Below are 60,948 nucleotides of genomic sequence, written 5' to 3'. Positions count from 1 at the left end.
ACATGAAGTTATTGGCAAAGGTTGAGTAGATAGTATGAAACCTGATGTGTTGGGGGATATTGCAGGCTTGACCCAGCGAGTCCCTTAAATGTGCTGTTAAATGCACACAGCTGTCCTACAAACACTGCTTTTAATTTGTGAAAAGGCTACATACACGGATAGGGGCTTGAGGCCACTAGGAGAGGATGCAAAAGAACAACTGGATCATGCCCTGCATAAGACATTCAGAGATCAAGGGAAATGAGCAGCCTTTAAACACGTTGGGGCAGTAAGTGTGATGTGTAAAACATGCTAGTTGGTACAGGTTAACATGTCCAGTCTGCTAACAAATTGTGTTTCAATGCTTGAGCAATACATAACATAGGCGCCAGTTCCTAGGGGCTGAGTTCCCTTTGTCCCCCACTCATAAAATATTTCAGGGGGCGGGGGTCCCCCCAAATTGATGGGTATTGCCATTCAAAGTCAATATGTGTATATGTACGTAAAGATTAGGGATGCGGGTGGCGCTGTGGGTAAAACCTCAGCGCCTAGGGCTTGCCGATCGCATGGTCGGCGGTTCGAATCCCCACGGCGGGGTGCGCTCCCGTTGTTCAGTCCCAGCTCCTGCCCACCTAGCAGTTCGAAAGCACCCTTAAGTGCAAGTAGATGAATAGGTACCGCTTTATAGCAGGAAGGTAAATGGCATTTCCGTGTGCTGTGCTGGTGCTGGCTCGCCAGAGCAGCTTCGTCACGCTGGCCACGTGACCCGGAAGTGTCTCCGGACAGCGTTGGCCCCCAGCCTCTTAAGCGAGATGGGCGCGCAACCCCAGAGTCGGTCACGACTGGCCCGTACGGGCAGGGGTACCTTTACCTTTACCTTTACGTAAAGATTATTATGGCGGCAAGGTTTTCTTTGTAGTTTTTTTCCCCTTTTTTTGGATTTTATGTATGTAATTTTTGTTGTAATTTTGCATTGAAATAAATAAATAAATAAATAATGAATCAATCAAATGGTGTGTGCACGCCACATCTTGTGATCGATTATGTGAGGCGGGGCTTACCTCCCCCCACCCATTATTTTATTCAAGTTGGCACACCTTGCTGAATTCAAAATACTTTTATATTAGGGACTTAGAAGTTATGAAATATAAATTTGTTTCCAAAGGGCATACCACATTAACTTCTTTATTAATCAAGTAAGCTTAGTGCAGTAAGCAATGGTAAATTACTTGAAGCATTGCAGCGAATGTCTATTTAAAGTAAGAGATAAAATGGATTTAAATATCTGATGGGGGGCACACTTTGAAACAGGCCCAGAAATAATATGTGTTTGTTTATTACCCATGAAAAGTCAATCAATCAATATGTTTATTATTCTAGCCATAGGCCATGACAAACCCACAGCAACAGTACCAATAAAAGAATACAGATCATACACCCATAATATGAGCCAACATCCATGATGTAAGAAAATGCCAAAGACACCAAATTCAAATCCAGCTTGATTTCTTGGGTCTCTATATAAGAGGCAGGCTAACAGATAATGTGTGATGTCTTCCACCTGGGGTTGACTACAAATACAAAGTCTGTCTGCATAAGGGACCTTGTTGTAGCAGCCATCCCAAACTGCAGTGGGGATCACTTGGAAACACAATTCAATAAAGACATTATTATTTATTAAGGAAACTGGTGAGAGTTTGGTCAAATAACTTAGCTGTAATATACTCTGTTCTCAAGAGTGGGTGCCAAGCGGAAATTTTGGTGTTTCTAATTATTTGCAGGTCCCTTTTTGCTTCTACTTAGAAGAGCCAATGCCTTAGTTGACACTTATTCAAGGTCAAAGTAGAACACAGTTCAGGGAAATAAAAATCTAATACATCTTGACAAGCTGTTTTCCAGAGTTTGTGACAGGAGCAAGCCAGCAGTAAATCACACCATTGAAGTTAACTCTTTATTAGCAAAAACTGTATCTGCACAGGAGTGTCAGGCCTAATGAGCACAGCAGCTTATCTCTGTAGTAAGTCTTGCCCCCATGAAGTATTTACTGAGACTGAACGCTCCCACCTCCCCACAGCTGCCGAAGTCCCCTCCTCTCTAGGGTTTCCCCCAAGCAATCTGAAACTACGCCTGTGTAAAATTAACTTCTCCCTTCTCATGCTTCTCTTGGTTCTGGGAGACGAGTGGGAGGGGAGCTTGTCGCAGCAGGAGGGGGAGACACCTGTGACTCTTCACCTGCCTCTTGGTCTCTCTCCTGTTTTATAGTATACTAAATGAGTTGTAGTTTCCTTAAAATCATTATATGTGGTACACGTGTATTACTAACTATTCTGTCTCAATATACAGCACCAGTATTAGTTTCTGCAGTTTGTGGAATTACATATTCAGTGGGGCAGGGGACTGCACCTTCTTTCTGATCTAGCACAAGCATAGGCAAACTCGGCCCACCACTGGTCCTGTTAGCTAGGGATGATGAGAGTTGTAGTCCCAAAACATCTGGAGGGCCAAGTTTGCCTATGCCTGATCTAGCACTACAGTTAAAAAAGAAGAGGATGTAGTGTTAATACCCCTGAAAACAATTACAAGTGAGAAAACTGCTGATAAGTTACATCTTACTGAAGACTGAAAGGCACAATTGTTTTCACACTTCACAGCTGTTTCCTGTAAATCTCAAATTCTCATTTTCACTTATTTTAGTGCCTTTCCAGATGTTGGCACAGAAAAACTATTTACTATAATATTCCTAGAAACACCACTCCCTCAGAACAGTATACTATTCCCATAGTTCTTTTAACTTTCTGCCAACATGTTGTTCAATAAATGTTGCTTCTGGTGTTTTGTGGTGGTCCCCCTTCCTGCCCCCCTAGGATGAAGTTGCATCATTGATATTCCAATCTCCCAACCTTATTTTATTTGCTTAAATATACCATAGTAGCATTAAAAAAATATATATCTCCGCATTATCTTCTGAAAACCTTGAGCTTCTTTTGCCTATATGGAGCTGATGGTTCAATAATCCAATAATGAAGGGAGCAGGGAGAGAGCTCAGTGTTTCCCCCTTCATTGCCAGTAGGACCCAGAATGGGGCATTCAGGGCCTGGATGAAAGTGGCTTTGGAGCCAGAGCCCTCAATTGCACTTTAAGCTGGTCGAATTCTGGCTCCCCAAGAAACCAAATTGTGTGTTGCTGTTAAGAAAATCAGAACTTCCTGCCGTGCCTGGTGTCAGTAGTATGACTTTGGAAGGGGTGGGCAATCCACCACTTCACTCCCTGCCACTGCCATTCCTTTTAGGATTACTTTGTCAATCATCATGGGTATCTGCTACTAAGCCAGAAAGTATAATTGTATTTACAGCCTGCTACCGTGTGGTGCAGTGGGACGCAGGTGGCGCTGTGGTGTAAATCACTGAGCCTAGGACTTGCCGATCAGAAGGTTGGCGGTTTGAATCCCAGCGACGAGGTGAGCTCCCATTGGTCCCTGCTGCTGCCAACCTAGCAGCTCGAAAGCACAAAGTGCAAGTAGATAAATAGGTATCGCTCTGGCGGGAAGGTAAATGGCGTTTCCGTGCACTGCTCTGGTTTCGCCAGAAGTGGCTTAGTCATGGAGCCACATGACCCGGAAAACCTGTCTGCGGACAAACGTCAGCCTCCTCGGCCTATAGAGTGAGATGAGCGCTGCAACCCCAGAGTCGTTCGCGACTGGACTTAACTGTCAGGGGTCCTTTACCTTTAGCATGTGGTGCAACTGCATAATAAATTCCACAAGTTAATTATGTATTGTATGAAGCAGTACTCGCTTGAGCCTCAAAGCTTAAGATTCACAGTATTGTACAGTACTGAACAAGCCAGGCATTGCTTCAGTTGTCTTTTGATGTGCATCTTTGAAATCACTGAACTTGCTCTTCTCACAACTGAGGAACTTTAGAAAACACATAGAGGCATCTTGATATGGAAAGAAACTTTTTTTTTTGGGGGGCAAGACTAAATAGGTTGGATTCAACAATATTTTTATTTTTTTTAATACAAGTGTATAGATTAGAAGATTTGAAACATTATAAAGCAATATACATAATAAATAACATGCACATGAGAGTCATGTTATCTACCTTATATAACACTGGCTAGTACTCAAAATACTTAAAATAAATCCAGTGACATTGGATAAAGTCCATAAAAATGCTATCCTGTCTTCCCTTGTACGAAATTGTTCAAGTATAAAAAGATTTCCAATACAGTGTAAAATATTAAATTCCTTTTTTAGGTCAAGAATAAAAATTGCAAGTTATTGCAGTTTCACAGGACAATGTAAAGCAGCGTTTCCTAGCAAAGGAATAAAAGTTGTTCTACAAAGAGATGAAAAGTGGAAAAAAAACCTACCCCTTTTTTGATAGGAGGAAATTCTGACAACCTACCCATAACACACTATGTGGATAATTTCATGGGAGTTTATTTCCACATAGCACATCTAAAAATGGAGCTTCAGATTCAGTATTCCATTTATCTAGTTCGAACTAAGTCTCATTAAGTTCAGAGGAAAGGGACTTAGTCCCATTTACATATTACCCCTGTGACACGGGAGTTGTTTCTGTGTTGCCCAGTCCTGTGTGTTACCAACACTTTCTAGAATTAGGAACCCATCACACTGTAACAGTCACATGGTCAATTCCCACACCACTCACCTGATCTACATGGTTCCCATTTGCAGGCATTATCGGTGAGGTGCTTGGCCAGACCACAGAAACAGTTCCTATCAGCACAACAGTAATGCATTATTTGGGCCTTACTCCTGAGCAAGTGTGTAGAGTATTATAGCTTTATAACCCAAATCCTTTGCCAAACAAAGGATTTCTTGATTTCTTGGGGGAAAGTTCCACTGAAATCAAGAGCTTTCTTTCAAGAAAAAAGGTTTATGGTTAAGGTGATCGTGGGAAAAGCATGAAACTAGCATTTTTAAGATCAAAACCTTAAAAAAAAAAAGTATTGAAAGTACCCTTATAAAAAGAGTACCAACAGAATTTAAATAAACCCATGTCAGCATTTTAGTTGATTAGGTTAATATTTCGTATACTATAGCTAAACCTACTAAATAACTTATACCATGAGATGAATACATAATTTTACAGTTTCACATCTAAAGTTGTTTTCTTTAGAGTGCAGCATAGTACAACTTTCAAAATAAATATATCTTTAAATAGCATTACAATTAAGGCACAATATAACCCACTTAGCATTAACCCTTGAAGAACTGCAATCTCAACAAGCAGTCTCATGAGAGACCTATGCTTTTTTCCCAATAAATATTTTAAATAGGTATTAAATTGTATATAAATCATTTCCAAAAAATAAAATAAAAAATCCCTTAACACAGTTCTTAAAGGTTTAAATTCAGCAAATTTCTTCCTGCCTTTATTCGCAAGCCATGAATAGATACAATAAATAAAAGGAGAAGGCTGTTGTAGTAAAGAGCTGATCCTATTTCAGAATCAGAATAGCTGACACCAGCAGTCAAAGTTTCCTAAAAGTGAAACAGGATGGAGAGAGGGATTAGAGTGTGACAAGCTCATCAAACGAGCACAAGTGATGTGTTCTTTCCAGATCGGTCTGTGTTATTGATTGTCTGTACAGCTGTTGCGCCCATTAATTCCACATCACTTGCTCCATAGTCCCATTCACACAGAGGACAGATGAGAAAATAACTTTGGTGCCTGTCCACCTTTTTCCCCCAACCCCCCCCCCAAAAAAGGCCACGTTCCCTAGTTTGTTCGATGCCCATTAAGAGATAGTCAGAAAGCATTTTTCTTACTCATTCAAACAAAGTTCTGTAGGCCATAATGAAAAGTAGTAATGACAGTCAGTGCTTTCAACATTTAAATAATAGTCATCTTCAACTTGATACAGGCTACATATTGCTCACCTGGACTTTTTTCCCTGATAATGTAAAATGCATCTTTTACTGGTTTTTTTGTTTTGTTTTAAATATAAGCTTCTTTTTGTTACTTCTGCCATCCTTTCATGATAGGGATGATGCTTGGACTGATATTACGATACCCACCCCACAATACCACCCATGATATGGATGCATGCTGTACAGAGACAGCGGAATCTGTTTTTGTAGTAATACACTATTGCATTGCAGCTTTCCTTAAAGCTGGATTGGTTAAGGTTAATTGCCTCTTTTTGTAACTATTTCTACTGGAAGGCTTGAAGGTAAAAAGATAGGAAGAGTAAGAAACAGAACTTTCTTCACAAGTCCATCCGCTATTGCATACGGTCTGTTTGCAGCTGTTGTGGCTGGTATTGGCCGAAAGCAGCAGCAGCTGCTGCAGCTGTCCCAGGTGCCGCTGCAGTGATTGGTTGCTGGACTGCATAGCCATAACCCCCGGCTGTGACATATCCTGCAGCAGCTGGGGATGCTGCGTAGGGATACTGGTCATAGGCTGCAGCGGCAGCAGCTGCTGCTGCAGCTGAATATTGAGCATATGCGGCTCCAGTGTAGTCAAGGTAAGGTGTGGTGGAGGCAGCAGCTGCTGTAGGCTGGACATGTGGAATGACTACTCCTGGCTGCACAAAAGCTTGTGGATATACATAATGAGCAGGGATCCTGTTGAAAGACAGAAGGCGAAAGTTAGATCTCACAAGTAAACCTTACTTCCAGTTTCAGAACTTAAAAACAAACTCAAATTTAGTTGTTGTTATATGCATAGGGTTGCCACAATAACCAATTTCGATGGACAAATTGATTGTCTAAGCAAGAGCCGAAAGGGAAAGGTCTTACTAAAATCAGAACATAATCACCACCACAGTGTTAGTGCCGATTTAACAGCAGCTGATAGTAAGTACTATGAAACATGTTACTAATAATTTTAAATACTTAGAGGGACCTTGAGATGTGTAGGACATCTATTAAAAGAAGGAATAAATGAGATTTCTAGCTATGAGACTGGAGAACACAGGGTTTTAAATTCAATGGGAAGTGACAGGTTCCCCCCACCCCACAATACTTGCTAAGCAAAGCTAGTGAGCACTTATAAAATTCTTAGCTCCATGAACTGTATTATCAGGTATGGGTTTTTTTTGTAGTTATGTTACATGTTTAGTTTTACATTGCACGTTTCCTGTAGGCATTTACACGGATCTGAGGAAATAATCATTTTGTATCGTGGCAACCCTACTTGAATTGCTATGCAGACTCAGCACACATTAATTTCTCTGCAACCTCAGTCACCCTTATTAAAACAAAAAACAAAACAAAAAAAATCAACAACACAGGCGACAAAGGAGTTTAAATAGAAGTTCACAAGTGTGGTAAACACAGCAAGAATCACACTTTTCAAACGGAACTATAGTGCAATTCACTCCGTCACAAGAGGCCATTGAGGGGAAGCTACATAGATGCCATTAAAATACACAACAGTGGTCCCTAGGCAAATGTGCACCACACTTCTGGAAAGGTTAAGGCCATGAGAGTCAAACCTGTTGTGACAAATCTGGCCACTGGTGTCCTGCTTTGTGCCAGCTTGTTTATTTCTATACAAGACAATGCTTTGGAATGGGTAGGGGCAGGATTATATTCAGGAAGATCTAGTGTTTAACAAAAGCAGAAAAAAATAATATTGTGAGGAGCAACCTCACCGTTTTAAAATACATTATTTATTATCTTCCACATTGTGAAATGTCACTTCTTGTGTGCGCGCGTGCTCAGTAGTACAGTCAGACTAATTTTGATCAGACTAATCGCAGGGGGTTGGACTGGATGACCCTCGGAGTCTCTTTCATGATTCTATAATGTTGATATTTGTAGCAATGCTGCCACACTCAAAAATACAGCATTTACATAGCATACTGAGTACGCAACATGCTTCATGTATCATCTCAGTAATGCTTACAAGACCACTCTGCAAGGCAATGTTATTGTGGACGTATGGCTGAAACTGAAGTACGGTAATTATTTCCCTATGACTCCAAAGGAAATATATCGCTGAGATTTGAAAGATGGACTCTTCAATTCACATTCCTTAGCCACTAGCAACCCAGCTCTCAGTTCTCCACCTGTTATAAAAAATAGACACAGGGATCCTTCATATCACAGGAAACCCAAAATGTATTATTTTTACATTAATAGTACCACCTTCAAAGCTTTGACCTGCAACTGAAACTGTATGGGGGCGGGGGAACCCTTCTATCCACATGAAGTGCAACTCTAAGGAGATCCAGCAGACACACACGCGCACACACACACACACACACGCACACACACAGAGCTCCAGATGCAGAATAAAAGCTTTCAATGTCTCATGCAATGTCAAAAGATTTCCTTTCCAGCTGTTGCACAAGTCAGCTCCACCTGGTCACCCTATATAAATATAGTTAAGATTAATGAGAATATGTTTAAATAAAAATTACTTTCATTTTAAGTTGCCAAGAAAGAAAATATTTTCAGCTGAAGAATGCGGCCAACTTCGAAAAGTATTTTTCCCCACTATCTTAAAACTGAAAATTTGCCTGTTTAGCAACTAATCACTCCCCCTTCAATGCCTGCACCTCAAGCATTGAAATGTTAAAAGTTTAACTAAGAAAAAAATATATTTACATCATCAATCTCCCACTGTCCGTGATGGGAGAACTGCAAAGTGTTAGTGATACATGGAGAAACAGATGAGAACAGAGCAACAAAACTGAATCTTAATCAATGACCTTTACAGATTTATTTATTTTTTAATGGTGATAGCGATTCATCAGTTTTTATGTTGAATCCTCTTGCCTGAACCTTCTGTGTATCTAAGGCCCATCTAAATAATAACTTTGTATTCTTGTTGCAATGTTTTTAAGCTACACAAAAAGATGATTTGCTTATACCGTTTGCTTAAACACAGATAATTCCTGAGGTTTGCTTCTGTCAAATCTAACAGAGAAGACAGTCTTTAGCAATCATGTGAAGTTCAGTTTATAATATTGGTTGAAAAGAGAACAAAACTAAAACAAACTAACAAACCACCTTCTATCTTTCTCTACATGTCAACAGAAGCACAGTCATCATCGCTCCTGTATCCTTGTTAAAGAAGGGAGACGCATAAATGAATGTACTCCTACTTAAGCTCTTGTGATTTGTTTCTTTTAAAGCCAAGCAACTAACAGGTGGAGAATTATGAAACACTATCCCTTTAGAACCTCTTGGTTTACAATATGCATGAACTCCTTGCAGGCGCCCCACTATTATGCCATTTTGCACGTGGTGATTGACAGGACAAGCTGCAGTGGGTCTATTTTTGATCATCTGTCATGCGACAAGGGCTTCCAGCTGAGCAAAATGACTTTATAAGGCCAAAGTAAACTTCCATCTGTTGGAAAGGCCAGCATGCAGAGATTGTCATGATACTGAAACGCTAGCTCCTTTTATGCTCAGCAAGGTCAAAAGGTTAAAGAGCAGTTTCCCATTATGCTGCAGAGGCATCTTTATTCAGTGGCTTTAGGAGTGTTATTTTGAACTTATTGTTTGGTATATATTGGTAAGAACAACTGAAACTGTTCTAGATTTCTTCACTGAAAGGAGATAGTTTTACTCTGATGTACTAGAAACAAGCATTTGGTGTACCAGAAATAAGCATTAATACCACAAACCTCTTCCTATGACTGTAATATGCTTGCTTAGGAGGAGGAAGCCTTGCTGAATACAGTAAGACTAGCTTTTGAGGAAATATGCATAGGATTGCGCCACAAACCCAGAAACTTATTTCAGTAGTTTGCTTTTAAGCAAGCGTGCATTGGATTCCCTATGAGTTGTCTGATTCTATGCAGATTTACTCAGAAGTAACTGCTGCGGAATAAACTTGGTAAGCAATAATTTTGTGGTAAATATTATCACAAAGTAAACCTAATAACTTGTATCATATAATATTGTGGACAAGTCTGTACAGAGCATACAAGACACTGAAAATGGAAATATAATTTAGAAAACATAAATACATCTGCCACAAAACAGTTTGTATCAAAATTTAATAGCCTATGTTTTTGTTTTGTACCCAGATTATTAATGAGGTAGCTAACATGTTTCATAAAGAAGGCTGATCACCAAAGAATTGATGCTTTTGAATTATGGTGCTGGAGGAGACTCTTGAGAGTCCCATGGACTGCAAGAAGATCAAATGCATCCATTCTTCAGGAAATCAGCCCTTAGTGCTCACTGGAAGGACAGATCCTGAAGCTGAGGCTCCAATACTTTGGCCACCTCATGAGAAGAGAAGACTCCCTGGAAAAGTCCCTGATGTTGGGAAAGATTGAGGGTACAAGGAGAAGGGGACGACAGAGGACGAGATGGTTGGACAGCATTCTCGAAGCTACCAACATGACAGGTGTGCCTGGCTTGCTCTGGTCCATGGGGTCATGAAGAGTCGGACATGACTAAACGACTAAACAACAACAAGAAGTTTCATTCAGGGCTGAAGCAGGAATAGCCTTATTATATCACAGGTGTCCCCTTAAAAAAAACCTTCAAAATAGTCCTTTGAATCTAACCCTCTAATCACAAACTTTAATTACTACGAAAGGTATTGTATAACTTGCATAATATTTTTGAATGGTTTCATTCAACAATTCATAGCTGCCCAATAAATCAGATGTTTTATTCACAATACAATATTTGATCACATGTTATTCATTCCAAGCCCCAACTGCACTCAGTATACCGTAATTGCTTAAAACTGGTAAAGGAAGATTTGTGGAAACTCACATCCACTTTTTTAAAAAAAGTTAGCTTATATTAAGCCCTATTTTGTCCCTATTGATCACAATGGAAGCATTTTCAATAGAAGCACATAAAGCCTTAGACAAATGTAAATAAAAACAAAAGAATGAGAGTTTTCTGGTAAGTCACTGATAGTCATTCATAAAAGCACAAATATTTCACCACTGATATCAAGCCTTGAACTCAAAAGCATTTCATTACTGATAAAAACATACATACATACATGTATGTTTTTATAAGCTGCACACCTACACACTTTTACCTGGGAGTAAATTACACTGAACTAAACAGGGCTTACTTCTGAGTAGACCTGCATAGGACTGCACACCAGGTAAAACATAGGTAAGAAAAACAGGCCCTTTCCCCAGCAGCTGCATGTAACTTCAGAAGCACTGAATTGTTATGTTACCCTTACAGACATTCCAGGAAATAATAAAACGTAAATTGGTTGGCCCAGTGTCCTTTCCACCTTCTTTTAAATTGAAGATAGGACAAGTATTCAGAAAGTTAGAAAAAGCAACCGGCAGCATTAAACAGAGACTTCCAGATCTTAACTTGCAAAATATATTAGCTCTGGCAAATGGGATTTGCTCACCGCTGTATCTTTTAAGTCTAAGGCCAGCTATTTTGCAACATTAAATACTCCAAGATACAGGAAATCATTTTCAATGGGTGGGTTCAATGCTTTGCTATCAGCTATTATGGAAGATTGATTTACTAGGTTACTTTGGCATTTGAAAGTTTGTCCTTGCAAAAGCGTTTCAGTCAAAAAGTTACCCATATTCTCCTATCTACACTGCAATTTTTATAAGGACCCATGGAGTGGGGGGCGTTCTGCTGCACAAGTGGAAATCCTTGTGCTGGTAGGATGGTTACAAGCAACGGGATGGATACAAGTCTCACCAATATTTTCTCTATACTTGGAGAATGAAGTTTACTTTTATGTTTCAATTTTAATGGCAGACTCCAACTCCAATGTTTTAGATAACATAGCCAAGTTTCTCACTGTATCCAGAATAAAAATTGCTTTTTAAAAGTATTTCTGATTGTTCAGGTATTCTGTTAAACATTTATATAGTGGAACCTCAGTTTTTGAATGTCTCTGTTGATGAACATTTTGGTTTTCAAACACCGTAAACCTGGAAGTAAACACTCTGGTTTTCTAACTTGCTTCGGAAGTCGAACATGAAACATGGCTTCTGTATTGAGTTTTCCATTTTGAGGATTCCGTACTGAGTTTTCTGTTTTTGAAAGTTTCGGAACTCGAACGGTCTTCCGGAACAGATTACGTTTGAAAACCGAGGTATCACTGTACAATTTGTGTGCCTGTATAGTGATTTTTCTCTGCTGTGGTTGGCTTGACACCATAGTTGTAACTATTTTTTATGGTCTGTAGACCAAATAAACTGAAAGGAATGTTTTTAGCAGGCACACAATGAGGTTTGCAGTGGGTACAATGAGCCATACGGCCACTCTTTTCTCTTACCCATAACCCAAACCTTTTGGAGTAAAATTGCACTCCTGGTACATTTTTCATTTCAGGTATTCCTACAACCAGTGCTTTTTTCAGGGAGTACTCAATGGTATGCAGTACTGGAGCCTCTTTTTCTTGTTAAAAAGTGTGGCACTTACGGTAACAACTTCATGGTGAGTACCGGCACCTATTTTTCTAGAAAAAAAGATCTGCCTACAATGTAGGACATTACAACTGTGCAGGTAACAAATAATGTCCCCAAATTTCAGCCACTTTCTATTTAGAATAGGGTTGCCTAACTTGGGAACCTCAGGTGTTGTTGGACCCCCAAGTGCCACCAGCCACAACTAGCATGGCCAATACTCAGGGAGTTGTAGTGAACAATGCCTGGAGAACAGCAGGTTATGCATCTCTTAATTTAGCACTTTTGTTCTTTATTTATTCCCTGGGATAAAAATAAATCTCAAGAAAGCAACTGAATATTACACACAGAGTGCTTATTTGTCGCAGCCAATGTAACGTGTGCATAAACATTTTCTAACAAGAAATGAACCAGTGATGCAGCAATGCCCAGACAGAGGTTTATTTTTGAAAACCAAAAAGAGCCTAGGACAAAGAAAATATTCCAAGATATTTGATTTTTTTTTTAACCCTATTTTTTGTCTGGGACTATGTTCTTGTTTTGCGACACACACACACAAAATGTCCTGTGGCTTTTTCAAACAAAAATTGGTCCATGGAAGCAAACCTAAGCACTCTTTTCCTGACACAATACACATGGCTTCGCTATGGGACACTGTACTACCCAGAGAAACATTTGAATTTAGATTGGGGTCCCAATAAAACCATTTGTGTTCTGTTTCCCAGGGGCGTGGGTTACTGTCTAAAATTACTGTACTGTTAAAAAAAATAAATCCCAGAAGAGGCTGCATATATATAAATAGCACCAGCTTATTATGGTGGCAATAACAATGGATCATACGAATATGGGCAGTAAAAACTTCAAAACTGGCCATCACCAGATCATCATGCTTTATATTAAAAATGAGTTTCAAGTACCAAAATTTATGTGAACAAAACCAACACTCTAGTTATACTAAGATTTCCAAGAAATGAATTAAGCAAATGTTTTTGAACTAAACACAACCAGTTGGAGGAGAAGAAACTGACAGTCCAGAAGGCACTGAGTTCTGGCTTTATAGGGAAGCAATGTTATGGAAGATAACCAGGTTCTCTCACTATGCTTAAATCCTTTTAAATTACACTGCATCCGACTAACAGTAGTTGAGGACAAAATACAGCAGGCACTCACTTTTCTATCAGTACCAATGGCCTGCATTCTGGAAATGGCAGAATATCAGGAAAGAAAACTATTATTACAAATTAGTAGGGACAGCCACTATGACCTTTAAATAAAATTTACCTATTAACGCAACAATAGACAAAAAATGCTATTCAAAAACAAAGGAAGTCTGAGGTGTTTCCCACCTTCCAAAAGTAAAATACCAAAGGGGGGGAAATATTACTATACTACTATACTATACATCCATACTAAAACAGTGGAAGGGAGCGGATGGCGCTGTGGTCTAAACCACTGAGCCTCTTTGGCTTTATGATCAGAAGGTCAGCAGTTCGAGTTTGCACAATAGGGTGAGCTCCCCTTGCTCGGTCCCAGCTTCTGCCAACCTAGCTGTTCAAAAGCACACCAGTGCAAGTACTTAAATAGGTACTGCTCCGGCGGGAAGGTAAATGGTGTTTCCATGCGCTCTGGCACTCATCAAGTGTGTTCCGTTGTGCCAGAAGCAGTTTAGTCATGCTGGCCACATGACCCAGAAAGCTGCCTGTGGACAAACGCCGGCTTCCTTGGCCTGAAAGCAGAGATGAGCGCTGCACCCCATAGTCACCTTTAACGGGACTTAACCATGCAGGGGTCCTTTACCTACTAAAACCTTACCTAGTAAAACAGTAAAAAGCATTTCAAAATGCCCACTTAGGGTCTGATTTCCTCACTATTCATCACTTCTACCACCTCATATATTTGCCCTGTTTTCAAATGAAAATCCATGTGACCATTGGAAGGAAGTTACTTAATGGCGACTTTTGATGAACAGCTTAGTCTTTTTAAAAACAATCCTGCAGATTTGCACACCACAGAAAAAGTGATAAAACACACAGCACACTTTTTTTAATGAATTAAAAAGCTTAAATCAAGGGGTTTCAGTGTGGTGCCCACAGGCATACATGTGCTGAGAGAGACCTTTGTTGGTGTCCACGAGGTCCCCTTTCTCACTGAAGTTAGTTTTGAAGTAAGCATTCTATTACAGACAATATAATGGCTAGCAATGTGTGCTTCGCTAATGTGCATGTCTGGTGCCCATGGCAGTTTCTCCAGTTTGCAAAGTGGCTGTGAGCCCAAAAAGGTTGGCAAGCCCTGGGTTCAAATACAGTGTTGCATATTCAATCTATTTCAAAGTGTAACTCAACCATATGCACAACCTGTCAAATAAGACTTTTATTCGTTCAGTTACAATATAGCCCTACAAGCTACTTTAAAATTGTTTTACGTACAGCACAATGCTATCCATACATACTCACAGACCTTGATGGGACATAATATCAGCAGGATCGCAACTATCCAGATACTTCTAAGTAGCCAATCTCAGAAATTGAGTATTGGGGCATATTCCAATTACGCGTTCCAGTTACATGTGTTTTAAGTTTATATACTGGTCACTTTGACTGCAATTGTGATCTGATTGCTAAGTTTTTTGTGCTGGTGAATGTCTTTGTTCATTCCAGATACTCCAGTTGAATTGGGGGGGGGCCTCTAATATTCAGAAGAAGTCTTCCCTCCAATACACACATTACCAAGGCATCAAGTGACTCGATAAAAACAAAATGCTGTTTACATGAAATTGCTCCACCCTCTTAAGAAATGGATGGGACACAATTATATGAAGGGGGGAAAATCATGTGCTGGCTAAACAAGCCTTATATCAGTTGGTGAAATATCCAACTTACGTCTTCCTCACATATCTTGTTTGTGGATTGGGCTTTAATTAGGTTGCAATCAGGGGTGGAGAACCTAAGCCCTATGAGCCTAACTAGGTCCAGCACAGGTCCCTCAAAGCTTTTACCCCAAACCATACTGCATGTGCAATCACATGCAGCATCACAGGATATGTAAGGACAGAGGTGCCTACCAAGGAACAATTGCCAGCTGGTTTGAAAAGTTCCCAGTTATTCCATTGCAAGCGGATCTTGCTGACAGATGACTGGTGGTCATAGTAAGACCTACCAGCATCAGATGTACTAAGGAGTTCACCATTGGGATTAAAACGGCACCTGGAAATAGACTTCAGAAGGACTTGCCATAACCACTGATCCATGAGAATATTTCAATTTTACAGGTGGGGGAATCTAAATATTTGATTCATTAGCTAGGTTCCATTCCCCACTCCTGCTACACACACTTACCTATGGGTAAGTAAGTCCCATTAAACTCAGTAGGATTCCTTTCTGAGTATGCATGTATAGGATCTGTGACGTTAGTCTCTTTAGCTGGTGTCTGCTAGCCCAACCATCTTAACAGACCAGCTAAAGAACAAACTGGGTGTTTAACATTTCCAGTTTTTAAAAATGTAAATAGCAGCTGGGGGTGATCAGGAGAAGAGCATGAAGGAGGGAGGGATGTGTGTGTTACCCTTTCCTCCCATGCTGCGTTCTTGATTAAACAACCCCACCGTTTGTGGGGAAGCTTCCATTGACGCCAATGAAGGCATCTTTTAGAGGAGGGACATTTTAATTGAGACTTCAGTGAGAGAGGAAAGGGTTAAAATCCTGCCCAGCTCTGCTCCATAAACTTGCAGGCTCCTGGGCTCTGTTCTTGGTTTAATAAAATGCCAGGAGAATGTTATATGCCACTACAGGTGCCACAAAATACCTGCTCCACCTTTGTAAGAACTCAATCATTTAGTGTGGCAGTACCCACTCTTCGGAACTTCCTGCCTGTTGATATCAAGCAGGAAAACTTCCCCTGTATTCTTTTCATCACCTGAGAAAAACATTCTTGTTTAGACAAGCCTACCCAGATGCTTAGAAATGCTGGTGTGAATTTTAATCTGTTTTAGCATTTTAGCATCTTATATGTTTTAATGTATTGGAACTTTTTTCCTGATTTTACCTTTTTGCAACCCACTTTGGAGGTTTTTATGACAATATAGTGGAGTAGAAATTTCATTAAATAGAAATAAATAAATGTAATATATACTTTGGACTTGGTTTAGGCAGTCAGCAACGTGGTTGCTAATGTCTCATTTCAAGATATACAGTGTTTCAAAACTATTCTCAAATAAGCATGCGTGCTTAAAGTTTATCCCCCCTCCTTTCCTTGTTAAGTATTCAACTAACTTTTTGTCACGGGCCTTACTCAACATTAATCAAAGAGGAGACAGCGTACAAGACACTCAAGCAAGCAGATGTCACCTCCAACTTTGATGCTTAATTGTAGAATAAAAATGTATAGAAACTTTAGGAATAGCATATGTTTAAGTAAATCTGCGGAAGGCTAAATATATATATATATGTATTCTCTAATGGGAAAGTGCATGTGGACGCACATTGTTAATACAGGGAGCTCCAAACCCTTCCCAAGGAACAAAACCAAAACTGTAACATGCAAGCAATGTTGATTTTTCTTTTTTTTTAAAAAAGAAATCAAAGAAACCACACAAATTTAGCACTCACTACAAAGTACGGTTAAAAAATAAATATAAAAAAGAAGTCACAGGCTACAGCTTGAAAGCAAGAGAAAAAAATAAAGTCCCTTCGCTCCCCATGGCAAAGTCAACACTTCTCCACAAAACCAAAATGAAAAGACCACCAAAAAACTTTCACTACAGCTCTCTCAATAAATAAAAGCACACAGTTTAGCTATCAACACCACTTCATTACTGTAATAAATAAATAAAAAAAGCACACGGATATCTATTGACTATATAGAAAAAAACATACATGCATCGTTAATCACCATTTTAGCTTGGTTTGTGTGTTTGAGTCTACTGGTTACAGAGTTTAATTCCAAACAGAACTATTCCACCTCTTATCATCATATCCTTCTCATCAGTTATCTTAACTGTAAACGATCCCTGTCAGATTAGAAAGAGATAAATAACATTGAGTCAACCTGAAGAAAAATACCGAATGGGGCACAGTGGCTGATTAAAAGGCACACCTTGTTTACCACATGATCTTACGAGCATAGGGGCTGCTTGAGTGCAAGGCCGGCATGCATCTTACACCACTTGACTCGGATATAGTATTTATTTAGAGAATTATCAATGAGGTGATGGCATTTTAAATCTGGAAATTTGAAAAATATAATTTTATTTCCAACGGTCACGTTAAGACGTACACGCTATAGTGTTCCCACCCCCAAATATGAGCTTAAGGCAGACTTACCCAAAAGGCCTCTGTATTAATGCTGGGTGGAGCTGCTGAACACCAAAGGCAAAACCTAACAACAAAACACATCACATTCTCTAGGTGAGCATTGCATTTACTTCACGTGAAAATTCTAATAACCACCCTGCGATCCTTCTCAGTGAAGAGGAATATGTCACAGCGTAAGCCTACTCATGTATACTCAGAAGTAACTCTCAGGTCACCGTCTTAATAAACTGTGCGGTACTGATTTTAGGTAAACAAATCAGACAAAAAATGTGATCTGATGCCATATGGTTTGAATACCTTGGTAAGATCAGCTATATATATATAGAGTATGAAAATATTTCTCTCTCGAGCATTATAATGTATAATTAATGAGCTATTACTTCTGGCAAACTGCTGTAACCTGGAGCAGACGTAACATTCACCATCTTCTAAACTTGGATGCATGCCCCTCTCCTGTACGAATTTCAATTTGCCATTCGTGGTTTGAGTTAACCATGGTACAGGGTTATATACCTGAACTGGCACTGACCCTATGGTCAACACTAATCAAGATAATCCAGACAGTGCTGATGCAGAGATAACGTCACACTGTTAAGACTAAACCATGGAAGTGAAAGGCATTCTGGCAAGAGTGAGGGGGGAACTTGCAAGTCAGTTGCACACTCTTGATCTCCTGCTGATTCACTGCACCAAGCTGGTTTGATCCTGGCTTGACTATACAAACCACAGTCTAAACTAACCAGAGCCCCACCCCCTTTTTGAGTTTGGACATAACAATAAACTGAGAAGGGAGTACAGAAGCTGAGCCTCCCTTCTGCTCAAACATGACATGGAGGCTTTCAATCTCCTGCTTGTGGCCATACCAGATGAGAAGGGAGTGCAGAAGCAGAAGCTCATTTCTTACTATTCACACAGTACTAACGGTTGGTTTAGTGTTATATCTGAAATGGGCTGGTCTGATTAATCACTGTTTACTCAAGTATTTAAACAAATCGTTTGGCTGCCTGTGTTTACCATCTTCTCAGTAATCACTTTTATAAGCTTGATTCTACAGGGCAGCAGCAACTATGATATGTCAATTTATAGACTATGCCATTTCATAGTTAGTACAAATTACAGTTCACAAACCCACTTCAGATTGAGGTTTCCACCTCTGGTTTACCAGACAATTGCATGGTTTAGCATGATGTCTGAACTGAGGCACTGCAGAGAAGCAACGGAGGCTCACATACATTCCCGTTAAGAGTTATAGGATATTTCCTATGGATTCCAGTGTGTAAGCAAGATACAGTAACCCAAAACAAAAAGCAGTTGCTTGGTACCTCAGATAAATAAGGAGCTACTGTAACATTACAACCATGTTGGCCACCTTGTTAACAGATTAGTTCAGAATGGTTTCTACACAATTTCACTATCAAGGACCCAGTGGCGGTAATAGAATGGTTAAAATAGAGGTGTTTGGGACAATGGGATAAAACAACCCTTAATGCTTGCAGTGGAAGAGGTTTGTAAGAATAGACTGGTGGGTTAGAGGGAGCGTGAAATTCTTTTGAAGCTCAGCCATTGGATTTTAGGAACCCTGGTAGTTACTATGCCAATTGTTCACATTCCCTTAATAGCCCTAAATAAAAATCTCCAGCCTTTAACTTCTAAAATCAGAAGCATTATGCTGGAACCCGTTGCACTAATTCCACATATGGAGATGTGTGGCGGCTGACTGTAAAAAATATTATGCACACATTCGAAGGCTGAGCTCTGGTACATACTAAGGACAGCTTCCAAGGTTAAACTGTAGCTCAGATTCAGCCCACGTTATCCCCAACCTTTACTTAGGAAACAAAGCCAAGTAGCTTTTTATCCCATGAATACCAATACTGAGTTCAGCAAGACCATGAAGCCCATAATACACACTGGTTTTTCTTATCGACATGGGAAAGTATGTTTCTGTAAATGCAAAACGGGAATCTGGCCTCACAAATAATTGGAAGCCATTCCAGGTGGTCACTTCTGCTTAGACTGGACAAAGAAGTTGGCAGCCATCTGCCAAAGATGGCAGCAAGTGACTATGTTAACTGCCAATGCCGTCACCCTGTTGCACTATGTAGCAGGTGCACATTTGCACTATTTCAAAAAATATATTTGTTAAATTTATATATTTACAGGACATTACAGGAGCACATTATGCAAGTAAGCCTCCAGGATGTCCTCTTGGAAACAGGTTTCAGACCCAGAAATTTATATTCATATAAAATAGCAGAATTCATCTCCAATAAACAATGGTGCCACTGTTTTAATTTGCTTAAAGTTTCCAAAGGAGGACATTCATTTAAGTAATGTACCACTCAAAACAGGCAGAAAAATATCGAGTGTGTACCTAGTCCTATGTATCTACTATTTATGTGCATAAAGGCTATAATCCTACGCACATTTATTTGGGAAACAATGCATCCGTGAGACCTAACTACAAGTAAGCTTACACAGGACCAAGATGCAAGTTTTTAATATGAGGAAAATGCCAATAATGCACATTTTCAGCACATATACAAATTATACTTCAAGGCTGTGGTTTCTGAACTCATACCCCTATTTCTGGGAAACTTCTTACCAAAACATTTGTTTTGTGAGGGAATGTGTAAGGCTCCCTGTAAACACAACTGATGTGCACAATGACTTGCAGATCCAGACAAAAGGATATTAAAAAATATTTTACCAAGCAAAGCCCCCCTTTTCCATTTTTCTCTCAGATAGTGAAGTGTGTTTGTCTGTTTTGTGTGTACACTCACAGGAGAATAAGCCCCACCACAGCACAGCTTCTGGAAGTAGTGGATTACTTCCACAGCTCCAGCATATAACCCTCATGGAAGTATCTTATGTCTCCCACCACAAACACTCATGGGAGACCCCATGGTTTTATGCTCAAAGGGCAGTACTGTCACTCTGACAAATTCAGCATTCATATTTGTGTTACTGCATCTTCCATCATCATATCATATCAAGTTTAGTAGGCTGCATTAGCACAACATTTGGCACAAGCCATCTTTAACATGTCTTGGCCAGCATGAGAGGCAGACTTTAGGGGGGGGGGGAAGGCATTTTAATTGTAAGGATTGTGCTCCTTTCAGGAATCGGGACCTAATCCTCAAGCCATTCGTTCTGAAGTAGCTTCACTGAAATAGGATAAGGTTATAAGTTTTCATTCTCTGCTCGGCTGATAAGAAGCCAGGTAGGGAGGACAGAGACTGTTCTTACCTGGCTGCATTATCCTTGGTTTTGCTCCTAGGTACGCTAGGTTCACATTAGCCTTTCTGCCATCAATGATTGGGTTAGGATCTTTGCAGGCCCTTTCGGCAGCAGCTCTGTCAGCCATGGTTACCTTGACAATAAACATTGCAGGATATCAGAACTCATGTATTTGACACGACTCATATAGTACAGTAAGCTGGTGCAATGTGAAATGGAACACCGTTTCCAAGAGGCTCTCTCCAAACTTACCCAAATGAAAACGCTACTACTGTAACAACACAGCAACTTTAGGTTTGTTGTGGGTTTTGTTTTTTTTTTTTTGTCAAATTACTCTCGCACAAAAATCAGGCTATATTTGAAGCGTTTGCCATTTCCCAGAGCACGGAATTGGAATTTTGCAGGCACCGAACACCCACTGACACAGTAGCATGTGCTGCAGCAGATAAAAATACGAACGTGTCATATCAGCCTGTAACCAGCTGGCTCCATCGGATGCCAAAATTTCACTAGCAACTTTTCATATGCAAGTTATGATGCAAATCTCATCTGAAGGGCACAGCACACAGCTTCCCCACCCCCCACCCCAGGGTTTCCTTTCCTTTCCTTTCGTTACCCTCTAGAAAAGAAAGAAGTGGTCAAAATACACAATCCCGTCGACAGGGGAAAAGGAGACACCTCGTAGTTCATGTCAGTATTTATTGCGCCTATCAGCCAGCTGCTTTTCCAATCCGTTGCTCACAACAAGTTTTACTTAACTTCCAGGAAGTTCAGTTGGCTCACCTGCTCTACCCATCCCAGTCGCCTGACGATCACGCTTCCCCTCCTCCTCCACGCTTTTCAATTTTTTTTAGAGGACGACGACACGAGATCCAAAAATATCGCCGAGCGTCTCCCTTTCCCACCCCCCGCCTCCTGCCAGTTGGGTTTAGGTAGCTGCGTTAGCCGCTCTCCAGGCGCGCCCGCACATCCACACGTTACACGATCCACCCATCCCCGCACCCTTCGCACTTACAAATCCGTATCCCCGGGATTTGCCCGTCTGCCTGTCGGTGATGACCACGGCTTCCTCGATCTCCCCGAACACCTCGAAGTACTTGCGGAGGCTGGAGTCCGTGGTGTGGTAGGGGAGACCCCCGACGAAGATCTTGGTGTACGTGGTATCTTTCTGCGTCGTGTGCATCTTCCAAAAAGATGCCGCTCTCCTCTAGCTACAAGCCCCGCGCAAGCGAGGGCTGCTGGTGGCGGTGGCGGAAAAGAAAGGAAAAGTACAAAAAAGGAGGCGGCGAAAGACTCCGCGGCGAGTTGGGTGGGCTTTGCGCGTGCCGCTCACTTCCAGCCAACTTCTCCCACCTTCCGCAGAGGCTGCCCTGTTTTATATTTCTCTGGCTTGTCAGCTCTTTCCTTGCCCTTCAGGTAGGCAGGAGGCGTCGGGAGCTGCCTTGAGGTAGACGCTGTTCACGAGGAGGCGGAGAAGGTGGCGGCAGCGACCACAGCAGCCGGAGCAAGGGAACGCACCAGGGCCCAGCCGCAGGCGACTCTGCTGCCTCCCGCCGCCTTTGGCTTTCCTCTAAAAAGCCGCCAGGCGCGACCTCCCCAACTCCCGCTGCTCCGCCCTCCCTCCAGCAAAGCGGGGCGGGGAGCCGGGCGGGGCCGGCCCGGCTATTGGCCGCTTCCTCGGCGCGCCGCTGCCACCCGGCCGTTGGAAAGGAACAGCTGCTGCTGTGTCTGTGCGCGCGCGCGTGTGTCTGTGTGCGCGCCTCGAGAGAAGCGAGCCTGGAGGAGGAGGAGGGGGGCGGGAGGATCCACGTGCGCGCTGGAAGGTGGCCTCGGGCTCTGCGCGCACACGCGCCTCCCTCCCTCCCTCGCCCCGCTCTGGTCAGCCGAGCGCGAGAGGCAGAGGAGAACCGAAAGCGCCTCTCAGGTGCGGACGGGGAGAAATTCCCTCAGCGCGCACTGCTATTCACTTTGGCGCCACTGCGCACCGAAACCGAAGCTCTCCAGGCAGCCCCGCTTGCTCTTCCTTTTCCCGCTGGCGGGCTGCGTCAGGTGGTTCTAGGTTATGGTTCTAGGTTATGAGCGTACCGAAGTTGCCTCACGGGGCGGGTTGGGAGAGAGGGTGCATCTCCTTCGCCCCTCAGACCAACATTCTTTATTTTCTTCGCGGGTGGGAGGATGGGGCTGCCGAGAGAGCGTGACCTGCCGCCTCTTGAGAGTTAGGACCATGGGCGTAGCAAGGGGGGGGGGGCAGGGAGAGGCAGCTGCCCCTTAAATCAATAGAAACACATAGCAAACTGAGGTTCTGCCCCCCAACAAAAGGCCTCCCCCCCACAAAAATCCTGGCTATGCCCATGGTTAGGTCAGTGGGATAGTGAACTCAAATCATAGGAGCCACCTCCTAGGGGCCGATGGCCCTTCGGCGACCACCCCCAATAAAATATTTGAGGGGGTCACCCCCTCCAAGTTGATGGTTATTGCCACTCAAATGGTGTGCGGGTGCCACGGCTTTTGATTAATTTTGTGGGGTGGGGTTTCCTGGGAACTCCCAATAGTTCATTCAATTTGGCATTCCTGATTCAGATGTGCAGGCAAAGCCTCCATAGCCATACCCTTCATAAGATGGCAACATTAACAATGCAGACATGATGCCTTTAGTACCAAGCTTGCTTTTTCTTAGCCTTTGCTCTCCCTTCACTGGTTAACAGTCATCCTCATGAAGAATTACATAGAACTCAATACTTCTTCAAACTGAAAGTGGTGTTTAACTCTTAGGCGGGTATGCAAGTTAATCTGCCGTTTCCTGACCACGTTGTGTGGATTTTGCTCCGTGGAGAGCTTATTTGGCATGCAGAGGATTGTAAATAGGAAGTGACATCATTTCCCCTAGTGTGCCAGTATGATGACACTTTGTCCCTGCTCCACTACACCACTGGGGTGGTGTAGATTTGCAAGCGGACAGAGGTCCTGGCTGTTGGTGGAAGGAGGATTCATCTCTTCTGCTTGCTTTCCCAAATCCAGTTTTCCTCCGGGAGCCACAGCAACATAAATTAGGTACAGCAACCCTAATCCTCCCTTATTGCTCCAGATGTTCGACAGAACACCAATTGCCAGGTTGCACATTAACAGAAGAGAGCTATTGCCCTTGGGTCCTGCTTGTGGGTTACTCATAGTCACCAAGCTGGCCACCATGAGAACAGAATGTGGACTAAGTTTGTGCGATCCAGAGGAGCTCTTAATAGATTCAGCAAAAGAGAGACAGGGTGAGCAAGCAGAGCAGGTTGGTGGCTTCTGTCTGTCCTCACAGTTACTCTGGGCAAGCATGCTGAGCTCTTTTTGTCCAAAGAAAGTATGCAAGCAGGTAGGGCTCTTCCGCCCCAGTGTGAGAGGGCAGACAAATGATTCAAAGCTGTAACAGCCAGACTTCTAACAAATACTGCTTTACCAATACTCAGTGCCACACAACTCGGAGATGGAGGGTGACTAAACTAGAGGATTTGCTTGCTTGAATTCCCCCAGTAAAGTAGTGCAGCAGAGATGACTAGAGTTTGTTTTCATGTCCTTTGGGGCTCTAGATGACCTTTTAAAATTGTGCATTCATTGTGATTTGTGCTTGTGATGTTATCAGGTTGGTCACACGCAGTTCCCCCCTTTAATCCTGTTTGCGCCTGCAGAAGTTTTAGGGTGGTTACCCTTCCTCATTTCCAGTCATTGCATGCCCCATAGCTTCTTGCTGAAATCTTGTAACTTTTTATACCATAAATGTTCTGGTTTATTAGTGTCTCACTTTCATTGCACTACAGCCCCTATGGACAGCAATAATGTGGTAGCCCTGAAGAAACATTGCAGAACATACTAAAGCAGAATAAATCCACCATTAACATAATATTATTGTGTCAGGAACATGTTGCAGAATACACTTGCAAAAAAACCCAAAACACCTGTCTGGAAAGTTCGTAAGAGTCAGCACCTTGAATTGAGTTACAAAGATTATTCAACCAGTATAGATCAAATAACTTGACTCCCTGATTGAGGTTCAAGCCTTGCTACTTTCTTTGCCATGCCAAGTCTTCCCCACTGTTAGGAACAAACAGAGTGCTTCTCTCCCACCCTCCTTTTAACTGCACTTTAAGCTTAAGTGAAAATTCTCTCAGAATTTACCTATAGGGCTTAAAAGTATTTCCCCCTTAGAACTCCAGTTTTTCTGTATGAGAAACCTAATCTTAGCTGAAGCCACTTATCTGAGAGCAAGAGCCATAAAGTTTCATGTTACTACATGGGTGGCGCTGTGGGTTAAACCACAGAGCCTAGGACTTGCTGATCAGAAGGTTGGCGGTTCGAATCCCTGCGATGGGTGAGCTCCATTGCTCAGTCCCTGCTTCTGCCAACCTAGCAGTTCGAAAGCACGCCAAAGTGCTAGTAGATAAATAGGTACCGCTCCGGCGGAAAGGTAAACAGCGTTACCGTGCGCTGCTCTGGTTCGCCAGAAGCGGCTTAGTCATGCTGGCCACATGACCCGGAAGCTGAACGCCGGCTCCCTCGGCCAATAAAGCGAGATGAGCGCCGCAACCCCATAGTCTGCCACAACTGGACCTAATGGTCAGGGGTCCCTTTACCTTTACCCTATAAGGCATAAAGTATGGTTTAATACACCATAATGTGCACATGGTCTGAGTGCATGAACAAAAAGACAAACCACAAGGGTTTTGGATTAGCACGATGTCCAAGCCCAGGATTGTACTTTCGTTTCACCCTAACAAACCATGATTGCTAAGCAAATAAAACTGGCTAGCATTCATGGTTTGTTAGGATTAATGAAACCACAATCCCAGGTTTGGATGTCACATTACGTGAAACTGTTTGTCGTTTGTTCACCCAGTGTTGCTTGCAAAACCATACTTTATGGAGTGTTACATGGGTATGCACTTGCTAAAACAGAATGTGTGTTTCACCAGCACATTTTACTTTGCTCTCAGTGTCCTAGGGGAAAACATGGTTCAGATATTTATTCTGAAGCTTTTGCTTTGCTGCATAAAATTGTTCTTTTGAAATTAAATCACCATTAAACAACACAATCACTTTGCTTTATGAGGTCAGCTTCAAGGCATCTTAGAGCAAACCTCTAGCGCACAAATGTATCTATGATGGACAGATGAAAGCCGTTCCAACTTAAGAAATGCATATATATATATATATATATATATATATAACAAGATTCCTGGATCGGATAAAAGCCCATCTGATCTAACATTCTGTTCTTACGGTGGTCAATCAAATGCCTACTGAAACTCTATAAGCAAAGCCTGATTGCAATAACAACCTCCCATTATTGATCTCTAGCAACTAGTATTTGAGACTCAGAATCATATAATTGCAGAGTTGAAAAGGACCCCAAGGGTCATCTAGTCCAACCCCCTACAATGCAGGAATCTTTTGCTCAATGTGGGGCTCAAACCCATATTATTATATTATATTATATTATTATATTATATTATATTATTATATTATTATTATAGTTCATATAATTTATGGTGCTAGTGCATTGAGCTAGTTACTAGTGGAACACTTAATTTGCATCATTGCTTTTTTATGTAATCAGTAAGGTTCATATCCGCTATGTTTACATTATAATTGCTCCCCACAATAGTAAAGCTGGCTGTTTAGTGTTAGCTACTGCACAACTGGTGGCACAATGTTTTAAGTGTCAAAAGGCAATTGTTTATGACCTTTAAGTTGTGTAACTGTATGTGCTGCTCTACTTACCGTAAGTAATAGGAAACAGATGCCAACCATTCTTGCCAACCAGCCATCAATGAAGGACCTCTGTGGTCAAAACAAAAAAGTACTCTTGTGCTATGTCAAGAAAAAGGTAGAGGGATCCAGGGATACTGGATATCTGCTAATCCTGACTAGAAAGAAAGCTGAAGTTTATATGCGTTATTATAGCTGAATGTTTTGGAGTTTAAATATTTTATTTCCCCAGATTTCTAACATTTGATGAGTTTTTATAATGCCCGGTGTCAATGCTGCAGATTTAATTTGGTATTTTATCAGGTTGTTTTTGCCCTGTTTATTAAATTATATCCCTCCCACACATAACTTGTAGAACATCCCTTGTAATATTTATTTAAACCATAAAGTATTATTTAATAGAGCATACTATGCTCTTATTTTGGGGACGCGGGTGGCGCTGTGGTTTAAACCACAGAGCCTAGGACTTGCCGATCAGAAGGTTGGCGGTTCGAATCCCCGCGACGGGGTGAACTCCCGTTGCTCGGTCCCTGCTCCTGCCAACCTAGCAGTTCGAAAGCACATCATGTGCAAGTAGATAAATAGGGACCGCTCCGGCGGGAAGGTAAATGGTGTTTCCATGTGCTGCTCTGGTTCGCCAGAAGCGGCATAGTCATGCTGGCCACATGACCCGGAAGCTGTCTGTGGACAAACGCCGGCTCCCTCGGCCTATAGAGCGAGATGAGCGCGCAACCCCAGAGTTGGTCACGACTGGACGTAATGGTCAGGGTTCCCTTTACCTTTTTATGCTCTTATTTAGACTTCTTTGTAGGTTGCTATTGTATTTAATTGTATTAATGTGCTGTGTTGGAAAGGATTGTATAGCATCTGCAGCATTTGATTTAAAAAATACAAAATCATTACATCTGTATATGAACCTTTTCAGGCAGATTGTGATAAGTGGGATACTAGAGAAATGTAATGATCTAGATTCAAGATGGAGAACCTGTGGTCCTCAGTATGTTGCTGTAGTACAGGCCCCTCAGTCTCAGGCAGCATGCTCAATACTTGGGGGTGATGAGAGTTACAGTTCAGCAACATCTGGAGGACCATAAATTAGCTACCCCTGTTGTAGATTATGTCATAGTGCTGTCCTTGGCTTGTTTTCTCAGAAGTCCATCTGAGTTCATTTATATTTACTAGTTTCATGATTGCTGTTCACTGAACGCAATGGGACTTAGTAGACAAGCCTAGGATTGCACTGGTCCTTTGAGCAAACCCTTAGCCACGACTTGTTTAAGATTTGCCTAGGACAGGCCTGTTGCCTGGACATTTATGGTACAATGACTTAGAGGAGCAGGGCAATTTTCTTTCATGCAATTAAACATACACAGGCATACTGGTAGCTACTTATCTCATGCATTGGCCAGCACACTGGAGAGCAGGGTGACATTTACTTCTCTATGAGCTTTTACTGCTTGCATTCTTTTACTTGCATCTTCACAAGGAGAAGGCCTAGAGTGAAAATCTGAAAATTTGGAGTGGAGGTCTAGGGTCATACCTGGCTCACAGGCAGCTAACTAGCTGGCTATCCTTGGTCAAGATTGACATTTTTATCAAATGTGCCACATTTGTAAATATAACATGCATTCTTGAAAACATGCATATATTTAAATAGGTGCTATTCAAAATCCCCCTTTTTCTAAACTCTGGATTTTTAAAGCTTGTGATTGAGGAAGCATCACACATGTATGGCTTGTCCCATTTTCATATTTATATTACTAATTGCCACTGCAAATCCTGTCTCCCACAGTCTTGAGGGTGCTTCAGTTACAGAATTTCTGCAGCTCAGTGTTGGTCCTGCGTGTACCTTGACTTATTCTGCCCTGGAGTGTTTGTGACTTCTGATGCACCTTCATATCCTGAGCTTCAAAACAGAGGTAAAGAAAAAATCTCTTTTCAGATTTTTTTTTAAATCAGGGAATATTGGAGTCTTTGTGCACTAGATTCTAGCTTTCTATCTGCTGTGGAAGTACCTTCACAATTCTGATGTCATCATGAGCATTGTAGTATGAGGCCAAGTATTTAGTTTTTCAGTGACCAAACCACCAGAGAAAGTAATGTACTTGTCAAGTGTGCTTTAAAAAGGCAGCACTAAGAAATAACAACTTCTATTGTCAGAAGTTGTACAGTTAGTTCCCAACAGATTAGACAGAGATTTTGGTTATTGACAGTCATCGTTACAATAAAAAACTGAATTCTGACAGGTTGAGATTTCAAGTTTCCTAACAACGTGTTTCTGAAATGCCGCAAACTTATCTAGGACTTCCTAAGTAACCCAAGTCATTTCTGATTGTGTTGTTAAGGGCTTTCATACAAATGCCGCCGTGTAAGGAATAAGGATTATTTTCTACTGCACTTTTAAATAAATTATCAGTGTCCATAAAGAATATAAATTGGAAGACCATCCTGTGTGTCTTTTGGGGATACTATAATTTAGCATCCCTGAAGCAGACTATCACTTACAATGAATAGTTTTAACTGATGCATTTTGTTATAGTCTTCCTGTCAGGGGTAGCAATGAGCAGACAGCTTGCCAGCTTACCGATTGCTACTGAATTCAGTGGTATTAACATTAACAGTATTGTCAGTCTTTTTATTTATTTATACGCACCAGATGTCTGTCATGTCAGAGAGCAGGGGATGTCATGTAGTCATTCAGCAGGCTGCTGAAGACAACAAAGGCCCACCGATTATATTCCACTCTATTTATTCCTCCCAATGGTTTATTTCAGCATATGATAATGACCCAGAAGGCATTTGGAAGGAGGGTATTATGACTTCAGCAACAGCGCAATCCTATACATGTCTACTCGGAAGCAAGCCCCACTGAGGTGCATGGGACTTAACTCCTCAGTAAGTGTGTATACATCTCTAGCCTAAATCGAGGTTACTTCTGCAGTGCTGGATTAGCAAATAGGCAGAGTAGGCACCGGCCCAAGTCTTTTAGGGGCCCTGCAACAACAGATCAAAATAATATTGATTTGATTTTGAAGGAAATTACAAAAACGTATTAGGAGATATTTCGACTACCTACGGGGTCTCCACAGGGTTTAGTCCGGCACTGTATTTCTGATATTTGAAATGAAGATGGAGCGATCAGAAAGCTTTCAGTTCACATGCCGGGATAAAAACAAACACATTAAATAATCTGTTTTTCTATTAAAAACAGTTTTGGCTCATGAGAGCTGCATTTTTGATGTGATTTCAAAAAGGCTTAAAATTGTGCGCTCTTAGAAAATGCTTTATTAGCTAATGGTTGCACTCCGAGCAAAGTTTTCTTAATGAAATACTTGAAATAGGCATACCTTATATGGGGTATCATTTGACTTCCTACTGGAAAACCCTAAACACTCTTACACCTCTTGCCATTGTGCTTATCATGTATTGCTGATTGTATAATGTGCCTGTCTCCCTTTTTGACGACCTTTTCTGGGTCCTGAGTATGCTAAGAGTGAAGTACTCCAGAAAATACATTGCATGCTTCAGGCGCAGACCGTAGTATCACCAAGACTAGTTTTATTCCGAGAGAGATCCCTTCAGGCCTAAGGAAAACAGATCCGCTCTGTCTGTCACAGCCAAGATTGAGATAGTAAGTGTAACATGATAATGCACAGATGTTCTTCTTGGCATTTTACATGACAAAAATAAAGACAGGGCCTGCTATAGAGACTTTAAAGTCGTCCCAAATGATATGCTATCAAGGTAGTAAACATAAAGAGTATAGCTCATGGGCACCTGTTGATAATTGGACAAGTTTAACACTGATATATGGCAGCAAATTTAATTTGAAAGCTATTTAGAGCTGAGCACACATGGAATCCCTAACAGGTGTGAGCACTTTGATATTTTTGTACAAAGAGAAGCATAGTAAAGTGTAGAAAACTTCACTGAGTTATGTGCTAATTATTCAAATGTTTATTTGAAATTAAGTTCTATTAAGTTCAATGGGGTGTGCTGTCACATACAAGCACATAGGGCTGCAGCTTTAGGCTGCAGTCTTATGCACACTTACATGAGAATAAGACCTGTGTACCTGACAATACTCTTTTCTTGTTGATTTCTATTCTTTTAATCTACAATTTCACTCGTGAAACTGAATTCGGAAATAAGATACAGCCATTAATAAATCAGCAGGAATAAACTGAACAAAGGCAACTGTATACTAGATGGTGTTTATTTATTGATGGCATCTTTGCGAATACTAGATTTTAGGAATGAACTGGAGTCTACTTAGTTCTCAAGTGTGCCCATTTGGATTTTGTGACAACTGAATTTACACTTTATTGTCCTTCAGCCTACTTTCTTTATAAACTTACAAGGAGTTATGGTGCTTCAATAGTTAATACAAGCAAAAGTTACAGATTATAATGCAAGGGGTGAATTATTTAAGAAGGTTTGACTATTGGAAGAAATAATGAGTATCCTCTTCTGAACCGAATACTAGAATTATTGGCTGTAAGGAGAGAGTAGCCATGTAATTAATGGAGCTTTCATAGATGAGGTTTAAAAGGGCTCTTGCTTTAGTTTGGTTTGTAATGCAAATGTGCTAGAAAGTGCTTTACTTTAAATCTCAGTTCAACTATGAACCCAGTGGGAGATCTTAGGCAAGTCATTAGCACTATTCCAGCTATGCACATAGGCTCCATCAGCACAATTGGGAAACGCTGAGTAGGCAGGATCCCTGATTGTATAATAAGCAGAGCTTACATGCATTCAGTTTGTATGAGTATAGGCTCTTTTGCACAGAAAGTGCATAGGAGGCAAGCTAGGGCCCCGAGTGGGTGCAGTCCTGCTCTCCTCCCTGCCCCAATGTGTGTAGAGAAGAATGACTGAACAGCTCTCCCCCCCCCCCCCAAATCTCCCTCTGCCATGTGGGCATTATAATACCAGCATACAGTGTTGTGGTATTGTAAGGACTTGTATTGTGTGTGATAATGAATATAACATGCTAGGAGCACTGAAGAGAAATGTTATATAAGCACCAAGTAATATTTTTCAAAGTATTGAATCCAGAAAACCTGTGAGTGGAACTCCACTCACTGAATGTTATAGAAGGGACAGGGAGAGTGAATTTTCCCAATTTCTACCACCACCTCTGAAAATCTGCTCCAGAGGGTTGTTATTATAATTATTATTATTATTGTTTATTAAATTATGCCACTCTTCATCCAAAGATGTTCACAACATAAAATTACGAGAAAGAACACAAAATACATAACAAGAAACAAAGAAGACCAATAACCTCCCTCCTACAAACACATTGGGACGCGGGTGGCGCTGTGGGTTAAAGCCTCAGCGCCTAGGACTTGCCGATCGAAAGGTCGGCGGTTCGAATCCCCGCGGCGGGGTGCGCTCCCGTCGTTCGGTCCCAGCGCCTGCCAACCTAGCAGTTCGAAAGCACCTTCGGGTGCAAGTAGATAAATAGGAACCGCTTACCAGCGGGAAGGTAAACGGCGTTCCGTGTGCTGCGCTGGCTTGCCAGATGCAGCTTGTCACGCTGGCCACGTGACCCGGAAGTGTCTTCGGACAGCGCTGGCCCCCAGCCTCTTAAGTGAGATGGGCGCACAACCCCAGAGTCTGTCAAGACTGGCCCGTACGGGCAGGGGTACCTTTACCTTTACCTTTACAAACACATTTCAAAGGCCATAGTTGTTTAATAAGCCCAAGGCCTGGTTACAGAGAAATGTTTTGGCATTGCAATTTAAAAGTATGTAATGAAGGCACCGGGCAGGCCTCCCTGGGAAGAGCATTCCACAAATGGAGAGCCACTACAGAAAAGGCCTGTTCATTTGTTGCCACCTTCTGGACCTCTGGGAGAGGTGACACACGAAGAAGGGCCTCTGATGACAATTGCAAGGTCTGGGTTGGTTCATATATGGAGAAGTGGTCCTTAATGGTTGGAGAACATGTGAAGTTGAGGATTGAACAGCATGAGAAATGAGACAGTACAGGCTGCAGAGGTCATAGGCAAAAACTGCCCCACTGTTCTGTGAATAGTAACCTCTAAATCCAAGCTCTTATGAATAGATAAGAACAACTAGGGGTTGTATCTGACTCTTTATTCAGAGTTGACCCATTGAAATTCATGAATGTAAGTTAGTACTGTCTAGGAATTTCAATGGGTCTACTCTGAGTAAGACTGACATTGGATACCATCCAAAGGTTCTAGCTGGTGACTTCACATTCATTTAGTTATTTAAGAAATATGTCCTCTTTTTCAGTAATCCTACTCCAGAATATTCTGTTAGCTGCCTTTTAACAACTTAACAACAAGAAAACCCTATATCAAACAACAAAAAAGCAGAAACAATAGGCACACCACTGGAACAGAATAAAACCCAATTTGACCAATATGGTAAAGGGCCCAGGAAATTTTAAAAAGCCTTTGTGTGATGCCAAAAATACCTTTGAGCAGGTACTAAGTGGGCCTCTGGGCAGGGAAGCATTTCAAAGGTCCTATGCCATAATTGATAAAATATATTTCATTGGCTGCTACTCAGTTGGGAGCACCTGAAGAAGGCAGGTTTGTGCATGAGAAGCACTCCTTCAGGCACACCAGTCCAAAGCCACATGCAGCTTTAAAGGTAAACACCAGCACTTTGAATCTTGTTTGGAAAAGGCCTGGGAGTCAGTATGGTTGTTGAAGATATGAGACATATTCTAATTGATGAGTTTCATTTCATAGGCTCAAAACAATATTTTGATGAAGTTTTGAGAAGCCTTCAAAGGCAGCCCTACATAATACATAGTAGTAGCCTAGTCTGGCCGATGGATATTTGTGGACAGATTATCTCTGTTTTAGAGGGGTTGTAGCTGACACACCCGTCTCAGCTGATGGAGGGCACTTTGTACACAGATACATGCCAGTATTTGCTTTAGTGACCAAGATGGCTCTATCCCCTCTCTTGGTCTGTAAACAAGTGCAACTCTTGCCTAAAACAGGCCAAACATTAGTTCCCCGAGCATATGAATTTCTTTAGCAGCAGTATGGCAAAAGGTTCTCTGCGTTCAGCTTCTACTATCCCCATGCTCTGGTAATATGTTGCCGCTTTCCCTGCTACAGTGCTGCTTAAGACCCAGGAACACCCCTTTTAGCCACCAGAATAACGTTTTGAAGCATTATTGTGGTTTGACAGAGTCGGAAAAGGATATGTTGCAGTGTAGACTGGTGTGGTGGCTTATACTTTGATATTTCAAACACAGTAGCTAGACTTGGAGCTGGAAATGTGCAGGCCTGTCTCCAGCATTCTGCAGTTGTCTGGCAAGAGCATGTTGTTATGGCAGCTGTTGGAAAATGTTATGTCACAGTGCCCTCTTTCCCTCTGTTCAGGATTAGATATTGTGCTTTTTAAATGCACGTTGTGTAGCTAATAAAAGCTTGTCCTGCATCACAAGCACATTGAAAGGATTGCTAGACTGAACACTTGAGTAGTACAGATCCTGATGCTCAGATGTGATTTGTATGGCTTACACAAGGTTCTCAGTCTTCATTTTTCTTCCACCTGAACTTCAAAACTGCCCTACTCATTCTATTTTTTTTATTAAAAAACTATTCCCTTCCCAAGCAAGGGACCATGTTGGCTTTTAGATGGAATCATACTGATCTTCCAAGATTGGTTCCTAAAGACCCCATGCTTTAGCAATATGGGGCAGTAATTGTAACTAAGTATGGATGCAACCGAAGGCACCGAAGGCACAGTCTAATGTCTTCCTTTCTAGACCAGCGTTCTGCCTGAGCTTTAACACCACAAGGTTAGTTGGTTATCACTTGTTGATAGGAATGTAGGCTATTTCAAGCATTCTTTTATCTATTTTTAAGTCAGGCTGGAAATCCATATTTTGGAATTAGTGCAGACTAGAAATGCACAGATTGTAGGAGTCCTGCCTTATCTGCACGGATTGTAGGAGTCCTGCCTTATCTGCCAAACAAAATGTGCAATATGCAAGACATAACTTAGCTACTTTCATGTCTAAAGCTTTTGTTGGACTGGTGCTTTAAAAGCACCAACAAATAAACTCAAACTGAAATCTGATGCAGGTACTGAAGCCTGGCTTGAATGTGTCCTTGGACTCTTATAATACCTCTCAGTTGCCTGAATCAAGGATAGAGAAGGGGTGTGAATGTGTGTAGAAACCAGACTGCTATAGAAAGGTAAAATTTACACACAGTGCTTGGTTTACTTTTGCCTCTGGCCTTGCACATCACTGGGATGCGTCTCCTGGAAGGTCACACAGATGGGAATGTGGCCTTGGTCTGTGAAAGGTTTCCCACCCCTACTTTCAACCATAGATCCCCCCCCCCCCCGTAGCTATTTCAGAATGCAGTGTAATGATAGTGAAACAACTACTTTTGCTTAGCTAGTTTATAATTTAGAAGCATTAGGTGCATGGTAAATCTGTCTAATGACATCACAAATTGAAGGTGTAATATAATACGTTATAATAGCATGAAAGAACAAGAAACTCACTTCGGGAGATCTGTTAACCATAGCGGCATAAAGAATATATCAGAAACAGACAAACTCATCCGTGCCTCTGTTGCTTAGTCACAAGGGGTATCTGCAGGGATTGGCTCTGTGATGGTCACCTTATTCTTAAGCATGGGTAGGCAAACTAAGGCCCGGGGGCTGGATCCGGCCCAATCACCTTCTAAATCCGGCCCATGAACGGTCCGGGAATCAGCATGTTTTTACATGAGTAGAATATGCCCTTTTATTTCAAATGCATCTCTGGGTTATTTGTGGGGTCTGCCTGGTGTTTTTACGTGAGCAGAATGTGTGCTTTTATTTAAAATGCATCTCTGGGTTATTTGTGGGGCATAGGAATTCGTTCTTTTTTTCTCTCCCCCCAAAATATAGTCTGGCCCCCCCAAAGTCTGAGGGACAGTGGACTAGCCCCCTGCTGAAAAAGTTTGCTGACCCCCGTTTTTAAGGCTGGGGGATTCAGGACTCTGGTGGTGCATTTTGATCCTAACTCACCAATACCTTCTTCTGACCAGCAATCTCGGTAGTGCAGTGGGCAAGGAAGTAAGGATCCTGGTTTGAATTCCATTGCACCTGAACTAGGTGTGGGTTTTAGTTTCTCTCAGTTTCTAATTCTTCTAATCTTAAATTCTGTTCTCCATATTGCAAATTTGTTTTTATAAGCTGTCCTGAAAATTTAGCAGCATGTTAGTGCAAATTTCTCCTTTTTTCCAATGTATTTCCCACTAATACATTACATTGTTGTATGTCAAGAACGCGCTGCTTCCATACATTGATTAGACTCCATTTCCCATCAGCCCTAGACAGCAGATTAGGGATGATGGTAATTGTAGTCCAGGAACATCTGGAGGGCCACAGGTTCCCCATTGTATTGCCTGCTATTTCCATTGATGAAGCTGCATTTCAGCTCATTACAGTGGTGACTCGCAAGACGAAAATAATCCGTTCCGCGAGTCTCTTCGTCTAGCGGTTTTTTCATCTTGCGAAGCAACCCTATTAGCGGCTTAGCGGATTAGCGCTATTAGCGGTTTAGCGGCTATTAAAGGCTTAGCGGCTTAGGGGCTAAAAGGCTATTAAAGGCTTAGGGGCTTAGAAAAAGGGGGGGAGCGGAAAAAAATCGCAAGACTCGCAAGACGTTTTCGTCTTGCGAAGCAAGCCCATAGGGAAAATCGTCTTGCGAAGCAACTCAAAAACGGAAAACCCTTTCGTCTAGCAGGTTTTTCGTCTTGCGAGGCATTCGTCTTGCGGGGCACCACTGTATAAGTGTTTTTGCACACATTGCTCAGTTAGAGAACTGCATGGCAAGATTTAAAGTTGTACAAATTTCAAAGGACGGTTGTGATTTGTCTTGCAGCCCTAATCTGAACATACCTTTTGATCCTATACATTTTTCACAGCATCAGGCTACATTATGCTGGTGGGTCACTGGCAAGAGTCTGAAATGGGTGTCAGTATCTGTCAGTAACAGTTATAAACCATATAAGCTGCCCAGAGTGGCTGGAGCAACCCAGTGAGGTGGGTAGGCTGCAAATAATAAATTATTATTATTATATTTGTTTTGTTCAAGGAGCTGGTGGCAGTGGGGGGCAAGATCAGAGATTCATATCCAAACACCTTTAGATAAAAAAAAAATCTCTTGCTTTTTATCCAGCACTCACAAAAACCTGAAACTAAGCCTTCAAAAATGTTGAGCTTCAAGACGGTGCAATTGAGTATGGAATGTTACGTAGGAGGTTTTGCTAACCTAGTGCCCCCCAGTAGCCCATGATGTCTGGAGTTGATGGAAATGGAAGTCAAAAACATCTGGAGGGACCAGGTTGATGAAGGCTGTTATTGCATCAGGTCCCTGATATCTTTGGTGCTCCAGTTTTGACTTGAGTGTAAGTTTTTCAGTGCTGACGCTCACCAGGGCTCCATCTACTGTTCTCTGCAATAAACTGCATGAACACTCACTGAAGTTTCCTTTTCTTACACTGTGCCAATTTTGCTTCTTTCTACCACCTCCTGACGATCCCAGATTGCCGATGCAAGGTGTGAAATTGCATGGCTGTTTTGGGCTAACATGTTTGCATGTATTTATTGCTTGAGAGATTTATATCTGAAGCATAAAAGTTACAAAACATTCACAAGTACGTCAGCATTATTTTTCAGAAAAATGTTAAGGGTGGAACATGTTTGCATTTTAAGTAATATCCATGGTGTAATGGGGATGTTTCAGGTAGTGGGGACGGACACACACACACACACACACACACGCCAAAAAACAACACAATTCTCCTGGTATTGTGAAAGGAACTAATCTCCCAATTTCAGCAAACCGTGACTGGTCCTGGCACTGCTGACAGCAGCATGTCTTTATTTAGCAGTGTATGCTGGACATGTTATCCTGGATACTACAGATGTTTGCCTCCCACTCCCTTGTAGAAGCAAGGCTGCATCAAGAAGGACAATAAGGGGGTAGAGAGACCTGTGTCCTCCTAGGCATTGCCCTTGCTGGATCAACACTACTGGCTTGCCTGCTTTCACGTTGAATTCTAGAACGTTCAGTCTGGGAACAGCCAACTGTTGGATAGCTTCTGTTAATGTAGCCACCAGTGGACATGAAGTAAGGCTGATTATGCTAATAATGGAGCCAACAGTTATGTACAAATGGGAAAGACTCTGCTCTATCAGTTCATTTCGCTGTCTCTCCTCCGGGGGTCCCAGCAAATTTATCTATTTAAAATCTAAATTGTTTAACTGATGTTTCGGTACATGGTTCATTGGTGGCCCTAGTGCTAACACTGCAACAATACAATTATTTCTGACTGAGTGGACATACGTAGGATTGCACTGTTTATCCCTCCTTTTATCAATACCTCAGTGATTAGGATGGCAAAGTTTTCTTTTGCTCTAAAGTAGAAACAGTCAACAATGAGACCATTTTAAAGGTCTATTTCAAGTTTGTTATTCTGCTTCATTAACTCTGAATATTTATTCACTTACAAACTGTATCAATTTCTTCGTATTTGAAAATAATAAACAATCCTGCTAGAATGAGTTACATCATATTCTTATTTGTCTGTGGGGAAGGAAATTGAAAATATCCTATCAAATTAAACCATAATCAAATGTTTTTGTTTGGTTCTTAGTACGTTTATTTTAATGCAGGTGAAAACCTAGAGATTTAACTTCCATAGCTCAAATATGTTTGAAAGAAATTGTACTGATTAAAATGCTTCATTTACCATATTATAAGTGACATCTGACTCCACCATACTGAAACCTTCAAAATTGCCATTTACATTATCATCCCAGTCTTCTTTCTCTATCCAGCTTCCTGAACCCAGATTTAAGGAAAGCAACTGAAAAGTATTAGAAGTTTTTTCAGCTTCAGAAGCTGAACAGTCTATGTCACTCCCTGTAGTTCTGCTTTCATGGGAGGTTAGTGGTGATGGTCTGCCAGTCAGCAATTCCTTTTTCATTTGCTCTTCTCTTGTCTGAAAAGAGATGCCTCTTTAAATGGGGTAGGGATACAACATTTGTAGAGACATGCATACGCATAGGCTAGCACCACAAACAAATTCTTAATGTGAATATAATTAACATGTGGAGGGGGGAGATGGGTATTGCAAAGGTAGGCCCCGCCCTTACCTCAATGTGCTAATCGTTGCTTTTAGCACAGAGCTTGCAGGCATACAATTTATAGAAACAGAGATATGAAAGCTGGGAAGTAAATGGCTCTTAGGTTATGGGCGCCACAATGGAGTGTCTACTAGGCACACTTCTTTATAACAAGAATACAAAGCGGAAAATGAATGAACTGCAGCTAAAATATTATGTTCATTTTTCACATGGTCTAGTCCTCATCTGAAGACTGCAAAAACAAAACCATACTTCCCGTGCCCACTCCCCTAATAGTCTTATGAGGGTCCCTTTTCCAGTCATCAGAGTGGCTGGAAGTGGGGAGGCAGAAAAGGGTCCTCCTTTTCTTACAGCAGTGGCAATTTTAATCTGAAATCTTAGGCTCAGTACTGCGCCTAGAGCTCAGAAACTGCTCGCTTAAATGAAATTCCTTGTCACAAAATGCGCCTAGAACAATGGGAGTTTCAAACGCTGTTTATAGGTGCATAGGCCCTGTATATATAATCCAGGACCCTTTATTGTGAAGGGTGCATGGGGACAGCCTCTGTGCATAGAACTTGTATGCATGCATGCTCAGCATGAAAAAAACACTTTGAATATGTGAAGGTCATGGTCAACCACAGCAGTATTGATTTTCCCAACCCCATGCTTGAGTTTTACCCACGTTAAGACTACCTGAGTAAGACTGTCGTTAGAAGCTGTTGACCTTCCTGTCAGAGTTACAGCTCTATCAGTGCAGTTGCACCTTGGTTTTCGAACAGAATGTGTGCAGGAGCGTCCTGCAACCAATCGGAAGCTGCAGAAGTCGCCCTGCTTGTTTGGCTTCTGAGGCAAAGTTCGCAAACCAGAACACCTACTTCCAGGTTTGTGACGTTCGAGTTCCAAGTTGTTTGTAAATTAAGCTGTTCGAAAAACAAGGTACGACTGTACATTGCATGCTGAAGCAGGAACAACAAAAAGCCTTGTGGCACCTTAATGACCTAACACGTATTGTGACACTACAGTTTGGGACTAGAGTCTATTTCACTGGATGCATGTTGAATTTAATCAGATCATAGGATGGAGGGAAGGCAGGAAGGGGGAAAATTTCAAATTTGTTTTAGCCTCTGTCAGTTAACTTGTTTAGAAACACCTCTTCCAGTAAGAGCCAAGTTCAGTAGTAACATGGGGAACAGAAGCTTTCTTAATTCAAAGATACGTTGTGATGTTACATACATTATTGATCGTTAGGTATTCGGATACTAGAATGATGTAGTCAGATTAGTGGATTCTTCTCTTTTCAACACATGGCTTGTTTTCAGAGTCCTCTATTGTTTAAATTATGTGCTTCCTTTTGATTTCGAGCTTTTCCAGTTTGGCTGGTGGTTTCTTTGGTGGATTTCCTGTATCTATCAACTGTAGAAATAGTAAAATTTTATGTATGTCCGTGAAGGAAGTCTGTTTTTCAAAGGGGAATTACCTTATTCTACTCTGTGCATGCATGTGAATAAATTAAATCACAGTATTTGAAATAATGTTGAAAAGAACCAAACAAATAGAAAGAGAAATAATGAAAATATATTTTAACACATTACAATATACTTCAGAGTAAACATGCATAGTTACTTAGTTGTGTTTAGGTTACTTTTGTACATACAGTTCTCAGAGTCTTGTTAATGTTATCTGCAATGTTAGGATTTAACTTGTTTGCTACTATTTTTGAATCTTATATTCCATCTCCTGCATTTTTTCCAGTTCATGTCAACTTTATACAGAGTGTTTCTTTTGTCAATGAAAGCCAATTTGGATTAAAATGCCAAACAGAAAAAGCATACCCTAATACCTCAGGTGCCATGTCTCCTCACATGAACCAACTGGACCCTGCATTCTTCATCTTAGGTCCCTCACTGTGTGCCCCCTTCAAGGGAGGTGCAGAGGGTGGCAACATGAGAACAAGCCTTCTCAGTGGTGGCTCCCCGGTTGTGGAATGCTCTCTTCAGAGAGGCACACCTGGTGCCTTCACTATCTGTTTTTAGGTGCCGAGTAAAAACATTTTTATTCACTCAGGTTTCTGGAATTTAGTTCTCTGCATATTTTAGTGGCATGGGGTTGAGTTGGATTTGTATATTTGTTGTATTTTAGGTTGCTTTAATTCTTGTTTTATACTTATTTTCTCATCTTGTGTCTTTTGCAAGTCACTTTGAGTTCATTTTTTGAAAAGAAAAAACTGACTAATCATTACAAGAAGCCCGACAAGGTTTGAGGGTGTTTTGGGAAGGAGTTTTAGATATAAGGGGCAGCGAAGAAGAAAGGGATTAGGAGACCTTCAGAAATAAATTGATTGAAATAAATATAATAAATGTATTTATTTATGTAGAGATTTTTTATACCAACCTTCACCAGAGATAGTCACAGGGATGTTTACTAGAATAGAATAGAATAGAATAGAATAGAATAGAATAGAATAGAATAGAATAGAATTTCTCATACATTACATAAACAGCTTAATTAAATAAATTCTCAATTCCACAAGAAAGAGCCATTGCAGGAGTAACCCATAGTTCACTGCAGAAAATATCAACTCAGACTGGAAAGTGTATTTCTGTTAGTTTTGACATTTACTTACTGTGGCATCATCTGCTGCTCTGTTATTAGAGTTTGCACTTGAGGTCTTGATTATTCCTTGCATCCGAAGCTCCTCCAGTATGTCTGATGATGTCTGTCTTTCTCTTTCTGTTAAGCTCACTGGTTTCTTGGAAAGTCCACCTCTATGTATGTCTTCACAAACATAAATGTTAAATCATTATTTTTTTGTTATAACGGCAGTTTTTTAAATTAGGTTTTTTATTTTTAGACGCATAATAAAAAGCAACACAAGGGCATTTCTTTAAACGTCGTTGTTAAGTTTCAGTCCTCTGAATTAATTCATATTTTTGTTTTATAAGGTCCATAATATGAAGAACAGGGGAGTCAAGTTGGGGGAGGGGAGAATTGTGCACTATAACCTAAATCTGCTAAAGCAAAATACTGAACACAGTATCTTCTCTGGAAATTGTTCATAGGTGAGTGTTCGTATAATGTGTTTACAATTTCCATTGATTCGCATGGGAAAATTCCAAATGCGTTCCCAACCATGGAATGTTGACCCTCAAAAGCCAAAATACCCCTGGGAAAATCCAGAAAAAAATGCTCTCTGATTTGTCTAATCATTCCCCTCCTCCATTCCTGTCCTCACCACCAACTAGCGAAAGGCAAGCGAGAAAGTAAAAAATGCTCTGTTCAGATAGCTGAATCTATGGTATGTATGGTGAGTTTTGAGTACTAATTCCTCATTTCAGATAAGTGATTTTTCGCATAGTGAAGTGGGAACTGCATGTATCTAGAAACTTTAGAGCAACTGTTATAACAGTAAAAAGTCAGCATCATTCACACCATCTTCAACCAGCCAAAAATATTTAGCCTGCACATGGTATTCAATTTCTGTGGACTCATATTCTATCTATAGATCCTCTTAAACTATTTATAGTTTATCTTGGCTTCCTTTGAAATGGTCTTCTATTAAATTTAAGCAAGAGGAAAATCTGCCATACTTTGAATCAGCCTCCATTTTCCTGCTTCTAGTACCCCCTGTAATATCTGAACACAAGAAGAGCTCTCTCTGCTAAGTCAGATCAGCAGACCTAGTCTAGCATCCTGTTCTCACATTGGTCAATCAGATGCCTATTAGGTTCTGCAGACAAGACATGATTATGAACATAATTGTTATCCTAAGTTACTGTCCTGGGTTCCATTCCAATCAGCATGATGTCATGCCATAGACCTTGGTTCAAATGGGAATGCGTTCTGCCTGCTGCATATTTCAACTAGTGCCCACATCACTGTTCCTTGTCTGATTTCTTTTCAGTTCCCCCATTGTTCCTGTTCATTCTAGTGCACATCTTTCTGAATTTTTCAGTTTATACACAAACAGTTCATCTCAGCAGTACTGACAGCTAGGCACTCCCAATTGTTTCCAGTGGTCATTTCAGTAAGCATGCTGGAATAGGAACACATGCTTTCATGCAAAAGGTCCCAAGTTCAAACCATGGTTTCTCCAAGTAAGGCTGGGAAAGACTCCACACTAAAACCCTGGGGAGCTCAGGACTGGCCCTACCATTGGGCAGAATGAGGAAAGCACTTCAGAAGGCTGTTGGGTAGTAGCAGCAGTCCTTTACAGTTCTTCCCAAGTCCCTCAGCCATTCCCCTCTGTTGCCACATGGCCTTTCCTGGGGCCTCTGGTGTGGTGAAAGACACTATCACGTTGGTTTCTATACATAAAAATGGGAAAGGGGCACCATCTTGTCCTTTGTCTCAGACAGCACAGTTTCTTGTTCTAACCCTGGGGAGAGCCACAGCCAATCAGTGTTGACAGTACTAAGCTAGATAGAGTCTAGACCAATGGTCTGAATTGGTAGAAGGCAGCTTCCAATGTTCCTATTCATATCCATGAGCAGCTCCTTGCTACTGTGGGCTGTACAGTAGTACCAAGTTTTGCAACCGGGATCCGTTCCGGAGCCCCGGTCGCTGGCTGAAAAGGACACTAGACAAAGCACCGCATCTGCACACGGAGCGGTTTCCGCTTCTGTGCATGCGCAAAGCATGATTTAGCGCTTCTGCACATGCACGAGCAGCGCACCCAGAAGTAACCCGTTCCGGTACTTCCGGGTTTGCTGCGGACGTTCAATGAAACGGGCGCTCGACAAGGCGGACGCTAGACAAGGTACCACTGTATATGCATGAAGAGTGCAAGCAAGAAGAAGTAAACCAGAAAGAAAATAAACAGATGAAACATCTAGGCAAGAAGTGGCCTTTTAAAAAAATCAGTGGACAGAGTGCAAATGTGCACTGAACATAAAGGTAAAGGGACTCCTGACTGTTGAGTCCAGTCGCGGATGATTCTGGGGTTGCGGCACTAATCTTGCTTTACTGGCCAAGGGAGCCGGCTAACAGCTTCCGGGTCATGTGGCCAGCATGACTAAGCTGCTTCTGGCGAACCAGAGCAGCGTACAGAAACACTGTTTACCTTACCGCCGGAGCGGTACCTATTTATCTACTTGCACTTTTTGGTGTGCTTTTGAACTGCCAGGTTGACAAGAGTAGGGACCAAGTAATGGGAGCTCACCCCATTGCGGGGATTTGAACCGCCAACCTTCTGATCGGCAAGCCCTAGGCTCTCTGGCTTTTAGCCATTCTCTACCTGCTACCGAACATAAAACACTGCTTTATGTTACTTAGATGCTAGTAATTCACACCTGTATTTTGTTCATTAGCTGGTGGTAGCTTTCCTGTACCGCTGTCTGGCAGCCTTCCTTCACTGGAATAATCTTCAGCAACTGACCCACCTTGGGAGACAGTGTTAACTGTTCCAGTAAGTGGATCATTTTCAGCCTGGGGAAAAATTGATATTAGCATTTATCTTCACAAAATTTATACAGTATAAAACAAATGCCAGTTGTTGAGTTTACTGGTGTTCTTTGCACAATTGTTTAAGTTTATTCTGTTCTCCTGAAGCTTGCCTTGGAGGGAGGGAAGGGCTGAGGAAGATTAGCGCCCCCTGCCCTGGTATGACAGTGGTGATAGTTGTAAAAGTAATCAAGGTTGTTGTAAACTTGGCTGCTTCACTGCAGCCCCATTCACTAATCCTGGCCTGCTTTGCATCTTGTCACCCTTGGTTTGCTTGCACTGCAAATGTGCATTTCACTGGATAGCAGAGCATTGTCTCTGACCATATATTGCAGCTAAATTATATGTGCTGATGCAGCAGTAGATTCTTCCAAGCCACACAGGCAAACCCAGCTCCTATTGACATAGGTTTTGCTCGTTAGTCTTGCCATTGCTGCACTGCTATCTAATATATATATATATATATATTTGCTTTCGTAGATTTTCACGGGTACAGGAATGCAGGTTTTGGTGTCCTCGGGTATCTTCCCGTGTAAAAGTTGGGGTGTCTAGGCGACGTTTCGACGAGGTCTCACTCGTCATCTTCAGGCTGGTGCTTTCGGCTTCTTGTTACTGGAACAGAGCAGGATCTCAGTGTTTGAGTTCCTATAAATACTGTTGAGGAGGTTCTGGGCAGAGAGGAAGTTCCCAGGCTAGTGTGCCTTTTCTTCTTTTGTTCCTTAATTGCTTGAGGGATATCTTGAGTGATTTCTTGAGTGATATCCTGAGTACCACTTAGGTGGGTCATTAGGTGTGGATTAGTTGCTAAAGCCTTTGTGTCTTGACCTCTTGAACTTTGTGAAGAGTTTTTCTGAGAAGATGGGTGTACTACATTTAGTTGTGCTCTGGCTTGGCTTCGTGTATAGGGGCGAGCTGTGGTTTTGTGGCCTGTGCCAGCCAGATCTGTGTAGGGATTGCAGGGGGGTGCAGCATCCGGAGGTGCCACCATGGTTTGGCTACTGGATGGTGTCTGTAATTTATCTGTGGAGAGGGTCTGGGTTTGGGTCTGGTGTGGTTGATTGGTGATGGCGTTCTGTGTGCCTCTGGATCTGGTGTCAGTTTTTGTGGGGAGGGCTAATTTCCAGATGTCTGGCAAGCGGGATGTGTCGTCACGCTTGTTCATGTTGTGAGGGTGTTTCTCTATCTCGATGGCTTCCATGATTATTCTCTTGTGGTGATGTTCCATGTTAGAGAGCAATTTGGAATCTGCAAAATTAATTTCGTGTCCTGTTTCTTTCATGTGTTGGAAGAGAGAGGAAGTTTTTTCTTCTTTTTTGACGGCATTCTTGTGTTCTGCGATACGTGCATTTATTCGTCTGTTTGTTTGTCCAATGTACGTGGCTGGGCAGACTTTGCAGGGTATTTCATAGACCCCTTGGTTTTCCAACTGGATTTTATCCTTGGGGTTTCTGAGGATATTGGCTATTTTTTGGTTGGCGCAAAAGGCTGTTTTAATATTGTGTTTATGGAGGATTTTGCTAATTTTATCTGTAGTGCCCTTGATATAAGGAAGGAGGGCCATGCCATTGTTTTCTTCTGTGTCTTGGTTTTTGGGGGGGTGTTTCTTTTTGGATTAGCTTCGTAACCCTGTTTTGCTGGTATCCATTGGCAATTAACACATTTGAGAGATTCTGTAACTCAGTTGTCAAGTGGTCTTTGTCAGCCAGGCGTTTGGTTCTGGAGATGAGAGTCTTGGCTACGGAGTTTATTTGTGCAGGGTGGTGGTGTGATTGTGCATGTAAGTAGCGGTTGGTGTGTGTTTTTTTCCGGTAGATAGTGTGTCCTAGGGAGCCATCAGGTTTTTTGTAGATTAGGACGTCAAGAAAGGGAAGTTGGTTGTTGGCTTCTATTTCCATAGTGAATTGTATTTTGGGGTGTAGGCTGTTGAGATGTGTGAGGAAGCTGTCCAGTTTTTCCTTCCCGTGTGGCCAAATTACAAAGGTGTCGTCAACATATCTGAGCCAAAGTTTGGGTTTGTGTTCTGACTTGTCTAAAGCATTGGTTTCAAAGTGTTCCATGTACAGGTTTGCGATGACCGGTGAGAGCCAACTTCCCTTTCTTGACGTCCTAATCTACAAAAAACCTGATGGCTCCCTAGGACACACTATCTACCGGAAAAAAACACACACCAACCGCTACTTACATGCACAATCACACCACCACCCTGCACAAATAAACTCCGTAGCCAAGACTCTCATCTCCAGAACCAAACGCCTGGCTGACAAAGACCACTTGACAACTGAGTTACAGAATCTCTCAAATGTGTTAATTGCCAATGGATACCAGCAAAACAGGGTTACGAAGCTAATCCAAAAAGAAACACCCCCCAAAAACCAAGACACAGAAGAAAACAATGGCATGGCCCTCCTTCCTTATATCAAGGGCACTACAGATAAAATTAGCAAAATCCTCCATAAACACAATATTAAAACAGCCTTTTGCGCCAACCAAAAAATAGCCAATATCCTCAGAAACCCCAAGGATAAAATCCAGTTGGAAAACCAAGGGGTCTATGAAATACCCTGCAAAGTCTGCCCAGCCACGTACATTGGACAAACAAACAGACGAATAAATGCACGTATCGCAGAACACAAGAATGCCGTCAAAAAAGAAGAAAAAACTTCCTCTCTCTTCCAACACATGAAAGAAACAGGACACGAAATTAATTTTGCAGATTCCAAATTGCTCTCTAACATGGAACATCACCACAAGAGAATAATCATGGAAGCCATCGAGATAGAGAAACACCCTCACAACATGAACAAGCGTGACGACACATCCCGCTTGCCAGACATCTGGAAATTAGCCCTCCCCACAAAAACTGACACCAGATCCAGAGGCACACAGAACGCCATCACCAATCAACCACACCAGACCCAAACCCAGACCCTCTCCACAGATAAATTACAGACACCATCCAGTAGCCAAACCATGGTGGCACCTCCGGATGCTGCACCCCCCTGCAATCCCTACACAGATCTGGCTGGCACAGGCCACAAAACCACAGCTCGCCCCTATACACGAAGCCAAGCCAGAGCACAACTAAATGTAGTACACCCATCTTCTCAGAAAAACTCTTCACAAAGTTCAAGAGGTCAAGACACAAAGGCTTTAGCAACTAATCCACACCTAATGACCCACCTAAGTGGTACTCAGGATATCACTCAAGAAATCACTCAAGATATCCCTCAAGCAATTAAGGAACAAAAGAAGAAAAGGCACACTAGCCTGGGAACTTCCTCTCTGCCCAGAACCTCCTCAACAGTATTTATAGGAACTCAAACACTGAGATCCTGCTCTGTTCCAGTAACAAGAAGCCGAAAGCACCAGCCTGAAGATGACGAGTGAGACCTCGTCGAAACGTCGCCTAGACACCCCAACTTTTACACGGGAAGATACCCGAGGACACCAAAACCTGCATATATATATATATATATATATATTGCAGAGAACTGCACAAATCTGTACAGTGATTACATGCAACGCTGCATAACAGTCCATTCCTCTGTTCCCACACTCCCCTCACAGTAGGAAAAATAAGAAAAGACCAAGTTGGGGGGGGAGATGCAGGAAAATACTGGAAATAAAGGAAGATAGAAAAATGGATCATCATGCCTAACACATGATAGCAACCATGATCATGGTACAGGGTTCATTTCTCCAAAATCAGTTTTTGTTACATTAACTAGGAACGTTTATCCCTTTTACATCCTGCATTTGTTCTTCCCATAGCATCTTTTTGGTCACTGGGGGAAACTGGATCCTAGAATAGACAGGCCTTTGGTCTGTTCCAGTGGAGCACTTCTCATGTTCTTACGTTAAACATAACTTCCTGTAGCACCTGCATTGTCTTCTATACATTTTCAGCACAGGTGATTCAAATCAGCTGTGTTGGGTAAATCCATTTTAATTCAGTGTTGATCAATGCTGTAATTGTAGCAGTCTGGGCTTCAGCCTGCGCCGTGAGAGAGAATAGAGGCAAACCAATCTCTCTTCTACTGCTGATGCAGACTGAAGGCAGGGCCTGGACTTGTTCATGAGGGTAGATGTGGTCCTTGAGATTTTGCTGCCTCCTACAGGAGTCTATTTGCTTCCATTGTGCTACACTGTATGTGTAAATAAGACAGACATGATAGAGATACCACCATTCTCTAGTGATCTCCCATCTAAAGGAAGCAAAGCATGGCAACACTGATCTTGGAAAGTAACCATTTGTGGAAGTAGAGAAATCTAAGCAACATATTACCTGCTTTTTGACTTCTCTGCTCTGATGTGGATTATTGGATGATGGTTCCTTGACAGTTGCCCTGCTGGAAGTGCTGCAACCCATGTTGTGACAAGCTCTTCTTTGGAAGCAGAACAGGGAGCTCAGCCTCCTGTTTTTCACAGAAACCATCACTATGGACTTAAGCTGTTGCCAAGGCCTGTTGCTACAATAAATCACGCCCAGCAAAGTGCTTTTGTCTAGCGTTTAGCACACTGTAGCACTCTGCATCTTAGCCTGGGTGACCCTGCCTAAGCATGGACAATTGCCCCAGGTCAGATGTGAACAGCAGAATGTCAGCAAGAAATATTGGTAGATTCTTCCCAGTTATGGAGGGAAGGAACATTTTTACGCTGACCTTTTTCCTGCATCTGCTTGCATCCTGTTCCTTTGCTGTAGCTGCAAAATAATGGTAACAACAACATTTTTAAGAACGATGGAAAGTTCATCAAGAGAATGCAACTGTTTGGGTTTCCATTGGTATAAAACATCAGAGACAGAAACCCTAAATATATAAGGGGATTAGACAACAACAACTGCTAGGGAAGCTTTTTAAAATGCATGTGTGTAAACCAGTTCTTACAATGAGTTTCACACAGCACCCTCCTTTGCTAATTGTTCTCCATACATTAAAAAAGAAAAAAAGAAAACCCTCAATTTCTTGCTCCAGTCATGCAAAACATGAAAATACAGAAAAGGAAAGGAAAATCATATAAAAGAGGCAGCCAAGACATTAGTTTTCTTGAAGTGTAATGCTTTTACAAGCTAGCTGTTTGTTGACTTGAAGTGGCTAGCAGTTATCCCCTAAGTATGATCAGTTAGCTGCTGTTTGGCCTGAGACTATTATTTCCCCGAATTTTCCTGTAGGGTGTCCATGTGAAAATGAGGATGGTTTTAGGGTAGCTAAACCGATTTGCCTGCTCTGGGTGCTGCACTGCAGGGGGAGTCACAACAATATGTGGGAGGCCACTGATTTCTCATCCCTGTGGCTGAACACAGCAGTGCTTTGTATGGGAGAGTGTGCAGATCTCCTCCTGGCTGCAAGCACATGTCTTCATCTGAAATCTAAAAGATACCATGTTCCTGTAAGTCCTGTTGCTATGGAAAATAGCAGAATTTTATTGAGAGCTCTCTGCCTAACCTTAAGCCAGCCCAGAAATGCAGAACTACCAAAAGAAGAATGTTACCCAAGCTGATCTCAGAATAGCAGAATGCTGGGAAAATAAAACACGAGGGCTAAATTCATACCAGTAGACTATTCTCCACCACCCCACACATAATTATTTCTAGGAAGAAAGGATTTATTGCATGTATTAAGGGGTTCTGGTATTGTGGGGAATAGTAATAGTTATTTTGCAGTAGCAAAATACTAGGAGGGAGTGTTGCTCATGGATAATCAGTGGCATGAACATCCTATCTGTCTGTGGTACTGAGATATGAGTGCAGACTTTTTTTTTTGCTAGGCATTTTCTGATTATTTTAATGTCTGCATACATAATAAAAGCCAGCAGAGGGCAACAGTATCTCATTGGAAAAAAATAGCAAGAATTGCACTGCAATTATGTTAACAATTGCACTACTGTACTGTTTATGTCACGTAGTAATTTTGCCCATGATATTGGGATAAGCATAATATTAAAAAGAGGGTTGGGTAACCCTGATGCCATGTATTGGGTTTTTAAAATGCATAAATAATACATCTGATTGAATGCTTAAAAATATATTTAAGCACATCCCCATTCAGATAGAAATGTGCAGTTTCATCTTCCAAGGACTATAAGATATCAACAGATATAGCAGAGAACTATGACAAGAGCTTTGTGGTTTCTAAAACACAATTTGAGCTCCCATTCATGTCAAGCACAGGCATATGTTTGCTGGTGAATTTCTAACAGGTTCCGGGTACTTTATGAAACTGGAATGTAAATCTCTTGTAAAGTTACTCTCTCTTGTTCATCAGGGTGAGCCTCTGGTGCTAATGGCAACTTTCTTAAGTCACCTCTTAGCTTTGTATGCTTCATAAAACTCTAGGGCTGATGGGAATCTAGACTCAGGGCTACCATGATGAAATGACACCCCAGATTAAGAGCAGCTTCAGCATTGTCTCAATTTCTATAATTTTTGAACATGTTGGTTTTTTATTCCCCTGGGAACCCATTTCATGACTTAGTTGTATTATTTACAGGCAGGTGTTATCCGTGTCATTTAAAATAATCAGTTTGTAAATCTGTATTTATTCACATTTTGACAAGTTGTAGAAACATGGATATTCAGCCAAGCATCGGACTAAAGTGGCGCCTCTTGCTTGGCAGATGTATTTATCCTGCTAGCATATTGACTAGTTTTATATTAAGTTGTATTTAAACGAATCATTGTGTTACTGTAGGTTGATGTTGTTTTTCTCTCTGGGATTGTGTGAACCACGAAGAGCAGGTTGTAAATAATTTATATAAACATAAATAATATATAAGCAGTTAAAAACCAAATTGTTTATTCAAAGTTCCTAGAATCTTTTTCAATTTTAAGAATAAGTGAAATGTCATATCAAGCTCCTGGACGTTGTCCCAACATTGAGTTGACCAGTATAAATACTACTACACTTTTAGAGAAGACGAACTGGGCCTCCCCCCCCCCCCCATTTCTGCTGTTGGATTAAACTCAATTTGAGCGTCTCTGGCTGTTGCCTGGGTTGCATGCTCCTAAATCTGGTCCTGGTGAAGAATTTGCATTGTCTCTGGCTAATTCATCCTGGGATTGGGTCATTGTTTGGTGTCAACTGGAGATTAAGAGTTCCACATGCAGGACTGTCCCATACTCCCATAGTAATTAGATACAATGGGATTACTATGACAAGTTTTTATTATTATTAATTAATCACAATACATACAACATTTATGTTCTAGATCAGTGATTCCCAATTGGGGGCCCTCTTAGCACACCCAGTTGGTCTGTGGGACCATTCACATAACATCATCCACCATATATTTATCAAAATTTTCAAAAGTAGGAGATCCATGGCTTGGCTTTTGAAAAACGGGGTCTAATTGGGAACCCCTGCTCTAGATAGTTTTTGAGCTAGGTCCCTGCACAAGAATAAGCTTTAAAATTTGCTATTAAAGGTCTTTCAAAACATAAGAGTTGTCATTAGGGAAGTTTTCTCATACAACAGCCATTCCACTACCAGAAGCCTTGTTCTTAATGTGCTGCAACAGGCAAAACCAATCATTGTCTTGTACTTGCAAAAGATGTTTCACAACCCCTAGCTGCTGCTGCTGTTGCTTCTTCTTCTTCTTCTTCTTCTTCTTCTTCTTCTTCTTCTTCTTCGATAACTTGTAGCCGAGTAAAACTGTCTTCCAAAACAGGGTTTTAGCAGTGAGTCCGTAAGTGACTGTGAAGACCAGTTCTGGAGCCGCATGTCCTTCCACAGTGGGGACATAGGTTTCCAGGCGGGAGTTGATCATGGTGAGGGTTTGCCAAGTGTGCCTTCCTCTTAGCACGTTTCTCCCTGTCGTCCTAGCAAACCATGGCTATAATTACAGCAGGTGACAGTTAAGCTTGTGTGCTAGTGCTTACACAACAAGGCCTATTTTCGATCCTCTTGCACTAAACACATTGGATCTCAACCAAAGGGTTACCTCCCGCTAAGCCATTTGCAGGGTAGACACATTGAAGTCAATTGACTTAATTTTGCCATGGCCAATGGGTCTACTTTGAAGATAACTTAGTGGATACAAATCATATAGTCAGTTTTCTGCACTCCCAATTGTTGAATGGCTTCTGTTTGTCTCATGGAACAGTCATTTGTTACTACTGGAGATGTTTCTTGCATGAGTTTAGCTTTCCACTGAGCCATGTAGTGCCTTCTCTGGTAGGATGCCTTGGAGAGGCCCTTCCATCTTAGCCTAAACAACTTGCTAGAAAGTTAAATGGAATGCAATCCAGCATACATCACCCAAGACTCCCTGGGTATCCCTGATATATTAAAAAAATACCTGAAAGCAGAATCCTTGTTTTAAATAAGAGAGACTTCACAACCTTGAAATTGAGGCAGCATATAAAGCACCATGGAAACACCAAAATAAAAAGCCTGAAAGGACAAAATATTGAAGGAATAGAGTGACTTTGTGCACAAATGCGAATTTCAACCAGGGTGAGTAGGCAGGTACAACTGTATGATGCTGTTCTATACATAGAGAGAAGAGAAATCAGTTTGCTCCCTCCCCCCCCCGCCCCTGAAAAGCATCCGCCTCTAGCATGGAAGGCGGTGGCTATTTTTAAATCCCACAGCAACATTTCACAGCAACTGCATCTGAAACATGTTTTCAAATGACTGATCAGAGTAGTTGGGAATCAGATGAAAAAAAATGTAATAGGAGTCTGAATCATCTTGAAATAGGAGACAAAAGAGACTATGCTGAGTAACGGTCAGAAAAAAATCAGATACAGCAACACTACAAACACATTAATAAGAGAGAGTAGGGGAACTTCCAGACGGTGCTGATTTAGGGGATCACATGAGCTTTCTAGCATATCTGATCTTTTCAGTAACCGGGCAGTGTCTTAGCAGTACATATAATAGGCAGTGCTGACTTCTCAACCAGAATGTCTGGTTTCCAGTGTCTTAAGTGCTATGGCACTGGTAGCCAATGTGCTTTACTGCAGATGGTGGTCTACAACTTCCGTCACCTGCTTCAGCCAATGATCAGGTATGGTGGGAGTTGGACTACAAAATCTAAATGGCACCACACTGGCTATCCCTGTGGTGTCCTGTTTGTAGTAGGTCCTCTGCATAGAGGAGAAATGCTACTGGGTGACAAAGAGAAGGTGTAACTGCTCAAAAACTACTTTGCGTCTGTCTTCACCCAAAAGGAAAGCACTAGATAACCTGGTGATAACAGAATAAAGTATCCAAGGAGGGAGCTGCAGTCCGAGATAGGAAAAGAGGTGGCAAGGGAACACCTAGCTACTTTAAATGAATTCAGATTTCCAGGACCTGATAAGCTGCACCCAAGGGCACTAAAGGCGCTTGCAGATGTAATCTCAGAGTCTCTGTGTGTAATCTTGGACAATTCTTGGAGAACAGGTGAGGTCCCTGTGGGTTTGAGGCAGGCAAATGTTGTCGCTATCTTCAGAAGTCAGGGAAAAGAAGACCCAGGTAACTACCCACTAGTCAACTTGTTGTAGAAACCAGGAAAGGTCCTCGAACAGATAATTAAATAGTTGGTGTATGAGCACTTAGAAAAGGATGCTGTGGTTACTAAGACCCAGTATGGGTTTCTCAAAAAACAAGTCATGCCAGATAGAATTACAAGATTGATGGATCAGGGGAACACCTGACCTGCTAGTAGTACATGTGAAAAGGATCTAGGGATCCTCATAGACCATGAGCTTCACATGAGTCAACAGTGTGATGCAGCAGCAAAAAAGCTAATGTTATTCTAGGCTGTATCAACAGAAGTATAGTGTCCAGGTCAAGGGAAGCAATTGTATTTAGTATTTTAAAAATAAGTAGAAGCAATGGAATACTGATCTAGATCAGGACCATTTTTGAGGGAGGTTGGAGGGAATTTAACCATTTGCCCTGACATGCTCCTCCTCTCTGCTATTTGCTTTGAAAGAGAAGCTTCAGTTGTTGCCAACGAGAACTTCTTACCCAATGCAAAGAGCAGATACTAGTGCAGTGGCAATGAAGAATCTGGATCAGTATTGTAACAGAGACAAAGGGTTAAGGCTTTCTCTTTACGTGACATAGTCCTAATTCAGGGCTCCCTACAGCTGCTATTTACAGCTTTGAAAATCACACAATTACTTATTGCATGAATTATGTCACACCTCTCTTTGAAGAACTATATGCTTTATTTTTCTAGTGGAGTTCCTACATTGAAATGTTATAATAAAAATATTTTTATAAAAAATAGTTTCTAAATGTCCACAGAGGATTACTTAAGACTTGAAATGTTTTCAGTCTTCTGAATTACTTCTGTGCTCATGTAATGATAATTTGACTCATGTTTTGTCTACACTACAGATTTTGCAAGTGCACTTATTGGTAAAAAGCAGTGTGTGTGTTCGAGAGGGAAAGAACAGTCTGTTACCATTGCAAATGAAAATAAGTAGAAGGCAAATATGCAGTTTAAATATAAAACCTCTACTTCTTGCATTCCATTTGCTCATTAACAAATAAGTAGTATTTCGATACAATCTGTTAACACACTAATTCTTTTGTAAGCAGAAGAAACTATGTTCCCGAGCTTTTGGTTGGCAACAGAGCTGCCAGATCCCCCCACCCCTCGACTCAGGCTTTGGACCTTTAACAACATAGCAGGCAGAAATTCAACAGGTGGTTTCCCAACATGAAATTTCCCTGGTGGGTGGAAATCTGCACCCATTGAATCACTGCATGTCATATGGCTATGAATATCTCAACCTCTTGCTGAGGAAGTAGCAACCTTAAACCCAGTAGGCAATTCAGCTCAGAACAGACTATGATTCAAACTTGCATCTAGGGTGAAATCTGAAAATACAACTCTAAATACATAATCCATTATTTGAATTGTAAATCAATACTCTTTGCACCCATCTTAGTCAAGGCACCTTAATCTGGAGGTCATGTACTCTAAGCTTCATTTTAGCCTTATTATTCCATAAAAATGAACATCTCAATAAAAAGATAATTTTTAAAATGGCTTTCGTTCCCAGGGAACTCTATGAAAATTTTCTGTCTCATCTCTGCTAACTGCTTGCAGGATACTCCCCCCCCACCCCCAACTCTTCTTTCCTTTCAGAAGACAGTTATCCTTTTTATAGATTCTGTTCTGTGTGTATCCAGCTGAAAGCTTATCATACCAAACAGAAATTAATACAACAGGGCTGCAAACCTTTTGGTCCAGTGGGCCCATTTGGAATTTTCAGAAAGTACTGTGGTACCAGTCACAAAATGGCTGCCACATCCAAAAGTACAAAAAACAAAAGAAAGGAACACAATGGTGTGAGCACCAGCTTCCCCATCAATGGAAAAAAACAACCCCCAAAACTACATTAGCCACCAGCATACTTGCTCACAGGGAGAAGTCCTTTGTACCTGTCCTTCAACATTCTGTCCCCCCACCCAAAAATATCACCCTGTGGTCATACCTTGCTCTTCTCTGTTGTTGCTGCTTGTTTTAATGACTTGGGGGCTGGACTTGCATAACCTGGTGTTGCACACCTTTCCCACTTGTTTCTTCCTCGTTGAAGTGTTCCAAGGGGACAGCAACAATCTTCAGGGTTTTAGGCTGCCATCCTCACCATGTCTTCTCAGAAGCGAGCCCTACTGAATTCACTGGGGTTTACTCCCAGGTAAATGGGATTAGGATGGCAGCTGCTTCACATATATTCACTATCCTGCACCTAAATTGATCTAAACCCCCAAATTACCTCATTAATATGGAAGGGAGGTGCAATGTCAAGCCGACTAACTCTATTAATCAACCCCCTGGTTCTAAAACTGAAAGCTGTCAACATGCCATATTCAGGTGCACAGTTTATAAAGGGCTCCTGACATTGTAGACTTGGAAGTACAGAAAGCTGCACAGTTCCTTTGAAAGATGTGTATTTTAATACTGAATCTGAAAAAGGCTTGGATAAAAATAGCAGCCATGAGTAAATGGCTAAATATGTTTTACTTTAGGGGTGGGGGAGAAGACTCATACAAGTGATTAAGTAGAAAACCCGCATATAGTATTAATCTGTAGTATGATTCATATTAGGCATGTGTTTATAAATATTCATAGTTAGCTCCTACAAATCTGATTAATTGACTCTTCTGACATCACTGCAGCCCTTTTATATAATCCTGGTACATCATACCTCAGCGTTCTACTCATGTCTCTGAATATAATTTTAACACATTTTGCTTTAATTCAGGGCCAGTTCTCACTCTACTGAAGGGCATACTGAGATCTATATTATTGGCTTTTTGCAAGCCCCTTCGTTTGCCTTCATGTATGATATTACTTCACATTCCATGTAGAGATAGCCTTCTATTGTCTGGTCGTGATGAGATTTTCCTTAGCCCATGGTATCGAGACATCAGACTGAGCCTTAGCTGGGGAGAGTCACTAGCGCTACACTTGCCTGCCTCCAAAACCTAGAACATAGTTTGGAAAACACATTGAATCCTTTCAACAGAGCAAGTACAAAACTTTCCCCCTTCCATTGCATTTTGGGATAATAAAACATTGTGAGATTATATATTTTACTGAAAAAAAGTAATCTTTAAAATCAACAGAAGTTTTCAAGTGACTAAGTGCTCATTAGGCTTTGTCATATATATGCCAAGCCTCATCGAGACCCAGCTGAGACTCACATTCAGGCTCAGAGATCAGTTACATTTCAGATACTGGCTCTGCTTAGAGTGATTCAAGTTACACAATTCCCTGGAGGTGCAGCACTGAAATAATTCAGTACAATGACTAGACTGCAGGGCATTTCTCCAGGACTATTTGGGCTTTGCAGAAGCCTTGTAAGCCAGAGAGCCAACACAAGAGTAATTGTTAGTAAAACTGGAAACAAAATTTAGGAAACATGCTGGGTTTATTTTATCCCGCTTTATTTCTATCCAAACTCCAAACCTGATGTTTGAACATGCTTGAATTTTATTTTCCTGAGTAACTGTACATTAGCAATTAAAATCGCTGATCAAAGACCAGACCATATGTGCTACCCATATTTATTTATCTATGGTTAAACGTACCTTTGTTCTCATTGACACCTGCAGCATAGCAAATTTCTCAGTTCTTGTTTTTGCATAAATTGGGAAAAGCTACACATTTAGTGTAAGATCCTGCTGCCGATAGTAAACGTTAATTTGTAGCCTCGTTTCTGAAAACCCCTCGGGAAATCATTAAATGAACATAACTAGAAACAGAATTGCAAGCCAATAAGGATGCATGCCAGCACATAATCAAAGAGCCAAACTGATAAATATATATATTTTTAAATATACCCATTTCACTCCCCAGAGCATAAGCAACCAGAAAATTCAAATCTCCATTGAGCTGAATAATTGAAAAGGGAAAACAAAAACTGCCTAGTATTTACATGGATCTTATTTTTGTTCCAAGGACACCCCCAGCTCCTTTTGTCACAAAGTGTTGGTTGTCTTCCCACCCCTTTTCAAAAGTACATAGAGCTGGAAGTGCAACACACTTTCCCATGGCTTCTTTCAGCTCTGTGTGCTTTTCAAGGCTCAGATAGGCAGTTTAAAAGAAAATGGGGTGACTTAAGAAGCCAAGAGTGAAAGTTGGGGAGAGAAAATAGTATGGCAGAGGGGGAGCATATGCAAACAAGTTGGAGTCAGTATAAATGATCCTCTAGAACAGGCTTCCTCAACCTCGGCCCTCCATATGTTTTTGGCCTACAACTCCCATGATCCCTAGCTAGCAGTACCAGTGGTCAGGGATGATGGGAATTGTAGTCTCAAAAACATCTGGAGGGCCGAGGTTGAGGAAGCCTGCTCTAGAAATCCCCCCCTCCCGCCCCCGCTCAGGGGTTCCCTCAACCACCATAATTTATAGATCACATATTAACTGAGCCATAAAGATTTCTGACCCAGCACGGCCATGGTGCCAAAACAGTGATCCTTATGGATCCTCATAATTTTTACAGTGACTCCTTTAAAGCCACCATAAAAAAAACATAGGCCACCACTATGCTCAGAGATGTGTCACATTGTTTGTTGGCACTTTTCCTGGCACCTCATCTAAAGATCACCAAGTTCCACAAGGATCTGTGGCTTGGAGTGATGTTTTTGCAATGCCAGCAGTTACTGGATCTGTGATTTTTATCTGGGCAGTCTACCAAGGTTATGTTTAGTTCGGAGATGGTTTGAGGGGGGCCAGGGGGTCTGTGTGAAAACATGCATGTTCAAGATTATCTGCTTCCATTACTGGCTAAAGCAAATAGTGTGTGTATATGTATACGCATGCGTACTTTCTTTTCATTTTTAGCTGTTCTTGGGGTTAGAGTAGCAACCTTGGTGGTGGGCAATGTCTACAGCACATGCTCAAAATTCCAGATGTGCCCACAGGCTCTAGACCTTGAAGCGTTGCTGCTGTTCAGTGCAAACAATACTTAGCTAGATGAACCAATTAGCTCAGTAAAATGCAGCTTTCTGTGTTCCTGCAGTACCTGAGGATGCCCCAATACATTGTGTCTTATGGCAGCATACTGTTCCCATTTTATTTTCCCAACACACCTGTGAGGTAGGTTAGGCTGAGAGAAACTGATTGGTCCAGAGTGGCTTGAGTGCAGATGTGAACTTAGTCAAAGTCCCACTCTCCAAACACTCCACCACCTCAGGGTTTTTTTTGCACCCTGCTGGGATTTTATAAGCTGTTGTGTGAGGAGTAAATGCTCACTGGAACAGATGTTGATTCAAAAATTTAATATATTAAAAAAACACAACCCCTTGCAATCCTAGCTTCACTTAACCTGTGAGGAAGCCCTTTGTTGAATTCAGTAGGATTTAATTTCTTAGTAGATGTGGTTAGGATTGAAGCCTTATTCTCCTTTCTCTTCTAAAAGAAATGTTCAAAATGCCTTCTGCAAAAGGGACATTTCCAGCAGAAAGAAACATATGGCAGAAGTTTGTTGTGATAAGGATAAATTATATTCACTGTATTTACATCATGTGCCCTCCCTGACCTTCATCTGACAAATTCAGACTCTGAGGCATAGTCAAACTGATTACTTCAATCTGTCAGGGAATGTTACCTTTCAAATGGCACATGCAATTGTTCCGATGGCTGACAAGTCCCATCGCCACTTTTCTGTGTATTAGGACAAAGGCTACAAAACTAAGCTAGAGTTCAAGGCATGGGATAAATGGGCAAATCCCATGTCTCCTGATATTCAATCACTTGAGAGGTAGCATTGCAACTTACTCTTAGCTGTACTTAAGGCAAGGAGCAGTTCAATGGTTCATGTGTTGTTGTTGTTGTTTAGTCATGTCCGACTCTTCGTGACCCCATGGACCAGAGCACGCCAGTCACTCCTGTCTTCCACTGCCTCCCGCAATTTGGTCAAACTCATATTAGTAGCTTCGAGAACACTGTCCAACCATCTCGTCCTCTGTCGTCTCCTTCTCCTTGTGCCCTCAGTCTTTCCCAACATCAGGTTCTTTTCCAGGGAGTCTTCTCTTCTCATGAGGTGGCCAAAGTATTAGAGCCTCAGCTTCAGGATCTGTCCTTCCAGTGAGCACCTAGTTAATGGTTAATTAAAGACTCAGCACATGGAGAGTGGCACTGAGTGGCACTTTAGTAATATTTAGTAGCCAATATATAGAGATGGGGCACTGAATGCTCCAAATTTGCAGAATGGCAACATTCACATGTGAAAGGCTGAAAGCTAAGAATACTTTTTGAATTGTGTGAATATTCAAAACCTCTCTTATAAATCTGTTAAGCGTGCTGAAAGCTGTTAGGAGACCCCACTTGGCTTCACGCAGCTACAATTCCCAGAGTTCCTTGGGAAGAGGAATTGACTGTTAAATCACTCTGATAATTATAATTCCGTGAGGGGAAAAGTGATTCGGAGAAGCCACCATGGTTTAAAGTGGTATGATATTGCTTTAAATGTGTGGAGCAGATGCAGGCCTTGATTTTGTTAGTGAAATTTCATCATGTTGTGATTGCGGTTACATGTGCCCTGAAGCAAACTGTATAGTGCTTTGACTTCATGTTGCTTGGCTTTCAAAAGCAGTTTTTTTCCATATAATAAGTAGGTTTGTCATGATCTGTACAAAAGGGCGGCAATTCTAGTGAGAAAATACAGGCCCATTTGAAATGCCAGTTCCACTGCATGAAGTTAGGTATAATACAAGCTATCCAATTTGTCTAATGATAACTTTATATAGTGCCTCCTCCGACCTCTCTTGCAGTAAAAGTATTTTTTGTGTGAAATAAAATCATGCACATAAGTTGAGAATACATTTATAAACGTGGTGGAACCAATACATTGAAAAGAGCTTTCTAACCTCTGCCAGCAGATGGAGCTCTTTCACTATTGTGACGACAGACAACATAGCCGTCATGTGAAAAAATTCCCCTTTTGGAGGGTTAATTTTCCTAGTCCAATGCCTTTTATAGATCCGTTTGCCAATAGTTTTTAGTGAGCATTTTCATTAGACAACCTGCTTTTTAATGTAGCTTAATAATGTTTTATTACAGCATTGCACTTTTCAACACAGGCCATTGATTAGGGGCTCCATGGTGCATCAGCTACCTGTGTTTTGTATCCTTGGTGATAAGAGGAGCAGAGCAGGGAGGACTATATACAACCCAATTCCTCCACCACAACCCCAGTTTCTGGATGTATAGATGACAAATAGCCACATGGATTGAAAAAGAGAACTGGATTAGGAAGGACATTTTAGAATTTTTTAATTTGGTGCCTCTGTTGTGGT

General features: G+C 41.5%; 1 protein-coding gene across 3 annotated transcripts; it reads right to left on the bottom strand.

Moving 5' to 3' along the window:
• Positions 1 to 3,966: 3,966 nt before the first annotated feature.
• On the bottom strand, positions 3,967 to 48,650 carry RBM24 (RNA binding motif protein 24). Of its 3 annotated transcripts, XM_077933268.1 has the most exons (6): positions 48,486 to 48,650; positions 44,050 to 44,185; positions 41,385 to 41,536; positions 20,892 to 21,015; positions 17,652 to 17,706; positions 3,967 to 6,577 (listed from the first exon to the last, which is right to left on the bottom strand). In XM_077933268.1, exons 1-6 carry the CDS (start codon positions 48,633 to 48,635, stop codon positions 6,235 to 6,237), a joined length of 960 nt encoding a protein of 319 aa, XP_077789394.1. In that variant the 5' UTR covers positions 48,636 to 48,650; the 3' UTR covers positions 3,967 to 6,234. The 3 variants fall into 3 exon arrangements, with proteins under 3 accessions (XP_077789394.1, XP_077789393.1, XP_028593510.1); XM_077933267.1 differs by lacking the exons at positions 41,385 to 41,536; positions 44,050 to 44,185; positions 48,486 to 48,650 and adding exons at positions 8,567 to 8,599; positions 21,898 to 22,575; XM_028737677.2 differs by lacking the exons at positions 41,385 to 41,536; positions 44,050 to 44,185; positions 48,486 to 48,650 and adding an exon at positions 21,898 to 22,569.
• Between the last annotated feature and the right edge of the window lie 12,298 nt (positions 48,651 to 60,948).

Source organism: Podarcis muralis, chromosome 8, assembly GCF_964188315.1.
Source record: "Podarcis muralis chromosome 8, rPodMur119.hap1.1, whole genome shotgun sequence".
Lineage (NCBI taxonomy): Eukaryota > Metazoa > Chordata > Lepidosauria > Squamata > Lacertidae > Podarcis > Podarcis muralis.
This window is presented reverse-complemented; position numbering and strand designations above follow the sequence as displayed.

Excerpts from the sequence above, each read along its gene's own strand:
- RBM24 (XM_077933268.1), bottom strand. The coding sequence starts at position 48,635 with ATGGTTTCTGTGAAAAACAGGAGGCTGAGCTCCCTGTTCTGCTTCCAA. Across the intron at positions 44,186-48,485 it reads GCAGAGAAGTCAAAAAGCAG|GCTGAAAATGATCCACTTAC; the intron begins GTAATATGTTGC and ends ATTTTTCCCCAG. Across the intron at positions 6,578-17,651 it reads TTAATACAGAGGCCTTTTGG|GATCCCTGCTCATTATGTAT; the intron begins GTAAGTCTGCCT and ends GTCTTTCAACAG.